This window comes from Rutidosis leptorrhynchoides, chromosome 6 (assembly GCF_046630445.1).
Source record: "Rutidosis leptorrhynchoides isolate AG116_Rl617_1_P2 chromosome 6, CSIRO_AGI_Rlap_v1, whole genome shotgun sequence".
NCBI lineage: Eukaryota > Viridiplantae > Streptophyta > Magnoliopsida > Asterales > Asteraceae > Rutidosis > Rutidosis leptorrhynchoides.
Genome location: NC_092338.1, coordinates 204489310 through 204561398, shown reverse-complemented (window position 1 = coordinate 204561398; position 72089 = coordinate 204489310). Strand labels below are relative to the sequence as shown.

The following is a 72089-nucleotide window of genomic DNA, read 5'->3' as shown; positions in this document are numbered from 1 at the left end:
AATTAAGTTATATTTATTTTTAATATTTTACATTAGGTTTTAACTGCGACTAAAGTTTTAAAATCAACAAACCGGTCATTAAATGGTAAAAACCCCCTTTTTATAATAATAATACTACTTATATATTTATATATTTACAAATATAGTTTTAAAAAATATAGCGTTAAACATGGCGAGTTCCCTGTGGACGAACCGGACTTACTAAAAACTACACTACTGTACGATTAGGTACACTACCTATAAGTGTTGTAGCAAGGTTTAGGTATATCCACTCTATAAATAAATAAATCACTTGTGTAAAATTGTTTCGTATTTAATAGTATTTTGTAGCAAAAATATAACTATTTTGTATACACCTCTACGCACATCAATTCTACAATAATATATATACTTTGAGTTGTGATCGAGTCTGAGACATGTATACAACGGGTAACGAATATGTATTAATTAATTCGAATATTAAACTATATATGAATTGTTGAACTACTAATTGTGGACTCCTAACTATGGACTAATGACATTGGACAATTAAAATGAATTAAAATATTGATTATAACATATGAAACTAAACAATTCTTCAAGTTTGCCACTTGATTTCATCTTAAACTTCATTTGTATCTTGACGATTACAATCTGCGTTCAAACTTTTTATAATTCTTGAAAACACCTCACTCGAGAGAATGAACCAACCGCACTTCATCTACGGAAGAAAAGATTGATGCATATAGTTATGCACCTGAAAACACTCGGAACCTGAGTAAACATTTAACACGTATCTGTGCTAGCTTCTTTGGCATTGTTATTACCGAAAATAACATTGCAATTCTTTTTCAAATTAGCCAATTTTGTCACAGCTCCAGCAAATCAACTTCGATTTTCATTTGGATTAGCCTTATTATAACTTAAAATATAAGTTGCCTTTCGTCATTGTTATCGGAGAACCGGTTATATTCCACCACATTAGCAGAAACTTACCAACAACTTCATTACTGATTGGCTTAAGTCACTCTGAAGAACCATTATATTTGTTCATTAAAACCCTATCATATACTCATCCACATCTTGTAACAAGAATTGTCATACCAATTATCGTAAATCAGCCATCAGTATTTTGAATTTCGCAGCGTTGCTACATCAACAGTTATATGTATACATATAACATTTATCTCTTGGAATATGACCTTCCATTCTGAAATTCTGAAAAGCACCCAGTCTACGAATCAATACTCCAAATTGTGAAAAAGCTGAATGAAGCATCAAAAACGGTAGACAACCGTAAATGACCTTAACCGTTGAAAGTTTGATGATAAAAGAATAGTATGTTGGCAAAGCTCAGAAATATTGAAACTGAAAAACGGATTGAGCAAACTATGAAGGAGGCTGTGATCAAATCACAAAGACTAAACATGCCTTCAAAGAATCCAAATGATTCAGTATCTGCTGAAGTCATTAACAAATACATTGCTCCTGACTCTACACTGTTACAGACAAATCTTAATCATCATCCATCGATATTAAAAATTCTAAGATATTATCGTATCTTTCATTATTAATATCCTCAATATTTCTGAAGATACCTTCATAAATATTCTTGTCCAATAGTAATTATCTCTCCACGCTATCTGTGTTATATCATAAAAGGAAACTGTTTTAGTTTCTATATTCTGTAAACCTTCGAGTTTAAAATAAGAATGCTTTTGAAGTAGTGTTGGGAACTGAAGCATGAGTTAGTATAATATAATGACACTTGATCAACGTGATTATATTACAGTAAGTTATGCTGAGTTTCTAAATGGAACGTGATGATTCACAGACATACCATCATCATGTGTCATGTTACACGACTCTTCATTCTATTTAACCTCTAAACATATCAATAAAAATATTTTCTTGATATTTCTATCTTTCCACGATTTCTGGTAATTTAACAAATCAAATCATGCTATTACTTTTCTTTCTGCGTAGAACGTTAGTTAAGTTCATTCGAAACTTCATATCTATGAATTCTGGACCATTATTCGCTTGAATTAAAGTCGGGGAGAGAAAACAAAAGTATGAAACTCCAAAAATATAAAGGAAACGAAGTGGATGAATTTATAGTGAAATATCCGACAGAGCAATCGAAACAGATTATCGCATTCAACCAAAGAGGATCCGAATTTCCTTAAATTCTGAAGGATCAGATCTTATTCAGATTACGAAGATTTTCTTTAAATCCCTTAAATTCCGGAAAATCAACCATGACTACGTCACTAGTTAAGACAAACTTGCATTTACTCATTTCACTCTATTGTGATAGCTTCATTCGTACTCTTCGAATAATCGAATTATTTTATCCTTATTACTCAATGGTAATAAAACTCTACTTATCAGCTCATATGAGTCATGAAAACATACTTATTGTCAGCCATGACGATTCCAATCAAATTTTGGGACGAAATTTCTTTAACGGGTAGGTACTGTGATGACCCAGAAATTTTCGACCAAATTTAAACTTAATCTTTATATGTTTCCAACACGATAAACAACGTCTGTAATGTTGAGTCACAAAAATTTTGAACTGTTTCATATATTCGTTTGACTTTCAACCATTCCGGACGATTCACGAACAACTATTTGTAAATAGATAACATATATATTTAAATAGGTATTTATAATTTGAAATATTATATAATTTAATTATTAGAATTTATATTCTAAAATAAATAAAATGCGATGTAATGGAAACTATATTTAATTATATATAGATATATATAAATATGTATATAAATATTACTTGTAAATATATAAAGTTATATTAAATCTATTTGTTTAAAAATATATAATATTATTGTTTTAGTAATTAAACTTGCTATTTTAAAACTGTTTATATATAAAGGGAATAAATGATTTCGAGCTTAATTAGTAAACGTCAGTAATACTCGGTTGACATTTCGTTAGTGTTTATATAGATTTAACATGAGTTTATGAAGGATTAAAATAAAAGTTGAACTGTAAATCGATTACGAAGATTTTAGATTTGTTAAAAGTATTTTTACCTTTTTAAGTTTAAATATTAGTACTCCGTACATATAAATCGAAACAGAAAATAAATAATTTTTGAACCTTTTTGATCAGGTTTCAAACAGGTAATGAGTGAAATAATTAAATATGTTTAATCTAAAAATTTGGGATTTTTAGGAACACTTTTGTACGTTAACTGTTTAGCGATGAACATGATATAGCTTCCCATAAAAACTGTCGGCAACTTAATTATGAAGTTAGATTCATTTTACACGTTCTTAAAAACTTTGATATTATTATATTCATATTATGCATTATTATATCCATAACTAACTATATATAACATATACCTACATACACTTGTGGAACATAAAGCCATCAACTTCTTCTATTCTTTCTTATCAAACCGCCACCATCATCGTTGAAGATCACCACCATGGCTGCCTCTACTATGGTTCTTACGACTAAAACACCACCATACTACTACCAACCGCCACCATTAATCACCTTAATTCACCATCTCCGGCCACCAGTCACCTACGCCTACAATCACCCATAACCACCTACGGTAACCATCACCTTCCATCATTAACCTCGTTATTTACCTTTCTGTTTCTCCTCTTTGATCAAACAACCACCACCAAGTTACGTTTCTTTATTGTATCAATTGAAACCATCAATTTCCACCATCATTGAAAGAAACCCACCTGCTATGATTCGACAGCCACCCCACGATCACCTTAAAACCACCACAACTATTCACCGTATACCTGCTTCATTACAGCTCCTGCACCATTTATTTTGATTGGTTTCTGTCATAAGAAAACCATCACTATCCAGCCATCACAGCAATCGTTATGTTTTTCTGTTTAATTGGAGACCACCCTCGAAACCAATAGTTTTCTATTTCCACTTCAACCGTAGCCAAAACCACCAACCTACTGCACCATTGAAACCCATCTGTTTACATCATCTGTTTCAATATTGATGATGAGTAACAAAGCGAGTTTATGTTATTGTTGTTGCAGCCATAAAACAACTCAAACCCTATCATCAAACTGTTACAGCTTTTATCTGTTCTTCTTCTATTTATATGTTACAGATGCAATATACACGAATAATGAAGGAAGGTAGAGGGGTCGGCAAGTGGATGATGTCGTGGATTCTAAATTCCACTCACAGTACCCTTATTTTAAATCAATTGATGTATGTATATTGTTGGGCCTGTTATTTGGACTATGTAAATCTTTTGGGCTGCCATATTCCTATTTTCTTTCTTGGGCCGTGTTGCTGCTGTTTTATTATATGGGCCATATTCCTATTTTCATTCATGGTGATGTATATGTTATGATGATGATACGTATGATAAAGATGATGTTGTGATTGTGATGATCATGATGATTATAACATAGGGATAATAGAGGTGATTATGGTTATGTTATGATTTTGGTTAAATAAAATTAATATGGGAGTTAATTCAGAAATGTATTAGTAGAGCATTGGTTAGGGTGTGGGCGTTTAAGTGAAGGGTCACGAGTTCGAGCCTGGGCTGCGACATTGTTTTTTTTTTAAGCTATTTCTTTAAGGTAGTATACTATTATTCCTATTATTTTTATTATTATTATTATTGTTATTGTTATTGTTATTATTATTATTATTATTATTATTATTATTATTATTATTATTATTATTATTATTATTATTATTATTATTATTATTATTATTATTATTAAAATAAGTATTATTATTACTAATATCAATATTATTACCATTATCATTATTATTTTTACTACTAATATCATTATTATTATTATTATTATTATTACAACTATATTATTATTACTATTATTTTTACTACTAATATCATTATTATTATTATTAACATTACTAAATATAACTTTAATTTGAAATGTATTTAGTATATAAAATATAACTATATTTTTATGATCTTAAACTAAAAAGATAGATATTATAAGTTAGATACAAACATTAGATATATAGAAGTATATATAATAAGTATACTACTTTTACTAATAAAATATTTTTTGTTCATTTACGTTTTAATATAACTCGAATTTATTAAAAATACTATCATATCAAAAATTATGAGTATTTCAAAATATTAATACTAAGTATTTATTCAAAATATATTAATAAAGTATATAATATATCATTATGATAATTTAATAAAATATATAAAATAAAAATATTCAATTAATTATTAATATTAAATTTAATATCACAAGTATATTACTAATATCAAAATATATATTTATTTGAATATTATCATATGTGTTAATGTACATACTTGATATAGGTTCGTGAATCCGAGACCAACCCTGCATTGTTCAGTTCCGTCGTATGCATATTTTTACTACAAAATATCGTATTGTGAGTTTCATTACTCCCTTTTTAAATGCTTTTGCAATATATATATTTTTGGAACTGAGAATACATGCGCTGCTTTTATAAATGTTTGACAAAATAGACACAAGTACTTAAAAATATTCTACGATTGAATTATGAGTACACCGGATATCACCCCTTTATAGTCTGGTAATCTAAGAATTAGGAAACCGAGCTCCTAATTGACGCGAATACTAAAGATAGATCTATGGGCACTCACATGCCCCAGTCAGAGAATTTGAACTGCTTTAGTACTTCGAAATAGGTATACAACCGCCAGCTTTAAATGATATGATCTGTTTGTGAGGTGTACATAACCATCATATTTAAAAGAGTGGCCTGTTTGTATGCTTTCGCCTGACCGTGCGGAATGCCGGTATGCGAGGGATATTCTATATGCATCTTGTTAAGGTCGATTACCAGGTGCTTATATATCGTATGAATGATTTTCCAGCAGTGAGCCGACCTGCACAGATTGTTTTCGAAATATGAGTATCTTGTGGTCTATTATACTATCGGAAATCATTATTTATGATAAACTAATGAACTCACTAACCTTTTGGTTGACACTTTAGAGCATGTTTATTCTTAGGTATTAAAGAAATCTTTCGCTGTGCATTTGCTCATTTTAGAGATACTACTTGGAGTCATTCATGACATATTTCAAAAGATGTTGCATTCGAGTCGTTGAGTTCATCACGATTATTATTAAGTCAATTATAGTTGGATATATTATGAAATGGTATGCATGCCTGTCAACTTTCGATGTGATGAAAGTTTGTCTTTTAAAAACGAATGCAATGTTTGTAAAATGTATCATATAGAGGTCAAGTACCTCGCGATGTAACCAAATGTAATGTATTCGTCCTTATGGATTAGGACGGGTCACTTCAATAAGCCCTGCAGGAAGCTTCTATACTTAAGCCCTTTAACTAGGCGACTGAGCAGCACGCAGCCACGTCAGCCACACCAAATTCGGTTCTGTATATTTCGCATAACAGAATTAATCAGTGATTGACACGTGTTTCCCTAGAATTTCGGTCATTCTACGCCTATAAATAGACCCATTGGGTCACCACATCTGATATCTGAACTTCAATCAAATAAAAGTACACTTTCTCTATCACACAGTTATTTCTCACTCTAAACATTAACCGGTTAGCAACAGAACACTAGAGGGATCAATTTTAGATTGATCCAAAGATTTATTGAGGCCACTCCACGAATCTCTCATCTGTGTTCCGGGTCTGTAGGGATAACTTCCCAAGGGGAAACATCAATCGACAACACTACGCTCAACGCTAGGCCCTATTTTTCTGCACTGGTACCTTACACCCGCTATACAGAAAATCACACCAACATATGGCGCCATCCATTTTGAAGAATTTCTCAACTCTCAAAAGCACAAAAGATCACAATCATAGGGTAATGATCATATACATAACATTGTATATGTATATTTTATTTATTAAAGGCTAAAAACAGAAGTAACGTGAAGTATATTCGAAAGGCTTGGAATATTCGCTGAAAATAAAGATAGCGGATCAGTTTCCGCATTAATAAAAGACTGTGGGTTATTTCGCTATGATTGGGTGGACGATTAGACAATCCGCAGACCGCGGATATTTTGAATACTATAAATAGAGAGTTCGGCCTCTCATTTATAGGTTGTTGATTATATGCCATTTGCCCAGACTTTTGTACTTTTCACTTGTGACTTTGCCCAAGGAAGATTTACATCGAGTAAGGTGAATCATGCTAATTAATAATCAAGACCGGGTTGGGGTAGTTGATCACTTGATTGAAAAGTGAAAGACGATCATCAGGGCCCAAAATATTCATCAAACATCCCATCCTTCATCTTTATCATTGCACTCAATCCTTAATTAAGTAATTCATTGATTATGGATTGATCAATTGGCGCCATCCGTGGGACACGTTTTAAAATTAAACTCAAAATTTTTTGTTTTGTGCTATCAAACAATTAATTGGCTTGTTAAATTCTGATCGCGTGTTATTTTGATGATTCACAGGTGAATACATTCATAATTTGTGGTAAATTGCTTGTTTAATTGAGGTAATGACCGATAAGGGAATTAATCACGACGTTGCTATTTAATCTGGCAATCCGCGCCGATAAGTTTTCCAAAAATGCAAAGCGACGATTTCTCTGAAATGCCGATAGTAATATCATGCAAAATCGCGCAAACTGGAATTACAATTATGAAAGTTCATGTTGACAATGGCAGCAGTGTTGACATTGTTTATGAGCAATGTTTTGTTCAACTGCCAGAGAGTATTAGGGCAAATTTACAACCAACCTCAGCCTCGCTAACTGGTTTTGCGGGAGAATCTTCATTACCTATGGGGGTATTGCCTTTAGATGTTGAGCTTTTTGATGAAAATGATGCTACTTTAGCGCGTTAAGCGCGGATAGATTTCTATGTTATGCGGACTTCTTCTTGCCATAACATGTTGTTGGGCAGATCTACATTGGGAAAATTCGTAATTGTTCCATCTACCATTCATGGTATGATTAGATTCGCAACACATAAAGGTGTTGCGACGATAAGTTCAGCGAGCATCATGCCTATCTGTACGGCTGTTAATGTGAAAAGTGCAGTTCAAAAAACAGCTAATGTTGCGGACAACATGGTAGTGGTTAATCCTGAATATCCCGATCAAAAAATTAAAGTGGGCGGCAATGTTAGTGCGGATACCCAGAAACAGATTGTGCGGTTACTCGTGCGATACATGGATGTTTTCGCTTGGTGCAAAAATTGTAGTGACCCGAACTTTTCCATGATTTTATATTAAATAAAAACTATATTTGCATGATTAAATATTTCCAACATGTTAAGCAATCAAACTTGTTAAGACTTGATTTATTGAAATGAGTTTCATGTAGACAATTGACCACCCAAGTTGACCGGCGATTCACGAACATTAAAACTTGTAAAAAACAACATGATATCATGTTAATATATATATATATATATATATATATATATATATATATATATATATATATATATATATATATATATATATATATATATATATATATATATATATATATATATATATTTAACATGATATTATGATGAGTAAGTAACTCACCAAGTACATTAACAATGAGTTATATATATAAAATGAAAGTAGTGAATTAAGAAACGCGAAACGATATATATAACGGCTATCGTTACAACAACGTCTTACTAAATACATATGTATCATGTTAAGATATTAATACACTATGTTTAACATCATGAAATGATAATTACATATATCATTAAGCATATTAACAATGAACTACACGAGTAAGATGAGACTACTAACTTAAGGATTTCGAAACAATACATATATGTAAGGATTATCGTTGTAATAGTATTTTACACATATTTATATGATATTAAGATATATTAATACACCATGTTAACATGTTAACATAACAATTTAACATCTCATTTAAGGGTAATAACAATGGATCAATTACATTTAACAAGATCGTTAACTTAAAGGTTCCGAAACAACACTTACATATAACGACTAACGATGACTTAACGACTCAGTTAAATGTATATACATGTAGTGTATTAAGATGTATTAATACACTTTTGGAAGACTTCATGACATATATCAAAGTACTTCTACTTAACAAAAATGCTTACAATTACATCCTCATTCATTTTCATCAATAATTCTACTCGTATGCACCCGTATTCGTACTCGTACAATATACAACTTCTAAGATGTATATACTATTGGTATATACACCCAATCATTAGATACTTAGCAGCCCATGTGAGTCATTAAACATTTTGGAACCATCATTTGGCAACCAGCATGAAATATCTCACAAAATTACAAAAAATATTATAAATCATTCATGAATTATTTACATGAAAACAAACTTACACATCCTTTATATCTAATCCATATACCAATGACCAAAAACACCTACAAAAACTTTCATTCTTCAATTTTCTTCATCTAATTGATCTCTCTCAAGTTCTATCTTCAAGTTTAAAGTGTTCTTCATAAATTCTATAAGTTCTAGTTTCATAAAATCAAGAATACTATCAAGTTTGCAAGATTACTTCCAAGTTTTCTAATCCAATCCAAGTAATCATCTAAGCTCAAAAAATCTTTCTTTTTTATAGTAAGATATCTTTCTAATATAAGGTAATACTCATATTCAAACTTTGATTCAATTTCTATAACTATAACTATCTTATTTCGAGTGGAAATCTTACTTGAACTTGTTTTCGTGTCGTGATTCTACTTCAAGAACTTTCAAGCCATCCAAGAATCCTTTGAAGCTAGATCAATTTTTGTCACTTCCAGTAGGTTTACCTACTAAACTTGAGGTAGTAATGATGTTCATAATATCATTCAATTCATATATATATATATATATATATATATATATATATATATATATATATATATATATATATATATATATATATATATATATATATATATATATATATATAACTATCTTATTCGAAGATTTAAACTTGTAATCACTAGAACATAGTTTAGTTAATTCTAAACTTGTTCTCAAATAAAAGTTAATCCTTCTAACTTGACTTTTAAAATCAACTAAACACGTGTTCTATATCTATATGATATGCTAACTTAATGATTTAAAACCTGGAAACACAAAAAACACCGTAAAATCGGACATACGCCGTTGTAGTAACACCGCGGGCTGTTTTGGGTTTGATAATTAAAAGCTATGATAAACTTTGATTTAAAAGTTTTTCTTCTGGGAAAATGATTTTTATTATGAACATGAAACTATATCCAAAAATCATGGTTGAACTCAAAGTGGAAGTATGTTTTTCAAAATGGTCATCAAGATGTCGTTCTTTCGACGGAAATGACTACCTCTTTAAAAAATGACTTGTAACCTGTATTTCTGACTATAAACTTATACTTTTTCTGTTTAGATTCATAAACTTAAGGTCAATATGAAACCATAGCAACTTGAATCACTCAAAACAGATTTGAAACGAAGAAATGACTGGTAAAACAAAATTAGATGAATTTGCTAGTTTTAGCTACGAAAATTTTGTAACAAATCTAGACTAAATATATCCTAACTAATTTATATTGTATTATACATATTATAAAATCTTGGGATACCATAGACACGTATACAATGTTTTAACATATCATATCGACCCATCTATATATATATATTTCGGAACAACCATAGACACTCTATATGCAGTAATGTTTGAGGTAGCTATACAGGGTTGAGGTTGATTCCAAACTAATATATATACTTTGAGTTGTAATTGAGTCTGAGACTTGTAGACATTGGGTCGTGGATTGATTCAAGATAATATATATTGCTTTATTTTCTGTACATCTAACTGTGGACAACTAGTTGTAGGTTACTAACGAGGACTGCTGACTTAACAAACTCAAATCATTAAAACGTAATAAAAATGTTGTAAATATATTTTGAACATACTTTGATATATATGTACATATTTGTTATAGGTTCGTGAATCGACCAGTGGCCAAGTCTTACTTCCCGACGAAGTAAAAATCTGTGAAAGTTAGTTATAGTCCCACTTTTAAAATCTAATATTTTTGGGATGAGAATACATGCAGTTTTATAAATGTTTTACGAAATAGACACAAGTAAACGAAACTACATTCTATGGTTGAATTATTAAACCGAATATGCCCCTTTTAGCTTGGTAGCCTAAGAATTAGGGAACTGGCCCCTAATTGACGCGAATCCTAAAGGTAGATCTACGGAAACTAACAACCCCCATTCTGGAATTTGGAATGCTTTAGTACTTCGAGTTTATCATGTTCTATGGGTGTTCCGGAATGATGGGGATATTCTATATGCATTTTGTTAATGTCGGTTACTAGGTGTTCAATATATGAATGATTTTTGTCTCTATGTAGTTTGCGAAATGCCTGATATGAGATGTGTTATAAAAATAAAATCTTGTGGTCTATTATTATGATTTGATAATATACAGGTTAAACCTATAACTCACCAACATTTTTGTTGACGTTTTAAGCATGTTTATTCTCAGGTGATTATTAAGAGCTTCCGCTGTTGTATACTAAAATAAGGACAAGATTTGGAGTCCATGCTTGTATGATATTGTGTAAAAACTGCATTCAAGAAACTTATTTTGATATAATATATTTTTATTGTAAACTATTATGTAATGGTCATGTGTAAACGGTGTATTTTAGATTATCATTATTTGATAATCTATGTAATGTTTTTTTTTTTAACCTTTATCAATAAAATAGAAGTTATGGTTGTTATAAAAATGAATGCAGTCTTTGAAAAACGTCTCATATAGAGGTCAAAACCTCGTGACGAAATCAATTAATATGGATCGTTTATAATCTATATGAACGGGACATTTCAGTTGGTATCCGAGCGTTGGTCTTAGAGAACCAGAAATTGCATTAGTGTGTATCTAACCAAGTTTGTTAGGATGCATTAGTGAGTCTGGACTTCGATCGTGTTTTCTTTAAAAACGATTGCTTAACACTTTTTGTTGGAAACTATATATTATTAACATGTAAATATTATGTGATATATTAATCTCTTAACGTGTTTGATATTGTGTGATAGATGTCTACCTCTAGTACATATCCCATCGACTCACCTAATTATAATTAAAAGTCGAATATATTTTGGAAAGATTCACAAATTCCTGAAGAGGAACCGGAAGAAGAGGAACCGGAAGAGGAGGAACCTGAAGAAGAGGAACCAGAAGAAGAGGTTCTGGAGGAGGAAATATTAGGAACCACAGAAAAATAGATAAATGAAAGAAAATCCTCAACCAATGGACCAAATTTAATAATGGTCAAGGGTGTTTCCACCAAGGAAGCAAAATATTGGGAAGATTACCAATTTTCAGATGAATCGGATCCCGATGAGGATTCCGATGATGTTATAGAAATTACCTCGACCCAAATTGAAAAAGCAAAAGATAATAATAAGGGAAAGGGCATCAAAATAGAGAAACCTGATTCCAACCCCGACGAACTTTATATGTATCGTCAACACCCGTATTTCTTAAGTTGTAACAATAACCCGAGAACCTCTAAGCCACCAGGTTTTTCTAAACCACTTGTGAAAACAACGGCTAGTATTAGAGGAACATCATATATCCCTAGAAAATTAGCAAAACGAAACAGGTCCGAAGAAGAAGAAACTAGTGAGTCGGAATAAAGAGTTGTAATTATGAGGTGTAAAATATGTAAAATAAGTGTGCTTGTATTTTTCTTGTTATATGTGAAAATTGCTTGTATTATTTGATAATTATCTTTTATGAATCTAACCCTCGTCTATTTTTACAGCATAAAAAAAAATGGATGTTAAGGATAAACAACCAAAAATTTTAGAAGACCTATACGGGGACATGATTGATGAAATCTTGTCTAAAGTCAGTCAGAATTCATCGGCACAATTATTTACGGCGAAATTAGTGTGTAGAACATTTGATGAACATTCCAGGCATGCCTTAGTTTATAAAAGGCTTTCATTTGAAAGATGGGGTATATCACATTGGGAAGACCGTAAGTTACACCGTGTTTTCTTTAGAGCGTTAAATGCGAGGAACCCAAATGCAATTTTACGCTACGGGTTGAGAACCTATTTTGACTCAACATATCTCAACCTAGGACTTCGTGAGTTAGAAAGAGCTTCTAACATGCAACATAAAGAAGCATGTTATGCTTACGGGTTAGTGATATTCGCTTCTCACCAAGGTGAGAAAAAGAACATCGAATTACGACTGTTAAATAAAACATTCCCACAAGTGATGGATTCAGTAGTTGGGGTGATAAACAAGGTTTTTAGATTATTACAGGGCTGTTGGGCATTACGAAACCCTCGTCCTTTTGACGACGTTACAAGATGCTGCCTAGCCAACGGTCATGACGGTTATTTTCCACAAGACCAAGGATGGGAAGTAGTCTTAGTAAAACCAGAATGCATGACTTGTTTCTGTACTTATGAATTACGTGTTTTTATTGCCTTTGCTGAAAAACTTGCGTATTAACTAGGATTGTTGTCACAACTATTTTGTATCATAGTGATTGTGTGCTATATTTCATGCTATATGTATAATAGCGGTATTGTAAGTTTGTAAATTTTTGTATAAAAGTTTGAATGCGATATATTATTATAATCAGGTTTTCATATAGAATTGTAGTAGTTGAATGGTATATTAGCTACTAAGTATGAACTTAACGGGTAGGTACTACCCGAATTAAAACTATAAAATGCTAATATGAAGAAAAAACTTTTATAAATGAGTTCATATTATGCTACGAAATACTATTGACTACTCTTAATATTCTATATGATTAACTTAATTCTTTTGGGCTATTTTTGAAGGAAATGGTACCGACGACTCGTCAGAATTTGAACATGAGCGAGGAAGACTTCCGTGTTTTCCTTGCAGCAAACATAGCCGCAATACAGGCTAAATCCGAATCTAGCAATGCAAATAATGCCACAAGAAATCATGTAGGATGTTCCTACAAAGAATTCATTGCCTGTAAACCTATGGAATTCGATGGAACTGAGGGTCCAATCGGATTGAAATGGTGGACCAAAAAGGTTGAATCGGTGTTTGCCATAAGTAAGTATACTGAAGAAGACAAAGTAAAGTACGCTACACATACCTTTACAGGTACTGCGTTAACATGGTGGAATACCTATCTAGAACAAGTGGGACAAGAAGCTGCGTACTCACTACCGTGGTCAGCATTCAAACATCTGATGACAGAGCAGTATCGTCCCATAAGCGAGGTCAACAAGCTAAAAGTAGAGCTTAAGGGATTACGAACACAAGGATTCGATATTACCACATACGAACGATGATTCACGGAGTTGTGCTTATTGTGCCCAAGAGCGTTCGAAGATGAAGAGGAGAAAATCGACGCATTTGTAAAAGGGTTTCCAGAAAGGATCCAAGAAGATATAAGTTCACACGAGCCCGCTTCCATATAAAAGGAGAGTCGAATGGCTCATAAACTCATAAATCAGATTGAAGAAAGAGTTAAAGAGCAGACGACCGAAGAAGCCAACACGAAACAAATCAAAAGAAAGTGGGAAGAAACCAGTGACAAGGGTCACAATTTTAACAATCAACACAACAATCACAACTTCAATCGCACCAATTATCGCAACAACAAACGCAACAACAATTGTTCCAACAACAACTACAACAACCATCCTAACAATAATAACCACCACAACAATCGTCCCAACATCAATAGTAACTGCAACAACAACAATTCCTATAACAATAATAATCATAAAAAGCCATGCCAAAGGTGTGAAGAGTACTACCCGAATGAGTTCTGCATGACATTTTGCACCAAGTATAAAAGAACTGGCCATGGTGCGAGAAAGTGTGAGGTCTACGACCCAATTAATAACAGAAATAAAAGGACAGATAATGTCGTAACAAGTAATGCCGCCTTTGTTTGTTATGGATGTGGAAAACCGGGCCACATTAGGAGCAATTGCCCGAACCCAGAGAAAAATAATGGGCAAAGTCGTGGAAGAGTTTTCAATATTAATACGGCAGAAGCGCAGGAAGACCCAGAGCTTGTTACGGGTACGTTTCTCATTGACAATAAATCTGCTTATGTTTTATTTGATTCAGGTGCGGATAGGAGCTATATGAGTAGAGATTTTTGTGCCAAATTAAGTTGTCCATTTACGCCTTTGGATAATAAATTTTTACTCGAATTAGCAAACGGTAAATTAATTTCAGCAGATAATATATGTCGGAATCGAGAAATTAAACAGGTTAGCGAAACATTTAAGATTGATTTGATACCAGTATTGTTAAAGAGCTTTGATGTGATAATCGGCATGGACTGGTTGAAAGAGGTGAAAGCAGAGATCGTTTGTTACAAAAATGTGATTCGCATCATACGTGAAAAAGGAAAACCCTTAATGGTGTACGGAGAAAAAAGAAACGCGAAGCTAAATCTTATTAGTAATTTTAAGACGCAAAAACTAATAAGAAAAGGTTGCTATGCCGTTATAGCACATGTCGAGAAAGTACAAACCGAAAAAAAGAACATCAATGATGTTCCCGTCGCAAAAGAGTTTTCCGATGTATTTTCGAAAGAATTACCGGGACTACCTCCACATCGATCCGTTGAATTTCAAATAGATCTTGCACCAGGAGCTGCACCAATAGCTCGTGCTCCATACAGACTCGCACCCAATGAAATGAAGGAACTCCAAAGCCAATTACAAGAACTTTTAGAGCGTGGTTTCATTCGACCAAGCACATCACCATGGGGAGCTCCTGTTTTGTTTGTCAAAAAGAAGGATGGTACATTCAGGTTGTGTATCGACTACCGAGAGTTGAACAAACTTACCATCAAGAACCGTTATCCACTACCAAGAATCGACGACTTATTTGATCAACTACAAGGCTCGTCGGTTTATTCGAAGATAGATTTACGTTCTGGATATCATCAAATGTGGGTGAAGGAGGATGATATTCTGAAAACAGCTTTTAGGACGCGTTACGGTCATTACGAGTTTATGGCTATGCCATTTGGTTTAACTAACGCACCAGCTGTGTTCATAGACCTTATGAACCGAGTGTGTGGACCATATCTTGGCAAGTTTGTCATTGTTTTTATCGATGACATACTTATCTATTCAAAGAATGATCATGAGCACGAAGAACATTTGAGAAAAGTGCTCGAGTTGTTAAGGAAAGAAAAACTGTACGCTAAGTTTTCAAGGTGTGCATTTTGGTTGGAAGAAGTTCAATTTCTCAGTCACATAGTGAAAAAAGAAGGTATTCAGGTGGATCCGGCAAAGATTGAAACCGTTGAAAAGTGGGAAACCCCGAAAACTCCGAAACACATACGCCAATTTTTAGGATTAGCTGGTTACTACAGAAGATTCATCCAAGATTTTTCCAAAATAGCAAAACCCTTGACTGCATTAACGCATAAAGGGAAGAAATTTGAATGGAAGGATGAACAAAAAAAAGCATTTCAATTGTTGAAGAAAAAGTTAACTACGGCACCTATATTGTCATTGCCTGAAGGGAATGATGATTTTGTGATATATTGTGACGCCTCAAAGCAATTCCTCGGTTGTGTATTTATGCAACAAACGAAAGTAATTGCTTATTCGTCTAGATAATTGAAGATTCACGAGTAGAATTATACGACACATGATTTGAAATTAGGCGCAGTTGTTTTTGCATTAAAGACTTGGAGACACTACTTATATGGGGTCAAAAGTATCATATATACTGACCATAAAAGTCTCCAGCATATATTTAATTAAAAACAACTGAACATGAGGTAGCGTAGATGGATTGAATTGTTAAATGATTACGATTTTGAGATTTGTTACCTCCCGGGGAAGGCGAATGTGGTAGCTGACGCTTTGAGTAGAAAGGACAGAGAACCTATGCGGGTAAAAGCTATGAATATAATTATTCGTACTAACCTTACTACTCAAATAAAGGAGGCACAGCAGGGAGTTATAAAAGAAGGAAAGTTGAAGAATGAAATACCTAAAGGATCGGAGAAACATCTTAATATTCGGGAAGACGGAACCTGGTATAGGGCTGAAAGAATTTGGGTACCAAAGTTTGCAGATATGAGAGAAAGGGTACTTAAGGAAGCACATAAAGCCAGATATTCAATACATCCCGAAGAGGGGAAGATGTACAAAGATCTCAAGAAACACTTTTGGTGGCCGGGTATGAAAGCCGATATTGCTAAATATGTAGGAGAATGTTTGACGTGTTCTAAAGTCAAAGCTGAACATCAGAAACCATCGGGCCTACTTCAACAACCTGAAATCCCAGAATGGAAATGGGAAAACATTACCATGGATTTCATTACTAAATTGCCAAGGGCTGCAAGTGGTTATGATACTATTTAGGTAATAGTAGATCGTCTTACCAAATCAACACACTTTCTGCCAATGAGAGAAGATGATAAAATGGAGAAGTTGGCGCAATTATATTTAAAGGAAGTTGTCTCCAGATATGGAATACCAATATCTATTATCTCTGATAGGGATGGCAGATTTGTTTCAAGGTTTTGGCAGACACTGCAACAAGAATTGGGGACTCGTCTAGACATGAGTACTGCTTATCATTCACAAACTGATGGGTAAAGTGAAAGGACGATACAGACCCTTGAAGACATGCTACGAGCATGTGTTATCAATTTCGGAAACAGTTGAGATCGACACCTACCGTTAGCAGAATTTTCCCACAACAACAGTTACCATTCGAGTATTGAAATGGCACCGTTTGAAGCACTTTATGGTAGAAAGTGCAGGTCTCCGATTTGTTGGAGTGAAGTGGGGGATTGACAGATTACGGGTCCAGAGATAACACAAGAAACTACCGAGAAAATCATCCAAATTCAACAACGATTGAAAATTGCCTAGAGTCGATAAAAGAGCTACGCGGACAGTAAAAGAAAAGATATAGAATTTGAGATTGGAGAAATGGTTATGCTTAAGGTTTCACCTTGGAAAGGCGTTGTTCGATTTGGTAAACGGGGAAACTAAATCCAAGGTACATTGGACCATTCAAGATTATAGATCGTGTCAGACCAGTAGCTTACCAACTTGAGTTACCTCAACAACTCACGGCTGTACATAACACTTTCCACGTCTCGAATTTGAAGAAATGTTTTGCTAAAGAAGATCTCACTATTCCATTAGACGAAATCCAAATCAACGAAAAACTTCAATTCATTGAAGAACCCGTCAAAATAATGGATCGTGAGGTTAAAAGACTTAAGGAAAACAAGATACCAATTGTTAAGGTTCGATGGAATGCTGGTAGAGGACCCGGGTTCACCTGGGAGCGTGAAGATCAGATGAAGAAGAAATACCCGCACCTATTTCCAGAAGATTCGTCAACACCTTCTACAGCTTAAAATTTCGGGACGAAATTTATTTAACGGGTAGGTACTGTAGTGACCCGAACTTTTCCATGATTATATATTAAATGAAAACTATATTTGCATGATTAAATGTTTTGTAAAAAATGCGAAACGATACATAAAATGAGTTAACAATGAGTTATATACATAAAATGAAAGTAGTGAGTTATATACATAAAATGAAAGTAGTGAATTAAGAAATGCGAAACGATATATATAACGGCTATTGTCACAACAACGTTTTACTAAATACATATGTATCATGTTAAGATATTAATACACTATGTTTAACGTCATGAAATGATAATTACATATATCATTAAGCGTATTAACAATGAACTACACGAGTAAGATGAGACTATTAACTTAAGGATTTCGAAACAATACATATATGTAACGATTATCGTTGTAATAGTATTTTACACATATTTATATGATATTAAGATATATTAATACACCATGTTAACATGTTAACATAACAATTTAACATCTCATTTAAGGGTAATAACAATGGATCAATTACATTTAACAAGATCGTTAACTTAAAGGTTCTGAAACAACACTTACATATAACGACTAATGATGACTTAACGACTCAGTTAAATGTATATACATGTAGTGTATTAAGATGTATTAATACACTTTTAGAAGACTTCATGACATATATCAAAGTACTTCTACTTAACAAAAATGCTTACAATTACATCCTCATTCATTTTCATCAACAATTCTACTCGTATGCACCCGTATTCGTACTCGTACAATATACAGCTTCTAAGATGTATATACTATTGGTATATACACTTAATCATCAGCTCCTTAGTAGCCCATGTGATTCATTAAATATGTGGAAATCATCATTTGGCAACTAGCATGAAATATCTCACAAAATTACAAAAAATATTATAAATCATTCATGAATTATTTACATGAAAACAAACTTACACATCCTTTATATCTAATCCATATACCAACGACCAAAAATTCCTACAAACACTTTCATTCTTCAATTTTCTTCATCTAATTGATCTCTCTCAAGTTCTATCTTCAAGTTCTAAGTGGTTTTCATAAATTCTATAAGTTCTAGTTTCATAAGATCAAGAATACTATCAAGTTTGCAAGATTACTTCCAAGCTTTCTAATCCAATCCAAGTAATCATCTAAGCTCAAGAAATCTTTCTTATTTACAGTAAGATATCTTTCTAATACAAGATAATACTCATATTCAAACTTTGATTCAATTTCTATAACTATAACTATCTTATTTCGAGTGGAAATCTTACTTGAACTTGTTTTCGTGTCATGATTCTACTTCAAGAACTTTCAAGCCATCCAAGAATTCTTTGAAGCTAGATCAATTTTTTTCACTTCCAGTAGGTTTACCTACTAAACTTGAGGTAGTAATGATATTCATAACATCATTCGATTCATATATATATATATATATATATATATATATATATATATATATATATATATATATATATATATATATATATATATATATATATATAACTATCTTATTCAAAGATTTAAACATGTAATCACTAGAACATAGTTTAGTTAATTCTAAACTTGTTCGCAAATAAAGTTAATCCTTCTAACTTAACTTTTAAAATCAACTAAACACATGTTCTATGTCTATATGATATGCTAACTAAATGATTTAAAACCTGGAAACATGAAAAACACCGTAAAACCTGACATACGCCGTTGTAGTAACACCGCGGGCTGTTTTGGGTTTGATAATTAAAAGCTATGATAAACTTTGATTTTAAAGTTGTTCTTCTGGGAAAATTATTTTTCTTATGAACATGAAACTATATCCAAAAATCATGGTTAAACTCAAAGTGTGAGTACATCAAGATGTCGTTCTTTCGACAGAAATGACTACCTCTTTAAAAAATGACTTGTAACCTGTATTTACGACTATAAACTTATACTTTTTCTGTTTAGATACATAAACTTAAGTTCACTATGAAACCGTAGCAATTTTAATCACTCAAAACGGATTTGAAACGAAGAAATGACGGGTAAAACAAAATTGGATAAATTTGCTAGTTTAACTACAAAAATTTTGTAACAAATCTAGACTAAACGTATCCAAACTAATTTATATTGTATTATACATATTATAAAATCTTGGGATACCATAGACACGTATACAATATTTTGACATATGATATCGACCCATCTATATATATATTTCGGAACAACCATAGACATTTTATATGCAGTAATGTTTGAGTTAGCTATACAGGGTTGAGGTTGATTCCAAAATAATATATATACTTTGAGTTGTGATTGAGTCTGACACTTGTAAACACTGGGTCGTGGATTGATTCGAGATAATATATATTGCTTTATTTTCTGTACATCTAACTGTGGACAACTAGTTGTAGGTTACTAACGAGGACTGCTGACTTAACAAACTCAAATCATTAAAACGTAATAAAAATGTTGTAAATATATTTTGAACATACTTTGATATAGATGTACATATTTGTTATAGGTTCATGAATCGACCAGTGGCCAAGTATTACTTCACGACGAAGTAAAAATCTGTGAAAGTGAGTTATAGTCCCACTTTTAAAATCTAATATTTTTGGGATGAGAATACATGCAGTTTGTTAAATGTTTTATGAAATAGACACAAGTAATCGAAACTACATTCTATGGTTGAATTATTAAACCGAATATGCCCCTTTTAGCTTGGTAGCCTAAGAATTAGGGAACTGGCCCCTAATTGACGCGAATCCTAAAGGTAGATCTACAGGAACTAACAACCCCCATTCTGGAATTTGGAATGCTTTAGTACTTCGAGTTTATCATGTCCGATGGGTGTCCCGGAATGATGGGGATATTCTATATACATCTTGTTAATGTCGGTTACCAGGTGTTCACCATATGAATGATTTTTGTCTTTATGCAGTTTGCGAAATGCCTGATATGAGATGTGTTATAAAAATGAAATCTTGTGGTCTATTATTATGATTTGATAATATATTGGTTAAACCTATAACTCACCAATATTTTTGTTGACGTTTTAAGTATGTTTATTCTTAGACGATTATTAAGAGCTTCCGCTGTTGCATACTAAAATAAGGACAAGATTTGGAGTCCATGCTTGTATGATATTGTGTAAAAACTGCATTCAAGAAACTTATTTTAATGTAATATATTTTTATTGTAAACCATTATGTAATGGTCGTGTGTAAACGGTATATTTTAGATTATCATTATTTGATAATCTACGTAATGTTTTTTAAACCTTTATCGATAAAATAGAAATTATGGTTGTTTTAAAAATGAATGCAGTCTTTGAAAAACGTCTCATATAGAGGTCAAAACCTCGCGACGAAATCAATTAATATGGAACTTTTATAATCTATATGAACGGGACATTTCAAAAATGATATGACTGGTGTTCCGCGTCATATTGCGGAACATAAACTTAGTGTAAACCCTGCTTTAAAACCTGTAGTACAGAAACGTAGAGGCATGGCCCCAGATCGCGCTAAGTGGCTATCCGAAGAAGTAACGAAGTTGTTGGCAGCTGGAATTTTACGCGAAGTTACGTATCAATCCTAGATTGCGAATCCAGTTTTAATGAAAAAGTCTGATGGCTCGTGGAGAATGTGCATTGATTTCAAGGATCTAAATAAAGCGTGCCCTAAGGATAACTATCCACTTCCAGAAATTGATTTGAAAGTGGAATTATTACATGCTTTTTCATATAAATGTTTTTTGGATGCGGCAAGGGGATATCATCAGATCCCAATGGCTAGGGAAGATGCAAATAAAACCACTTTCCATACAGGCAAAGGTATATTTTCTTACATAATGATGCCTTTTGGTCTAATTAATGCGGGTGCAACATATCAACGCTTAATTGACACTGCGTTTGAAAACCAAATTGGGCGTAATCTTGAGGCTTATGTGGATGATTTGGTAATTAAAAGCACAACGCAAGAGCATATTATAGATGATATGAGAGAAATGTTTGATACATTTAGCAGAAAAAACATGAAGCTTAATCCGCTAACGTGTAGTTTTGGCAAAACGGAAGGAAAGTTTTTGGGATATCTTGTTACTGAGCAAGGTTTTCAAGCTAATCCAAAGAAAATTGCGGCTATTGAAAATATGACTGCGCCTAAGACGGTCAAAGAAGTGCAAAATTTGACGGAAAAGTTAGCCGCATGAACGTGTTTCTTGTCCAAAGCCGCTGAAAGGCAATTACCATTTTTCAAAACTTTAAAAGGTTGCTTGAAACAAAAAAGCTTTGTTTGGACAACCGAGGCTGAAACCGCATTTCAGGAAATGATAAAGTTGTTGAAAACTTTGCCTACATTAACAGCGCCAATAGATGGTGAAACTCTTTACCTTTATATATGTAGTGACCCGAACTTTTCCATGTTTATATATATATTAAATGAAATTGTTATTTACATGATTAAGTGTTTCCAACATGTTAAGCAATCAAACTTGTTAAGACTTGATTAATTGAAATAGGTTTCATATAGACAATTGACCACCCAAGTTGACCGGTGATTCACGAACGTTAAAACTTGTAAAAACTATATGATGACATATATATGGATATATATATATAGTTAACATGATATTATGATAAGTAAACATATCATTAAGTATATTAACAATGAACTACATATGTAAAAACAAGACTACTAACTTAATGATTTTGAAACGAGACATATATGTAACGATTATCGTTGTAACAACATTTAATGTATATATATCATATTAAGAGATATTCATACATCATAATATCATGATAATATAATAATTTAAAATCTCATTTGATATTATAAACATTGGGTTAACAACACTTAACAAGATCGTTAACCTAAAGGTTTCAAAACAACACTTACATGTAACGACTAACGATGACTTAACGACTTAGTTAAAATGTATATACATGTAGTGTTTTAATATGTATTCATACATTTTTGAAAGACTTAAAGACACTTATCAAAATACTTCTACTTAACAAAAATGCTTACAATTACATCCTCGTTCAGTTTCATCAACAATTCTACTCGTATGCACCCGTATTTGTACTCGTACAATACACAGCTTTTAGATGTATGTACTATTGGTATATACACTCCAATGATCAGCTCTTAGCAGCCCATGTAAGTCACCTAACACATGTGGGAACCATCATTTGGCAACTAGCATGAAATATCTCATAAAATTACAAAAATATGAGTAATCATTCATGACTTATTTACATGAAAATAAAATTACATATCCTTTATATCTAATCCATACACCAACGACTAAAAACACCTACAAACACTTTCATTCTTTAATTTTCTTCATCTAATTGATCTCTCTCAAGTTCTTTCTTCAAGTTCAAGTGTTCTTCATAAATTTCAAAAGTTCTAGTTTCATAAAATCAAGAATACTTCCAAGATTGCAAGTTTACTTCCAAGTTTTCTAAATCCATTCCAAGTAATCATCCAAGATCAAGAAACCTTTGTTACTTACAGTAGGTTATCTTTCTAATACAAGGTAATAATCATATTCAAACTTTAATTCAATTTCTATAACTATAACAATCTTATTTCGAGTGGAAATCTTACTTGAAATTGTTTTCGTGTCAAGATTCCGCTTCAAGAACTTTCAAGCCATCCAAGGATCCTTTGAAGCTAGATCCATTTTTCTCATTTCCAGTAGGTTTATCTAAGGAACTTGAGGTAGTAATGATGTTCATAACATCATTCAATTCATACATATAAAGCTATCTTATTCGAAGGTTTAAACTTGTAATCACTAGAACATAGTTTAGTTAATTCTAAACTTGTTCGCAAATAAAAGTTAATCCTTCTAACTTGACTTTTAAAATCAACTAAACACATGTTCTATATCTATATGATATGCTAACTTAATGATTTAAAACCTGGAAACACGAAAAACACCGTAAAACCGGATTTACGCCGTCGTAGTAACACCGCGGGCTGTTTTGGGTTAGTTAATTAAAAACTATGATAAACTTTGATTTAAAAGTTGTTATTCTGGGAAAATGATTTTTATTATGAACATGAAACTATATCCAAAAATTATGGTTAAACTCAAGGTGGAAGTATGTTTTCTAAAATGGTCATCTAGACGTCGTTCTTTCGACTGAAATGACTACCTTTACAAAAATGACTTGTAACTTATTTTTACGACTATAAACCTATACTTTTTCTATTTAGATTCATAAAATAGAGTTCAATATGAAACCATAGCAATTTGATTCACTCAAAACGGATTTAAAATGAAGAAGTTATGGGTAAAACAATATTGGATAATTTTTCTCATTTTAGCTACGTGAAAATTGGTAACAAATCTATTCCAGCCATAACTTAATCAACTTGTATTGTATATTATGTAATATTGAGATACCATAGACACGTATACAATGTTTCGACCTATCATGTCGACACATCTATATATATTTCGGAACAACCATAGACACTCTATATGTGAATGTTGGAGTTAGCTATACAGGGTTGAGGTTGATTCCAAAATATATATAGTTTGAGTTATGATCAATACTGAGATACGTACACACTGGGTCGTGGATTGATTCAAGATAATATTTATCGATTTATTTCTGTACATCTAACTGTGGACAACTAGTTGTAGGTTACTAACGAGGACAGCTGACTTAATAAACTTAAAACATCAAAATGTATTAAAGTATTGTAAATATATTTTGAACATACTTTGATATATATGTATATATTGTTATAGGTTCGTGAATCAACCAGTGGCCAAGTCTTACTTCCCGACGAAGTAAAAATCTGTGAAAGTGAGTTATAGTCCCACTTTTAAAATCTAATATTTTTGGGATGAGAATACATGCAGGTTTTATAAATGATTTACAAAATAGACACAAGTACGTGAAACTACATTCTATGGTTGAATTATCAAAATCGAATATGCCCCTTTTTATTAAGTCTGGTAATCTAAGAATTAGGGAACAGACACCCTAATTGACGCGAATCCTAAAGATAGATCTATTGGGCCTAACAAACCCCATCCAAAGTACCGGATGCTTTAGTACTTCGAAATTTATATCATATCCGAAGGGTGTCCCGGAATGATGGGGATATTCTTATTTATGCATCTTGTTAATGTCGGTTACCAGGTGTTCATCATATGAATTATTTTTATCTCTATGTATGGGATGTATATTAAAATATGAAATCTTGTGGTTTATTGTTACGATTTGATATATATAGGTTAAACCTATAACTCACCAACATTTTTGTTGACGTTTAAAGCATGTTTATTCTCAGGTGAATACTAAGAGCTTCCGCTGTTGCATACTAAAATAAGGACAAGATTTGGAGTCCATGTTTGTATGATATTGTGTAAAAACTGCATTCAAGAAACTAATTTCGATGTAACATATTTGTATTGTAAGCCATTATGTAATGGTCGTGTGTAAACAGGATATTTTAGATTATTATTATTTGATAATCTACGTAAAGCTTTTTAAACCTTTATTTATGAAATAAAGGTTATGGTTTGTTTTAAAAATGAATGCAGTCTTTGAAAAACGGCTCATATAGAGGTCAAAACCTCGCAACGAAATCAATTAATATGGAACGTTTTTAATCAATACGAACGGGATATTTCAGTTGGTATCCGAGCGTTGGTCTTAGAGAACCAGAAAACTTGCATTAGTGTGTCTTATCGAGTTTGTTAGGATGCATTAGTGAGTCTGGACTTCGACCGTATTTTCTTTAAAAATGATTGCTTAACATTTTTGTTGGAAACTATATATTATTAACATGTATATATTATGTGATATATTAATCTCTTAACATGTTTGATATTGTGTGATAGATGTCTACCTCTAGCACAAATTCCATTGACTCACCTAATAATAACGAAGAGTCAAATATATATTGGACTGATTCACAAGTTCCCGAAGAAGAACCGGAAGAAGAATCAGAACCGAAAGAAGAATCAGAACCGGAAGAGGAGGAAACGGAGGAGGAAATAGAACCGGTGGGGGAAATAATAAAACGGTTAAGTAAAAGAAAATCCTCAACCAACCGACCAAGGTTAATTATGGTCAATGGTGTTTCCGCCAAGGAAGCAAAATATTGGGAGGATTACCAATTCTCCGATGAATCGGATTCCGACGAGAATTCCGATGATGTTATAGAAATTACCCCAACTGAATTTAAAAAGGCAAAAGAAAATAATAAGGGAAAGGGCATAAAAATAGAGAAATCTAATTCCAACCCCGATGAACTTTATATGTATCGTCAACCCCCAAAGTCCTTAAGTTGTAACAATGACCCGGGAACCTCTAAACCACCAGTTTTTCTAAACCGTTGTGGAAAACGACAGCTAGTATTAGGGAACATCATATATCCCTAGAAACTTGGCAAAACGAACCAAAACCGAAGAAGAAGAAATGAGCGAGTCGGAATAAGATAGTTGTATTCGTGTGGTGTAATATATGTAATATAGTGTTCTTATGCTTTATGATATATGTAAAAATTGCTTGTATTAATAAGTATTTTTTTTTATGAATCTAACTCTTGTCTATTTTACAGTATAAAAACACAAAATGGATAGACAACCCAATATTTTAAGAGACCTACCCGGAGACATGATTGCTGAAATCTTGTCTAGAGTCGGTCAGAATTCTTCGGCACAACTATTTAAGGCGAGATCAGTTTGTAAGACATTCGAAGAACGTTCCAAGAATGCCTTGGTTTATAAAAGGCTTTCGTTCGAAAGATGGGGGATATCACATTGGGAAATCCATAAGTTACGATGTGTTTACTTTGATGCATATATTGCGGGGAACCCAAATGCTATTTTACGCAACGGGTTAAGAAATTATTTTGACTTAATATATCCGAATATAGGACTTCATGATTTAGAAAAAGCGGCTAACATGCAACATAAAGAAGCATGTTATGCTTACGGGTTATTAATGTTCGCTTCTCACCAAAGTGATAACAAGAACATCGGGCTACAACTATTAAACAAAACGTTCCCACAAGTGACGGAGTCGGTAATTGGGGTAAGAAATGAGGTTTTTAGGTTATTACGAGACTGTTGGTCATTACGTAACCCTCGTCCCTTTGACGACGTTACAACACGCTGTCTTATCAATGGCCATAACGGTTATGTTCCACAAGACCAAGGATGGGAAGTAGTCCTAGTAAAACCAGAATGCATGACTTGTTTCTGGACGTATGAATTACATGTCTTTATTGCCTTTGCTGAACGACTTGTGTACTAGCTAGAATTATCTTCACAACTATCTTGTATCAAAGTTATTGTGTGCTATATTTCATGCTTTATGTAAAATAAGCGGTATTGTAAGTTTGTAAAATATTGTATAAAAGTTTGAACGAGAAATATTATTATAATCAGTTTTTCATATAGAATTGTAGTAGTTGAATTGTATATTAGCTACTAAGTATGAACTTAACGGGTAGGTACTACCCGAATTTAAACTTATAAAACGCTAATATGAAGAAAAAGCTTTTATAAATAAGTTCATATTATGCTACGAAATACTATTAACTACTCTTAATATTCTGTATGATTAACTTGTTCCATTTGACTATTTTGAAGGAAATGGCACCGACTACTCGACACACCGTGAATATGAATGAAGAGGAATTTCGTACTTTTCTAACTTCAAACATAGCCGCAGTACAGGCTGCGCTACATACCAACAATAACCTTAGATCTAGCAGTACAGGAAATCGTGTAGGATGCACCTACAAAGAATTCACTGCCTGCAAACCTTTGGAATTTGATGGAACCGAAGGACCGATCGGATTGAAACGGTGGACCGAAAAGGTCGAATCGGTGTTTGCCATAAGTAAGTGTAGTGAAGAGGACAAAGTGAAGTACGCTACGCATACCTTCACAGGTTCTACGTTAACATGGTGGAATACCTATCTAGAGCAAGTGGGACAAGATGATGCTTACGTACTACCGTGGTCAGCATTCAAACACTTGATGAACGAGAAGTACCGTCCCAGAACCGAGGTCAATAAGCTCAAGACAGAACTTAGAGGGTTACGAACCCAAGGATTTGATATTACCACGTACGAAAGACGATTCACAGAATTGTGCTTATTGTGTCCGGGAGCGTTCGAAGATGAGGAAGAGAAGATCGACGCATTTGTGAAAGGATTACCGGAAAGAATCCAAGAAGATATAAGTTCACACGAGCCCGCCTCCATACAACAGGCATGTAGAATGGCTCACAAACTAGTGAACCAGATTGAAGAAAGAATTAAAGAACAGACTGCTGAAGAGGCCAATGTGAAGCAAGTCAAAAGAAAGTGGGAGGAAAACGGTGATAAGAATCACCAATACAATAACAACAGCAATTACAACAATAATCGCAACAACTATCCCAACAATCGCAATATCAATCGCAACTACAACCAATGACCCAACAACAACAACAACAACAACAACAGCAACTACAACAATCATCCCAACAACAATAATAACCGCAACAACAACAACAATCAGAAGCAGCTATGCAAAAGGTGTGAAAAGTATCACTCGGGGTTCTACACCAAATTTTGCAACAAGTGTAAAAGAAATGGTCATAGCGCGGTGAAGTGTGAGGTCTACGGACCAGGGGTTAACAGAACGAAAGGAACAAATGGTGTCGGAACGAGTAATGGCGGAGCAAGTAGTGTCGGAGCAAGTTATGCCAATGTAGTTTGTTATAAATGTGGAAAACCGGGCCACATTATTAGAAATTGCCCGAACCAGGAGAACACGAATGGACAAGGCCGTGGAAGAGTTTTCAATATTAATGCGGCAGAGGCACAGGAAGACCCGAGGCTTGTTACGGGTACGTTTCTTATTGACAATAAATCTGCTTACGTTTTATTTGATTCGGGTGCGGATAGAAGCTATATGAGTAGAGATTTTTGTGCTAAATTAAGTTGTCTATTGACGCCTTTGGATAGTAAATTTTTACTCGAATTAGCAAATGGTAAATTAATTTCAGCAGATAATATATGTCGGAATCGAGAAATTAAACTGGTTAGCGAAACATTTAAGATTGACTTGATACCAGTAGAGTTAGGGAGTTTTTATGTGATAATCGGTATGGACTGGTTGAAAGAAGTGAAAGCAGAGATCGTTTGTTAAAAAAATGCAATTCGCATTATACGAGAAAAAGGAAAACCCTTAATGGTGTACGGAGAAAAGGGCAACACGAAGCTACATCTTATTAGTAATTTGAAGGCACAAAAATTAAAAAGAAAAGGTTGCTATGCTGTTCTAGCACACGTCGAGAAAGTACAAACTGAAGAAAAGAGCATCAATGATGTTCCCGTCGCAAAAGAATTTCCCGATGTATTTCCGAAAGAATTACCGGGATTACCCCCACATCGATCCGTTGAATTTCAAATAGATCTTGTACCAGGAGCTGCACCAATAGCTCGTGCTCCTTACAGACTCGCACCCAGCGAGATGAAAGAACTGCAAAGCCAATTACAAGAACTTTTAGAGCGTGGTTTCATTCGACCAAGCACATCACTGTGGGGAGCTCCTGTTTTGTTTGTCAAGAAGAAAGATGGTACATTCAGGTTGTGTATCGACTACTATGAGTTGAACAAACTTACCATTAAGAACCGCTACCCACTACCGAGAATCGACGACTTATTTGATCAACTACAAGGCTCGTCTGTTTCTTCAAAGATTGACTTACGCTCCGGGTATCATCAAAGGCGGGTGAAAGAAGATGATATTCCAAAGACTGCTTTCAGAACACGTTACGGTCATTACGAGTTTATGGCCATGTCGTTTGGTTTAACTAATGCACCAGCTGTGTTCATGAACCTTATGAACCGAGTGTGTGGACCATACCTTGATAAGTTTGTCATTGTTTTCATTGATGACATACTTATTTACTCAAAGAATGACCAAGAACACGGTGAACATTTGAGTAAGGTGTTAGAAGTATTGAGGAATGAAGAATCGTACGCTAAGTTTTCAAAGTGTGCATTTTGGTTGAAAGAAGTTCAATTCTTCGATCACATAGTGAACAAAGAAGGTATTAAGGTGGATCCGGCAAAGATAGAAACTGTTGAAAAGTGGAAAACCCCGAAAACTCCGAAACACATATGCCAGTTTTTAGGACTAGCTGGTTACTACAGAAGGTTCATCCAAGACTTTTCCAGAATAGCAAAACCCTTGACTGCATTAACGCATAAAGGGAAGAAATTTGAATGGAAGGATGAACAAGAGAAAGCGTTCCAGTTATTGAAGAAAAAGCTAACTACGGCACCTATATTGTCATTGCCTGAAGGGAATGATGATTTTGTGATTTATTTTGACGCATCAAAGCAAGGTCTCGGTTGTGTATTAATGCAACGAACGAAGGTGATTGCTTATGCGTCTAGACAATTGAAGATTCACGAACAAAATTATACGACACATGATTTGGAATTAGGCGCGGTTGTTTTTGCATTAAAGACTTGGAGGAACTACTTATATGGGGTCAAAAGTATTATATATACCGACCACAAAAGTCTTCAACACATATTTAATCAGAAACAACTGAATATGAGGCAGCGTAGGTGGATTGAATTGTTGAATGATTACGACTTTGAAATTCGTTACCACCCGGGGAAGGCAAATGTGGTAGCCGACGCCTTGAGCAGGAAGGACAGAGAACCCATTCGAGTAAAATCTATGAATATAATGATTCACAATAACCTTACTACTCAAATAAAGGAGGCACAACAAGGAGTTTTAAAAGAGGGAAATTTAAAGGATGAAATACCCAAAGGATCGGAGAAGCATCTTAATATTCGGGGAGACGGAACCCGGTATAGGGCTGAAAGGATTTGGGTACCAAAATTTGGAGATATGAGAGAAATGGTACTTAGAGAAGCTCATAAAACTAGATATTCAATACATCCTGGAACGGGGAAGATGTACAAGGATATCAAGAAACATTTTTGGTGGCCGGGTATGAAAGCCGATGTTGCTAAATATGTAGGAGAATGTTTGACGTGTTCTAAGGTCAAAGCTGAGCATCAGAAACCATCAGGTCTACTTCAACAACCCGAAATCCCGGAATGGAAATGGGAAAATATTACCATGGATTTCATCACTAAATTGCCAAAGACTGCAAGTGGTTTTGATACTATTTGGGTAATAGTTGATCGTCTCACCAAATCAGCACACTTCCTGCCAATAAGAGAAGATGACAAGATGGAGAAGTTAGCACTACTGTATTTGAAGGAAGTCGTCTCCAGATATGGAATACCAATCTCTATTATCTCTGATAGGGATGGCAGATTTATTTCAAGATTCTGACAGACATTACAGCAAGCATTAGGAACTCGTCTAGACATGAGTACTGCCTATCATCCACAAACTGATGGGCAGAGCGAAAGGACGATACAAACGCTTGAAGACATGCTACGAGCATGTGTTATTGATTTCAGAAACAGTTGGGATCGACATCTACCATTAGCAGAATTTTCCTACAACAACAGCTACCATTCAAGCATTGAGATGGCGCCGTTTGAAGTACTTTATGGTAGAAAGTGCAGGTCTCCGATTTGTTGGAGTGAAGTGGGGGATAGACAGATTACGGGTCCGGAGATAATACAAGAAACTATCGAGAAGATCATCCAAATTCAACAACGGTTGAAAACCGCCCAAAGTCGACAAAAGAGCTACGCTGACATTAAAAGAAAAGATATAGAGTTTGAAATTGGAGAAATGGTCATGCTTAAGGTTTCACCTTGGAAAGGCGTTGTTCGATTTGGTAAACGGGGGAAACTAAATCCAAGGTACATTGGACCATTCAAGATTATAGATCGTGTCGGACCAGTAGCTTACCAACTGGAGCTACCTCAACAACTCGCAGTTGTACATAACACTTTCCACGTCTCAAATTTGAAGAAATGTTTTGCTAAAGAAGATCTCACTATTCCGTTGGACGAAATCCAAATCAATGAAAAACTTCAATTCATTGAAGAACCCGTCAAAATAATGGATCGTGAGGTTAAGAGACTTAAACAAAACAAGATACCGATTGTTAAGGTTCGATGGAATGCTCGTAGAGGACCCGAGTTCACCTGGGAGCGTGAAGATCAGATGAAGAAGAAATACCCGCATTTATTTACAGAAGATACGTCAACACCTCCAACTGCTTAAAATTTCGGGATGAAATTTATTTAACGGGTAGGTACTGTAGTGACCCGAACTTTTCCATGTTTATATATATATTAAATGAAATTGTTATTTACATGATTAAGTGTTTCCAACATGTTAAGCAATCAAACGTGTTAAGACTTGATTAATTGAAATAGGTTTCATATAGACAATTGACCACCCAAGTTGACCGGTGATTCACGAACGTTAAAACTTGTAAAAACTATATGATGACATATATATGGATATATATATAGTTAATATGATATTATGATAAGTAAACATATCATTAAGTATATTAACAATGAACTACATATGTAAAAACAAGACTACTAACTTAATGATTTTGAAACGAGACATATATGTAATGATTATCGTTGTAACAACATTTAATGTATATATATCATATTAAGAGATATTCATACATCATAATATCATGATAATATAATAATTTAAAATCTCATTTGATATTATAAACATTAGGTTAACAACACTTAACAAGATCGATAACCTAAAGGTTTCAAAACAACACTTACATGTAACGACTAACGATGACTTAACGACTCAGTTAAAATGTATATACATGTAGTGTTTTAATATGTATTCATACACTTTTGAAAGACTTCAATACACTTATCAAAATACTTCTACTTAAAAAAAATTCTTACAATTACATCCTCGTTCAGTTTCATCAACAATTCTACTCGTATGCACCCGTATTTGTACTCGTAAAATACACAGCTTTTAGATGTATGTACTATTGGTATATACACTCCAATGATCAGCTCTTAGCAGCCCATGTAAGTCACCTAACACATGTGGGAACCATCATTTAGCAACTAGCATGAAATATCTCATAAAATTACAAAAATATGAGTAATCATTCATGACTTATTTACATGAAAACAAAATTACATATCCTTTATATCTAATCCATACACCAACGACTAAAAACACCTACAAACACTTTCATTCTTCAATTTTCTTCATCTAATTGATCTCTCTCAAGTTCTATCTTCAAGTTCTAAGTGTTCTTCATAAATTCCAAAAGTTCTAGTTTCATAAAATCAAGAATACTTCCAAGATTGCAAGTTTACTTCCAAGTTTTCTAAATCCATTCCAAGTAATCATCCAAGATCAAGAAACCTTTGTTACTTACAGTAGGTTCTCTTTCTAATACAAGGTAATAATCATATTCAAACTTTAATTCAATTTCTATAACTATAACAATCTTATTACGAGTGGAAATCTTACTTGAAATTGTTTTCGTGTCATGATTCTGCTTCAAGAACTTTCAAGCCATCCAAGGATCCTTTGAAGCTAGATCCATTTTTTTCATTTCCATTAGGTTTATCCAAGGAACTTGAGGTAGTAATGATGTTCAAAACATCATTTGATTCATACATATAAAGCTATCTTATTCGAAGGTTTAAACTTGTAATCACTAGAACATAGTTTAGTTAATTCTAAACTTGTTCGCAAATAAAAGTTAATCCTTCTAACTTGACTTTTAAAATCAACTAAACACATGTTCTATATCTATATGATATGCTAACTTAATGATTTAAAACCTGGAAACACGAAAAACACCATAAAACCGGATTTACGCCGTCGTAGTAACACCGCGGGCTGTTTTGGGTTAGTTAATTAAAAACTATGATAAACTTTGATTTAAAAGTTGTTATTCTAGGAAAAAGATTTTTATTATGAACATGAAACAATATCCAAAAATTATGGTTAAACTCAAAGTGGAAGTATGTTTTCTAAAATGGTCATCTAGACGTCGTTCTTTCGACTGAAATGACTACCTTTACAAAAACGACTTGTAACTTATTTTTTAGACTATAAACCTATAATTTTTTTGTTTAGATTCATAAAATAGAGTTCAATATGAAACCATAGCAATTTGATTCACTCAAAACAGATTTAAAATGAAGAAGTTATGGGTAAAACAAGATTGGATAATTTTTCTCATTTTAGCTACGTGAAAATTGGTAACAAATCTATTCCAACCATAACTTAATCAACTTGTATTGTATATTATGTAATCTTGAGATACCATAGACATGTATACAATGTTTCGACCTATCATGTCGACACATCTATATATATTTCGGAACAACCATAGACACTCTATATGTGAATGTTGGAGTTAGCTATACAGGGTTGAGGTTGATTCCAAAATATATATAGTTGGAGTTGTGATCAATACTGAGATACGTATACACTGGGTCGTGGATTGATTCAAGATAATATTTATCGATTTATTTATGTACATCTAACTGTGGACAACTAGTTGTAGGTTACTAACGAGGACAGCTGACTTAATAAACTTAAAACATCAAAATGTATTAAAAGTGTTGTAAATATATTTTGAACATACTTTGATATATATGTATATATTGTTATAGGTTCGTGAATCAACCAGTGGCCAAGTCTTACTTCCCGACGAAGTAAAAATCTGTGAAAGTGAGTTATAGTCCCACTTTTAAAATCTAATATTTTTGGGATGAGAATACATGCAGGTTTTATAAATGATTTACAAAATAGACACAAGTACGTGAAACTACATTCTATGATTGAATTATCGAAATCAAATATGCCCCTTTTTATTAAGTCTGGTAATCTAAGAATTAGGGAACAGACACCCTAATTGACGCGAATCCTAAAGATAGATCTATTGGGCCTAACAAACCCCATCCAAAGTACCGGATGCTTTAGTACTTCGAAATTTATATCATATCCGAAGGGTGTCCCGGAATGATGGGGATATTCTTATATATGCATCTTGTTAATGTCGGTTACCAGGTGTTCATCATATGAATTATTTTTATCTCTATGTATGGGATGTGTATTAAAATATGAAATCTTGTGGTCTATTGTTACGATTTGATATATATAGGTTAAACCTATAACTCACCATCATTTTTGTTGACGTTTAAAGCATGTTTATTCTCAGGTGCATACTAAGAGCTTCAGCTGTTGCATACTAAAATAAGGACAAGATTTGGAGTCCATGTTTGTATGATATTGTGTAAAAACTGCATTCAAGAAACTAATTTGGATGTAACATATTTGTATTGTAAACCATTATGTAATGGTCGTGTGTAAACAGGATATTTTAGATTATCATTATTTGATAATCTACGTAAAGCTTTTTAAACCTTTATTTATGAAATAAAGGTTATGGTTTGTTTTAAAAATGAATGCAGTCTTTGAAAAACGTCTCATATAGAGGTCAAAACCTCGCAACGAAATCAATTAATATGTAATGTTTTTAATCAATAAGAAGGGACATTTCAATATATCTGTAGCAAATGAAGCTTTTGGTTCAGTTCTGGTTGCGAAAAGTGATAAAGTACAAAAACCTGTGTATTTTGTCAGTAAAGCTCTTACAGGAAGTGAAATAAACTATGCGCCCATTGAAAAATTTGTGTATGCACTCATATTAATAGCGCGAAGGTTATCAAGATATTTTCAAGGGCACCCAGTGCATGTGCTAACTAACATGCCAATCAAGCAAGTCTTAACAAAACTAGAAATATCTGGTAGGCTCGCGTTGTGGGCAGTAGAGTTAGGCGCTTATCAAATTTCTTACCTTCCGCGCAATGCTATAAAGGGACAAGTTTTGGCGGATTACCTCGCAGAAATGTCTGGGAGTTGGAGGTGATTAATGAGTGAACAGAATTAAAGCCAGTACAGGGAGAAACATGATATTTATTTACTGATGGAGCCTCATGTGCAGAAGGTGCTGGTGCAGGTTTAGTGTTGGCAAGCCCAAGCGGTGAGGAGCATACGTACGTGTTACGTTTCAATTTTGATGTAACAAACACTGAAGCAGAATATAAAGCGTTGCTTGCCGGTTTAAATATTGCGCGTAAAATGGATATCACCAAGTTGCGAGCATTTACAGATTCGCAGTTAGTGGAAAATCAGTTTAATGGCTCTTTTGAAGAACATGATTCCTCAATGCAAAAATATTTACAAATGTTGAAGGAATTGATTGTGTGGTTTGAGCATTTTGAACTCGCACAAGTACCAAGGAGTCAAAATAAGAAGGCGGATGCGTTAAGTAAGATGGCCGCTTTAACGTTTTAGCATTTTCAAAAGCAAGTTTGGGTCTAGGAATTTCCAAGTAAATCAATAGATAATGATTTAATGGTGGCGTCCGTTGTAGAAGAACAGCCAAATTGGATTTAACCAATCTTGCAATATATCCGCAATAGTGTTCTGCCAAATGATAAGCATGAAGCTCGTTTAGTTAGAGAGCGAGCACCAATGTATATCATTCAAAATGACATTTTGTATCGTAAGTCATATTGTGGTCCAATGATGCAGTGTGTTGGCCCAATTTAAGTAGAAATGATAATTGATGAAGTGCATAACGGTTCTTTCGCATTGCATTCAGGTTACAAAGCTATTACGGCAAAAATTATGCATATGGGTTATTTTTGGCCATCCTTATACCGCTATGTTGCAAAGATTGTTAAGCGTTGCAAAAGTTGTCAAAGGCCTGCTCCGCAGAATCGGATGCCAAGGCATGATATGATCCTTGTTAATTTGCCATGGCAATTTCACTAGTGGGCTATTGACATTGTAGGACCATTTCCCGCAGGTCCTGGTAATGTCAAATTCCTAATTGTGGCAATCGACTATTTTACAAAATGGGTTGAAGCTAAGGCGGTTGGCACTATCACTGGAGTGCAAGTGCGTAATTTTGTCTGGGAGTGTATTGTATACAGATTTGGTGTTCCACGCGAAATGGTTAGCGACAATGGTGCTCAAATAGCGAAAGATCCTTTTAAAACATGGTGCACTGATTTAAATATAATCCAAAAGTTTACATCAGTGGCGCATCCACAGGCTAACGGCTTGTGTGAAGTAACCAATCGCGACATTGTGAGCGGTATCAAAAAGAGGTTATATGAAAAGCGAACTGATTGGGTAGATGAGCTGCCCAATGTATTATGGGCACATCGCACTACTTTCAAGAAGAGCACAGGGGAAACACCCTTTAGTTTAGTATATGGCTCTGAAGTAGTAATACCCGCTGAAATTCTTGTTCCAACGCATAGAGTTACTAACTTTGATGAAGAAGCAAATGGCGAAGCCTTATGCGAAAATTTGAATTTAGTTGAAGAGCGAAGGTTAATGGCTGCTATCAGAGAGGCAAATAATAAACATCAAATTGCCAAATATTACAACAAAAGAGTACGCGCTTTGTCTTTTGATGTAGGTGAATGGGTGGTGCGAAACAATGATGCAAGTAGAGCAGAAAAACTTGGCAAATTAGGACCTAACTGGGAGGGTCCTTATCAAGTTGTGGCAATTAATGCGGCAGGTTCATATAAGCTCGCAGACATAGAAGGGCGAACTCTCCTTAATGCGTGGCATGCTGCTTTATTAAAACGATATTATGCATAGCTTTGCAAGAATAATGTGCATGTATATTCAAAGTGCGAAATGAGATGCGAAGCATGTATTTGATATTTTTCTATGTGTTTTCATTTTTTTATTTTTACAAGTCTTGATCACGCTTGTAAGAATATGAAAAATAAACACTTGTAAGAGTATAGGAAAAGTTTGTTTGCATTGTTTAAAATAATTACGCTTGGCGAAATACTCAGAGTTTATGAAATGTTTTATAATATTTTGCTTCATAATGCTGGTATATTTCGCAAAGGTTAAGTGGCATAGTGATCAAATTGCCCACTTACCCAGAAATTTATTATCACGAAAGGAACTTAATTTCCTAAGTATTTGATTTTTCCATACTTAGATGCTTCGTGATGCTAATTGATTGCCTAAGGATCGCTTTGGCGGACTTAGAAGATTCATAACGTATAAATATACACGCATACAGATTGTTTCGTAAAAGTACATACTTATTATGTGCACGATAGTAAGAGTTGGAAATTGCAAAGGAAAAGTATGTGTTATGAATATTACTGATAAAAGCGCTATATAAATAAAAGTACTTGCTAAAGTATAAAAACAGCGAAAATTTTATTAATATTAACGCAGAAGATAGCTGCGCGCTGTTGTACAAAATAAAATTTCATTCCTTAGATAAGTTAAGCCTGATGATGTCATCTGCATTGACATCATCCCGCTCGCTTATCCCTGTTATTTTAGGAATAGGAATTTCAGCTATGTTTTCTTGAGCAACAACAAATGCTGATTGAGCGTCTTCTAACGAACATAGGCGATCAGCTATTGAAGTTGGTAGAGGCTCTGGCAATGGGTAGTTGATGGCAATTTGGTCCAAAAATTCTACCCTCTCGCATAGGTTTAAACGCAGCGGCAAATGTTGAAAACTTAGTGGAAACATGCTTTGAGTTGAGAATTTTTCTAGCCAACTCTGGTAGATGTTGGCGAAGCATTGCGAACTCAAGCTCCGTAGAAGCCTTCGCAGTTAGAGCGTTTTCTCGCTCTGTAGTTAGCTTTGTAACCTCCTATGTTAACAATTTAACAGTAGCTTTAAGGTTGTTTTCCTTATCAGCCGCAGTAGAAACTTGCTGTTTTAAATCATCAATGGCGGTTTTTGCTGCGGTGAGCACATAAGATAGATCAACACAGGGCTTTTTGCTGTCTTCAGCTTTGGCTTTCTCAGTCAAATATTTGTCTTTTTCAGCCTCAAGGACATTGAAGAATTGTTCTTGGCGACAAATCATGTCGTATGCAGAATTAAAAGCCATATAGAAATTCTGCACGAAACTATTATGTGCATTAAGTGAAGAAAGCTTCGAGAACTTGTGACGAAGCTCGTTTAGGATTGCCAGCTTCATCTGGTGGCGTTGATCTAACACCGCAGAAGAAGTAGCACAAGTATATCCCGATAAGCCGTCAACTCTCACCCCGTAAGAGTCAGGTGGAGTGCGAAACAACTCAGTTTTTTGGTCAAAGGTGTTCGGGCTGGGAAAAACTGTGTCACCGGTTGATTCACCTGCAAAAACACACAATTTATAAATTAAGCGGAGAAATATAAGCACTGCAAATGTTGTAATTATGCGATAATATTCAGGACTTACCCGTTTGTTGATCACCCTCATAATCGGATATGATTGGGTTATCATAAAGGGTAGAGTCGCGTTGCTTCAGTTTTTTGCTCTGAGACGATGGCGGTGTCTGTTATGGTCGTTTGGTGGAGCTCAGCTTGGTAAGAGGAGATTTGGAAGTTAAATCGACAACTGGAATTGTTTGCTTTTCTTTTCTAGATGATGCCGTCGATTTGGACTCCGGGCTTGTCAATAACTTCGTGATCAAGGTTTTTGGGTTAACCTTGCTGTCAACTTCGTCGATCTTCATTATTGATTGAATAGAAGTTGCGAGTGAGAAAGAAGTTACGAGTAAGAAAGAAGTAGCAAAAGCTGATTGAATTTTTGATTAATTGCGAAGTGTTCCAGAGTAGCGAGTGGGAAATTCGTGATTGTGATATATATATATATATATATATATATATATATATATATATATATATATATATATATATATATATATATATATATATATATATATATATATATATATATATATATATATATATATATATATAAGGGGTGAGAGTGGTAATTACTTGTGTCTAAGTATTCGTTATGATGATTAAACGGTAATATTTTTGCCAACAGATAAAAACGGTAGCTTTGTTTGCTGTAACGGTAACAAAGGCATAGCGAAAAATGTTTTAATGCGGATAGCGGTCAAAATAACTGCAAATTTTTAGAGTTTATCATGATACAATTTTTGGAAAAAATATATCATAATAAACTGGGAGGACTTGTGTAGTGACCCGAACTTTTCCATGTTTATATATATTAATTGAGATTGATATTTACATGATTAAATGTTTCCAACATGTTAAGCAATCAAACTTGTTAAGACGTGATTAATTGAAATATGTTTCATATAGACAATTGACCACCCAAGTTGACCGGCGATTCACGAACGTTAAAACATGTAAAAACAACATGACGATATATATATGGATATACATATGGTTAACATGAGATTATGATAAGTAAGTATCTCCATAAGTATATTAACAATGAGTTATATACATATAAACAAGACTACTAACTTAAGGATTTCGAAACGAGACATATATGTAACGATTATCGTTGTAACGACATTTAAATGTATATATATCATATTAAGATATATTAATATATCATAATATCATGATAATATAATAATTTAACATCTCATTAGATATAATAAACAATGGGTTAACAACATTAATTGAGATCGTTAACTTAAAGGTTTGAAAACAACACTTACATGTAACGACTAACGATGACTTAACGACTCAGTTAAAATGTATATACATGTAGTGTATTTAGATGTATTAAAATACTTTTGGAAGACTTCAAGACATATATCAAAACACTCATACTTAACGAAAATGGTTACAGTTACTTTCCCATTCTTTTCTTTCATCAAGAATTCTAGTCGTATTCTTACCCGTATTATACACAGCTTCAAAACGTACTTACTATGGGTATATACCAATAGGAACTAGCATGGGATTCCACTCTTGATTATGTCATGTATGACTAATCAATTTTAACTTCTACCATGAGCTAGTCAACTAACTAGAACTCCTTTTAACCCCACTCACCACTCACCAATTACCACTCATCATTCACTCCATTTCACTTCCAATTCTCTTTCTAATTCTCTATCAACACACACACTATTATGAACATATTTTTCCAGTAGTTAATCATCATCTTCATCAAAAATCACTTCAAGAATCAAGCTATAATCATCATAGGAAGAAAACTTCAAGAACACTTCAAAAATCCCTTCAAGTTTACTAATTTACTTCCAAGCTTTCTAATCCATTCCAAGTGATCATCTAAGATCAAGAAATCTTTGTTATATACAGTAGGTTATCTTTCTTATTCAAGGTAATATTCATATTCAAACTTTGATTCAATTTCTATAACTATAAACTATCTTAATTCGAGTAAAAATCTTACTTGAACTTGTTTTTGTGTCATGATCCTACTTCAAGAACTTTCAAGCCATCCAAGATCCTTTGAAGCTAGATCATTTCTTGTCACTTCCAGTAGGTTTACCTACTAAACTTGAGGTAGTAATGATGTTCATAACATCATTAGATTCATATATATAAAACTATCTTATTCGAAGGTTTAAACTCGTAATCACTAGAACATAGTTTAGTTAATTCTAAACTTGTTCGCAAACAAAAGTTAATCCTTCTAACTTGACTTTTAAAATTAACTAAACACATGTTCTATATCTATATGATATGCTAACTTAATGATTTAAAACCTGGAAACACAAAAAACACCGTAAAACCGGATTTACGCCGTCGTAGTAATACCGCGGGCTGTTTTGGGTTCGTTAATTAAAAACTATGATTAACTTTGATTTAAAAGTTGTTATTCTGAGAAAATGATTTTTATTATGAACATGAAACTATATCCAAAAATTATGGTTAAACTCAAAGTGGAAGTATGTTTTCTAAAATGGTCATCTAGACGTCGTTCTTTCGACTGAAATGACTACCTTTACAAAAACGACTTGTAACTTATTTTTCCGACTATAAACCTATACTTTTTCTGTTTAGATTCATAAAATAGAGTTCAATATAAAATCATAGCAATTTGATTCACTCAAAACGGATTTAAAATGAAGAAGTTATGGGTAAAACAAGATTGGATAATTTTTCTCATTTTAGCTACGTGAAAATTGGTAACAAATATATTCCAACCATAACATAATCAACTTGTATTGTATATTATGTAATCTTGAGATACCATAGACACGTATACAATGTTTTGACCTATCATGTCGACACATCTATATATATTTCGGAACAACCATAGACACTCTATATGTGAATGTTGGAGTTAGCTATACAGGGTTGAGGTTGATTCCAAAATATATATAGTTTGAGTTGTGATCAATACTGAGATACGTATACACTGGGTCGTGGATTGATTCAAGATAATATTTATCGATTTATTTCTGTACATCTAACTGTGGACAACTAGTTGTAGGTTACTAACGAGGACAGCTGACTTAATAAACTTAAAACATCAAAATATATTAAAAGTGTTGTAAATATATTTTGAACATACTTTAATATATATGTATATATTGTTATAGGTTCGTGAATCAACAGTGGCCAAGTCTTACTTCTCGACGAAGTAAAAATCTGTAAAAGTGAGTTATAGTCCCACTTTTAAAATCTAATATTTTTGGGATGAGAATACATGCAGGTTTTATAAATGATTTACAAAATAGACACAAGTACGTGAAACTACATTCTATGGTTGAATTATCGAAATCGAATATGCCCCTTTTTATTAAGTTTGGTAATCTAAGAATTAGAGAACAGACACCCTAATTGACGCGAATTCTAAAGATAGATCTATTGGGCCTAACAAACCCCATCCAAAGTACCGGATGCTTTAGTACTTCGAAATTTATATCATATCCGAAGGGTGTCCCGGAATGATGGGGATATTCTTATATATGCATCTTGTTAATGTCGGTTACCAGGTGTTCACCATATGAATGATTTTTATCTCTATGTATGGGATGTGTATTGAAATATGAAATCTTGTGGTCTATTGTTACGATTTGATATATATAGGTTAAACCTATAACTCACCAACATTTTTGTTGACGTTTAAAGCATGTTTATTCTCAGGTGAATATTAAGAGCTTCCGCTGTTGCATACTAAAATAAGGACAAGATTTGGAGTCTATGTTTGTATGATATTGTGTAAAAACTGCTTTCAAGAAACTGATTTCGATGTAACATATTTGTATTGTAAACCATTATGTAATGGTCGTGTGTAAACAGGATATTTTAGATTATCATTATTTGATAATCTACGTAAAGCTTTTTAAACCTTCATTTATAAAATAAAGGTTATGGTTTGTTTTAAAAATGAATGCAGTCTTTGAAAAACGTCTCATATAGAGGTCAAAAGCTCGCAACGAAATCAATTAATATGGAACGTTTTTAATCAATAAGAACGGGACATTTCAGTTGGTATCCGAGCGTTGGTCTTAGAGTACCAGAATTTTGCATTAGTGTGTCTTATCTATTTTGTTAGGATGCATTAGTGAGTCTGGACTTCGACCGTGTTTACTTGAAAAATGATTGCTTAACAAATTTTGTTGGAAACTATATATTTTTAACATGTGAATATTATGTGATATATTAATCTCTTAACGCGTTTGATATTATGTGATAGATGTCTACCTCTAGAACAAGTCCCATTGACTCACCTAATAATAATGAAGAGTCAAATGTAAATTGGAATGATTCGTGGACTGATTCACAAGTTCCCGAAGAGGAACCGGAAGAAGAGTCGGAACCGGAAGAAGAATCGGAACCGGAAGAAGAATCGGAACCGGATGAAGAAATAGAACCGGTGGGGGAAATAATAAAACGGTTAAGTAAAAGAAAATCCTCAACCAACCGACCAAGGTTAATTATGGTCAATGGTGTTTCCGCCAAGGAAGCAAAATATTGGGAGGATTACCAATTCTCCGATGAATCGGATTCCGACGAGAATTCCGATGATGTTATAGAAATTACCCCAACTGAATTTAAAAAGGCAAAAGAAAATAATAAGGGAAAGGGCATAAAAATAGAGAAATCTAATTCCAACCCCGATGAACTTTATATGTATCGTCAACCCCCGAAGTCCTTAAGTTGTAACAATGACCCGGGAACCTCTAAACCACCAGGTTTTTCTAAACCAATGTGGATAACGACGGCTCGTATTAGGGGAACATCATATATCCCTAGAAACTTGGCAAAACGAACCAAAACCGAAGAAGAAGAAACAAGCGAGTCGGAATAAGATAGTTGTATTCGTGTGGTGTAATATAAGTAATATAGTGTGCTTATGCTTTATGATATATGTAAAAATTGCTTGTATTAATAAGTATTTTTTTTATGAATCTAACTCTTGTCTATTTTACAGTATAAAAACACAAAATGGATAGACAACCCAATATTTTAAGAGACCTACCTGGAGACATGATTGATGAAATCTTGTCTAGAGTCGGTCAGAATTCTTCGGTACAACTATTTAAGGCGAGATCAGTTTGTAAGACATTCGAAGAACGTTCCAAGAATGCCTTGATTTATAAAAGGCTTTCGTTTGAAAGATGGGGGATATCACATTGAGAAATCCATAAGTTACGATGTGTTTACTTTGACGCATATATTCCGGGGAACCCAAATGCTATTTTACGCAATGGGTTAAGAAATTATTTTGACTCAATATATCCGAATATTGGACTTCGTGATTTAGAAAAAGCGGCTAACATGCAACATAAAGAAGCATGTTATGCTTACGGATTAGTAATGTTCGCTTCTCACCAAAGTGAGAACAAGAACATCGGGCTACAACTATTAAACAAAATGTTCCCACAAGTGACGGAGTCGGTAATTGGGGTAAGAAATGAGGTTTTTAGATTGTTACGGGACTGTTGGACATTACGTAACCCTCGTCCCTTTGACGACGTTACAACACGCTGTCTTATCAACGGCCATAACGGTTATGTTCCACAAGACCAAGGATGGGAAGTAGTCCTAGTAAAACCAGAATGCATGACTTGTTTCTGGACGTATGAATTACGTGTCTTTATTGCCTTTGCTGAACGACTTGTGTACTAGCTAGAATTATCTTCACAACTATCTTGTATCAAAGTTATTGTGTGCTATATTTCATGCTTTATGTAAAATAAGCGGTATTGTAAGTTTGTAAAATATTGTATAAAAGTTTGAACGCGAAATATTATTATAATCAGTTTTTCATATAGAATTGTATTAGTTGAATTGTATATTAGCTACTAAGTATGAACTTAACGGGTTGGTACTACCAGAATTTAAACTTATAAAACGCTAATATGAAGAAAAAGCTTTTATAAATGAGTTCATATTATGCTACGAAATACTATTAACTACTCTTAATATTCTGTATGATTAACTTGTTCCATTTGACTATTTTGAAGGAAATGGCACCGACTACTCGACACACCGTGAATATGAATGAAGAGGAATTCCGTACTTTTCTAGCTTCAAACATAGCCGCAGTACAGGCTGCGCTACATACCAACAATAACCTTGGATCTAGCAGTACAGGAAATCGTGTAGGATGCACCTACAAAGAATTCACTGCCTGCAAACCTTTGGAATTTGATGGAACCGAAAGACCGATCGCATTGAAACGGTGGACCCGAAGGTCGAATCGGTGTTTGCCATAAGTAAGTGTACTGAAGAGGACAAAGTAAAGTACGCTACGCATACCTTCACAGGTTCTGCGTTAACATGGTGGAATACCTATCTAGAGCAAGTGGGACAAGACGATGCGTACGCACTACCGTGGTCAGCATTCAGGCACTTGATGAACGAGAAGTACCGTCCCAGAACCGAGGTCAATAAGCTCAAGACAGAACTTAGAGGGTTACGAACCCAAGGATTTGATATTACCACGTACGAAAGATGATTCACAGAATTGTGCCTATTGTGTCCGGGAGCATTCAAAGATGAGGAAGAGAAGATCGACGCGTTTGTGAAAGGATTATCGGAAAGAATCCAAGAAGATATAAGTTCACACGAGCCCACCTCCATACAACAGGCATGTAGAATGGCTCACAAACTAGTGAACCAGATTGAAGAAAGAATTAAAGAACAGACTGTTGAAGAGGCCAATGTGAAGCAAGTCAAAAGAAAGTGGGAGGAAAACGGTGATAAGAATCACCAATACAACAACAACAGCAATTACAACAATAATCGCAACAATTATCCCAACAATCGTAACATCAATCGCAACTACAACAAATGGCCCAACAACAACAACAACAACAACAACAACTACAACAATCATCCCAACAACAATAATAACCGCAACAACAACAACAATCAGAAGCAGCTATGCCAAAGGTGTGAAAAGTATCACTCGGGGTTCTGCACCAAATTTTGCAACAAGTGTAAAAGAAACGGTCATAGCGCGGCGAAGTGTGAGGTCTACGGACCAGGGGTTAATAGAACGAAAGGAACAAATGGTGTCAGAACGAGTAATGGCGGAGCAAGTAGTGTCGGAGCAAGTTATGCCAATGTAGTTTGTTATAAATGTGGAAAACCGGGCCACATTATTAGAAATTGCCCGAACCAGGAGAACACGAATGGACAAGGCCGCGGAAGAGTTTTCAATATTAATGCGGCAGAGGGACAGGAAGACTCGGAGCTTGTTACGGGTACGTTTCTTATTGACAATAAATCTGCTTACGTTTTATTTGATTCGGGTGCGGATAGAAGCTATATGAGTAGAGATTTTTGTGCTAAATTAAGTTGTCCATTGACGCCTTTGGATAGTAAATTTTTACTCGAATTAGCAAATGGTAAATTATTTTCAGCAGATAATATATGTCGGAATCGAGAAATTAAACTGGTTAGCGAAACATTTAAGATTGATTTGATACCAGTAGAGTTAGGGAGTTTTGATGTGATAATCGGTATGGACTGGTTGAAAGAAGTGAAAGCAGAGATCGTTTGTTACAAAAATGCAATTCGCATTATACGAGAAAAAGAAAAACCCTTAATGGTGTACGGTGAAAAGGGCAACACGAAGCTACATCTTATTAGTAATTTGAAGGCACAAAAACTAATAAGAAAAGGTTGCTATGCTGTTCTAGCACACGTTAAAAAAGTACAAACTGAAGAAAAGAGCATCAATGATGTTCCCATTGCAAAAGAATTTCCCGATGTATTTCCAAAAGAATTACCGGGATTACCCCCACATCGATCCGTTGAATTTCAAATAGATCTTGTACCAGGAGCTGCACCAATAGCTCGTGCTCCTTACAGACTCGCACCCAGCGAGATGAAAGAACTGCAAAGCCAATTACAAGAACTTTTAGAGCGTGGTTTCATTCGACCAAGCACATCACCGTGGGGAGCTCCTGTTTTGTTTGTCAAGAAGAAAGATGGTACATTCAGGTTGTGTATCGATTACCGAGAGTTGAACAAACTTACCATCAAGAACCGCTACCCACTACCGAGAATCGACGACTTATTTGATCAACTACAAGGATCGTCTGTTTATTCAAAGATTGACTTACGTTCCGGGTATCATCAAATGCGGGTGAAAGAAGATGATATTCCAAAGACTGCTTTCAGAACACGTTACGGTCATTACGAGTTTATGGTCATGCCGTTTGGTTTAACTAATGCACCAGCTATGTTCATGGACCTTATGAACCGAGTGTGTGGACCATACCTTGACAAGTTTGTCATTGTTTTCATTGATGACATACTTATTTACTCAAAGAATGACCAAGAACACGGTGAACATTTGAGAAAAGTGTTAGAAGTATTGAGGAAGGAAGAATTGTACGCTAAGTTTTCAAAGTGTGCATTTTGGTTGGAAGAAGTTCAATTCCTCGGTCACATAGTTAACAAAGAAGGTATTAAGGTGGATCCGGCAAAGATAGAAACTGTTGAAAAGTGGGAAACCCCGAAAACTCCGAAACACATACGCCAGTTTTTAGGACTAGCTGGTTACTACAGAAGGTTCATCCAAGACTTTTCCAGAATAGCAAAACCCTTGACTGCATTAATGCATAAAGGGAAGAAATTTGAATGGAATGATGAACAAGAGAAAGCGTTTCAGTTATTGAAGAAAAATCTAACTACGGCACCTATATTGTCATTGCCTGAAGGGAATGATGATTTTGTGATTTATTGAATTATTGAATGATTACGACTTTGAGATTCGTTACCACCCGGGGAAGGCAAATGTGGTAGCCGATGCCTTGAGCAGGAAGGACAGAGAACCCATTCGAGTAAAATCTATGAATATAATGATTCATAATAACATTACTACTCAAATAAAGGAGGCGCAACAAGAAGTTTTAAAAGAGGGAAATTTAAAGGATGAAATACCCAAAGGATCGGAGAAGCATCTTAATATTCGGGAAGACGGAACCCGGTATAGGGCTGAAAGGATTTGGGTACCAAAATTTGGAGATATGAGAGAAATGGTACTTAGAGAAGCTCATAAAACCAGATACTCGATACATCCTGGAACGGGGAAGATGTACAAGGATCTCAAGAAACATTTTTGGTGGCCGGGTATGAAAGCCGATGTTGCTAAATACGTAGGAGAATGTTTGACGTGTTCTAAGGTCAAAGCTGAGCATCAGAAACCATTAGGTCTACTTCAACAACCCGAAATCCCGGAATGGAAATGGGAAAACATTACCATGGATTTCATCACTAAATTGCCAAGGACTGTAAGTGGTTTTGATACTATTTGGGTAATAGTTGATCGTCTCACCAAATCAGCACACTTCCTACCAATAAGAGAAGATGACAAGATGGAGAAGTTAGCACGACTTTATTTGAAGGAAGTCGTCTCCAGACATGGAATACCAATCTCTATTATCTCTGATAGGGATGGCAGATTTATTTCAAGATTCTGGCAGACATTACAGCAAGCATTAGGAACTCGTCTAGACATGAGTACTGCCTATCATCCACAAACTGATGGGCAGAGCGAAAGGACGATACAAACGCTTGAAGACATGCTACGAGCATGTGTTATTGATTTTGGAAAGAGTTGGGATCGACATCTACCGTTAGCAGAATTTTCCTACAACAACAGCTACCATTCAAGCATTGAGATGGCGCCGTTTGAAGCACTTTATGGTAGAAAGTGCAGGTCTCCGATTTGTTGGAGTGAAGTGGGGGATAGACAGATTACGGGTCTGGAGATTATACAAGAAACTACCGAGAAGATCATCCAAATTCAACAGCGGTTGAAAACCGCCCAAAGTTGACAAAAGAGCTACGCTGACATTAAAGGAAAAGATATAGAATTTGAAATTGGAGAGATGGTCATGCTTAAAGTTGCACCTTGGAAAGGCGTTGTTCGATTTGGTAAACGAGGGAAATTAAATCCAAGGTATATTGGACCATTCAAGATTATTGATCGTGTCGGACCAGTAGCTTACCGACTTGAGTTACCTCAACAACTCGCGGCTGTACATAACACTTTCCACGTCTCGAATTTTAAGAAATGTTTTGCTAAAGAAGATCTCACTATTCCGTTAGATGAAATCCAAATCAACGAAAAACTCCAATTCATCGAAGAACCCGTCGAAATAATGGATCGTGAGGTTAAAAGACTTAAGCAAAACAAGATACCAATTGTTAAGGTTCGATGGAATGCTCGTAGAGGACCCGAGTTCACCTGGGAGCGTGAAGATCAGATGAAGAAGAAATACCCACATCTATTTCCAGAAGATTCGTCAACACCTTCAACAGCTTAAAATTTTGGGACGAAATTTATTTAACGGGTAGGTACTGTAGTGACCCGAACTTTTCCATGTTTATATATATTAATTGAGATTGATATTTAAATGATTAAATGTTTCCAACATGTTAAGCAATCAAACTTGTTAAGACATGATTAATTGAAATATGTTTCATATAGACAATTGACCACCCAAGATGACCGGCGATTTACGAATGTTAAAACTTGTAAAAACGACATGATGATATATATATGGATATACATATGGTTAACATGAGATTATGATAAGTAAGTATCTCCATAAGTATATTAACAATGAGTTATATACATATAAACAAGACTACTAACTTAAGGATTTCAAAACGAGACATATATGTAACGATTATCATTGTAACGACATTTAAATGTATATATATCATATTAAGATATATTAATATATCATAATATCATGATAATATAATAATTTAATATCTCATTAGATATAATAAACAATGGGTTAACAACATTAATTGAGATCGTTAACTTAAAGGTTTCAAAACAACACTTACATGTAACGACTAACGATGACTTAACGACTCAGTTAAAATGTATATACATGTAGTGTATTTAGATGTATTAAAATACTTTTGGAAGACTTCAAGACATATATCAAAACACTCATACTTAATGAAAATGGTTACAGTTACTTTCCCATTCTTTTCTTTCATCAAGAATTCTAGTCGTATTCTTACCTGTATTATACACAGCTTCAAAACGTACTTACTATGGCTATATACCAATAGGAACTAGCATGGGATTCCACTCTTGATTATGTCATGTATGACTAATTAATTTTAACTTCTACCATGAGCTAGTCAACTAACTAGAACTCCTTTTAACCCCACTCACCACTCACCAATTACCACTCATCATTCACTCCATTTCACTTCCAATTCTCTTTCTAATTCTCTCTCAACACACACATACTATTATGAACGTATTTTTCCAGTAGTTAATCATCATTTTCATCAAAAATCACTTCAAGAATCAAGCTATAATCATCATAGGAAGAACACTTCAAGAACACTTCAAAAATCCCTTCAAGTTTACTAATTTACTTCCAAGCTTTCTAATCCATTCCAAGTAATCATCTAAGATCAAGAAACCTTTGTTATATACAGTAGGTTATCTTTATTATTCAAGGTAATATTCATATTCAAACTTTGATTCAATTTCTATAACTATAAACTATCTTAATTCGAGTAAAAATCTTACTTGAACTTGTTTTTGTGTCATGATCCTACTTCAAGAATTTTCAAGCCATCCAAGATCCTTTGAAGCTAGATCATTTCTTGTCACTTCCAGTAGGTTTACCTACTAAACTTGAGGTAGTAATGATGTTCATAACATCATTCGATTCATATATATAAAACTATCTTATTCGAAGGTTTAAACTCGTAATCACTAGAACATAGTTTAGTTAATTCTAAACTTGTTCGCAAACAAAAGTTAATCCTTCTAACTTGACTTTTAAAATTAACTAAACACATGTTCTATATCTATATGATATGCTAACTTAATGATTTAAAACCTGGAAACACGAAAAACACCGTAAAACCGGATTTACGCCGTCGTAGTAACACCGCGGGCTGTTTTGGGTTAGTTAATTAAAAACTATGATAAACTTTGATTTAAAAGTTGTTATTCTGAGAAAATGATTTTTATTATGAACATGAAACTATATCCAAAAAGTATGGTTAAACTCAAAGTGGAAGTATGTTTTCTAAAATGGTCATCTAGACGTCGTTCTTTCGACTGAAATGACTACCTTTACAAAAACGACTTGTAACTTATTTTTCCGACTATAAACCTATACTTTTTCTGTTTAGATTCATAAAATAGAGTTCAATATGAAATCATAGCAATTTAATTCACTCAAAACGGATTCAAAATGAAGAAGTTATGGGTAAAACAAGATTGGATAATTTTTCTCATTTTTGCTACGTGAAAATTGGTAACAAATATATTCCAACCATAACTTAATCAACTTGTATTGTATATTATGTAATCTTGAGATACCATAGACACGTATACAATGTTTCGACCTATCATGTCGACACATCTATATATATTTCGGAACAACCATAGACACTCTATATGTGAATGTTGGAGTTAGCTATACAGGGTTGAGGTTGATTCCAAAATATATATAGTTTGAGTTGTGATCAATACTGAGATACGTATACACTGGGTCGTGGATTGATTCAAGATAATATTTATCGATTTATTTCTGTACATCTAACTGTGGACAACTAGTTGTAGGTTACTAACGAGGACAGCTGACTTAATAAACTTAAAACATCAAAATATATTAAAAGTGTTGTAAATATATTTTGAACATACTTTAATATATATGTATATATTGTTATAGGTTCGTGAATCAACAGTAGCCAAGTCTTACTTCTCGACGAAGTAAAAATCTGTGAAAGTGAGTTATAGTCCCACTTTTAAAATCTAATATTTTTGGGATGAGAATACATGCAGGTTTTATAAATGATTTACAAAATAGACACAAGTACGTGAAACTACATTCTATGGTTGAATTATCGATATCGAATATGCCCCTTTTAATTAAGTCTGGTAATCTAAGAATTAGGGAACAGACACCCTAATTGACACGAATCCTAAAGATAGATCTATTGGGCCTAACAAACCCCATCCAAAGTACCGGATGCTTTAGTACTTCGAAATTTATATCATATCCGAAGGGTGTCCCGGAATGATGGGGATATTCTTATATATGCATCTTGTTAATGTCGGTTACCAGGTGTTCACCATATGAATGATTTTTATCTCTATGTATGGGATGTGTATTGAAATATGAAATTTTGTGGTCTATTGTTACGATTTGATATATATAGGTTAAACCTATAACTCACCAACATTTTTGTTGACGTTTAAAGCATGTTTATTCTCAGGTGAATATTAAGAGCTTCCGCTGTTGCATACTAAAATAAGGACAAGATTTGGAGTCCATGTTTGTATGATATTGTGTAAAAACTGCATTCAAGAAACTGATTTCGATGTAACATATTTGTATTGTAAACCATTATGTAATGGTCGTGTGTAAATAGGATATTTTAGATTATCATTATTTGAAAATCTACGTAAAGCTACTTAAACCTTCATTTATAAAATAAAGGTTATGGTTTGTTTTAAAAATGAATGCAGTCTTTGAAAAACGTCTCATATAGAGGTCAAAACCTCGCAACGAAATCAATTAATATGGAACGTTTTTAATCAATAAGAACGGGACATTTCAACTTGATCATATACATAGCATTGTATATGTATATTTTATTTATTAAAGGCTAAAAACAGAAGTAACGCGAAGTATGTTCGAAAGGCTTGGAATATTCGCTGAAAATAAAGATAGCGGATCAGTTGCCGCATTAATAAAAGACTGCGGGTTATTTCGCTAAGATTGCGCGGATGATTAGACAATCCGCAGACCGTGGATATTTTGAATACTATAAATAGAGAGTTCGGCCTCTCATTTATAGGTTGTTGATTCTATGCCATTTGCCCAGACCTTTGTAATTTTCACTTGTGACTTTGCCCAAGGAAGATTTACAGCGAGTTAAGGTGAATCATGCTAATTAACAATCAAGACCGGGTCGGGGTGGTTGATCACTTGATTGAAAAGTGAAAGATGATCATCAGGGCCCAAAATAATCAGCAAACAACCCATCCTCCATCTTTATCATTGTACTCAATCCTTAATTAAGTAATTCATTGATTATGGATTGATCAGGTAATACCTATTGAGGCGAACATGATACATTTGTGGCAAGTCGGACAGCGAAGAAAAGCAGAAATGTTAGAAGATTGGAAGCAAGAGTTGATTGCTTTTCCTTCTATGTTTAATACTAATCCATCTGATGCTCCTGTCGTAATTGAGGCCCGTATAGAAAATTGTATTGTCGGAGGAATATATACTGATACCGGAGCAGGAGCAGACATCATGTATGAACATTGTTTTGTACAATTACCGGAGAGAGTAAAGGTGAAGATGAAAGACAAGTTTGTTCCTTTAGCAAGTTTTTTTAACGATCCATCATGGTTAGAAGGAAGCATAGTTTTAGAAGTGCTGTTGGGAAAATCACCATTTAAAAGAACAGCTCATATCGAGTTTTTATTTGTCAAAGCAAATTCACAATATAATGTCATTTTGGGTTGATCAACTATGATGGCATTTGGAGTTGTGAGATCAACGGTACACGGAATGATGAAATTTCCTACGCCGGCTGGCATTGCACCGCTATACGCTGAGCGTAGAAGAGCAATAGAATGTGTGCAAATAAATAGAACTATTGTGATATGCCTGAATCGGACGGTTTTATTTATACGGTGTCGTTAGGTCGCAAAATGTCAATTCAGGATACCAAGAGAAGAAGTTGATTGTTTAATTTATATATGCTGGGCCTAAATCTATTATTCCTTCCTATGGGTTAGCAAGGGCAAATATGACCTAGGGTCGTTCCTTGAGCGGTCGAATTTAAAGCGGAGCTTATCTAGATAATTTAGTAATTAAGATTGGGTTTATACACAATTTAGTATCCAAGATTAGTGGCCAGGTACACCTTGTGTGGAGTGGCAGGATCCTTTTGGTCCCAATAAATTGGCGACTGTTCGGAAAATCCAACAACCAAGTCCAACCGGTTTATTCTAGACACCACTTTTATCCGGAATATCAAAATATGTAAAGGCAATAGTTGGGTTGATTAGTTTATATAATTGTAATTAAGATATTAAAGCAATATAATTAAAATAAACTAGCTAGCATGCAACAGCTAAGGACAGAGAAGATGTGGTTTACCATCATTTAAGATAACGTAGTGTCAGGATGATTATGAGACACTCTTTGGATAGATATACCTTAGTGTGAACACTAGATTCCCTACTAACCGGTTTCCCAATTAGCATGTCACGAGGAACTAGGCTTTGAAGATTCTGATCAGATGGACTATGCTCAACTCCCGACGCTTTATCTGGTTTAAGGATATAAGCGGCCCATCTTGGATGCAGTGCATACCTTGGGCGCACGAATAAACTAGCATAGCCTTATATAGATAATATCCAACCTTTCTTAACACCTTAGTGAATCACCCAAGTGAGTGGTTATGATTGTGTTGTGAATACCTTTCTATCAATGGTTTGGTAAAATCTAAGGGTTTGTAGACATATTAGAACATCTGATAGTTCTCAGTCATCCTTGAAGATTCGTAAGCTTAGTTTGTATTGTAGTGCGTTAAACTCCCATTTATGACTTAAACCAGCCCTTACTTAAATATACCCAATAAATCCCTTAGTTATCCACCATGTACTAGACTTATAGTGGTTCCATAGCTTCTAACCTTGACCATGCTCAAGTGGTCCTATAGTATATCGACATGAGTCTTATACTCTTGACCAATGTCTTGATCTGGTCCTACGGTAATTCCCCATGTACTTTATAGTATTTCCAATAGGTTCATACCTTGACCAATGTATAAACACAGATAATTAATTACCCTTATAATGTCGACTTTATAAAAGGTTTTAATCACGTTTATTGGTGGAAGAACGATAATAACGAGGTTTAATATCATAGACAAAAAGCGAGTATGAAACGATAATCATCCCTAACTAATATTATTAAATCATGGCAAACAATCAAGCAATTACTCACACATTATGGCAACAAACATTTCAATCATTAATAAATCACAAACATCAAACAAGAACATTATGATGAATTAATAAAAGAAAGGATAGATATTACCAAATAATGTCGGCAGAATAACACTTGTATTTCTTCAAAATATCCATAGCGTTACAATGCTTGAAAGCTTCTATTACTAACTACATACTAATATCCTATTGATCACTAGAGAGCGACAAATAGAGAGATAATTACATTTCCTAATCTCTGTACTTTTCTCTCTCTAGAATCTAGAGAGAGAGATTAGAGAGAGAACTAATCTCTAATAGATCACTAGAGAGCGACTATAGAGAGATATTTGAGAGAGAAGTGAAGAATTGGCGTGTAAGATGTGTGTTGAAATGGGAAATGAAGCCCTCCTTTTATAAGCAAAGCTTGAGGGCAAAATTGTAATTTTTGGCCAAAAAATGCTTGGCAAGGGGTACTGGCAGGAGGTTTTTTCTGAAAAACGCCTGGCAGGCCGTTTGGCAAGGGGTACTGGCAGGCCGTTTTTTCTGAAAAACGTCTGGCAAGGGGTAATGGTAAGGGGTACTGGCAAGGGGGACTGGCAGGCCATACCCCATACTGGCAGGCCGTATGGCAGCCCATATGGCAGGCCGTATTTGGTGCTGGTCAGCCTTGATTCACTGGATCGTAACTTGATTTCTTGTCTTTCACCGTTTTCGCTCTAGAATCTTCGTTTTAGCTTCATTTTTACGATTCTTGTGCCCACGCGTTCATAATTGAATATCCTACAATATGAGATTAAGTAATTAAACTTTTCCAAAAATTATAAAATAAGTTATTTAAACGCGAGTTAATCGTCTTAGCCGGTTTTGCTCCTTTTTCCTCATTTCTCATCCGTTTTTAGTGGTTCTTGAAACATAGCCTTTGTAATGACTAAATCTACCAAATTAACCAACAAAGTGATTATTTTGACGATAAAGTTTGGAACTTTATGGTTTTAGGGCTCAATATCGGGGGTAAAAACGTGACTTTTTGGCCGATATCAAATATCCCACACTTAGACTTTGCTTGTCCTCAAGCAAACCTTTCTTTTATTTTGAGGTCAAGGATGCTTCCGAGGTTTCCGTTCTATTATTCAAGTGGCTTGTTATTTATTATAAGACTAAGATCAGACAAACCGTCTTCTAAAAGGGGTAGAAACTATCTATGCAAGCATGAGAGGAGGTTACATGACTTTGTCTTCCTTACACGGGTCACTCAAATCACTCAAGTGTTTGGGGTTCCCTATCAATATATGAAATGAATTCGCTCATAGCCAATCATGTTGCAAGTATTGTCATAGGGTTGACCAAGAATCAAATCTCCACCAGTTAGATAAGGACGTCACTGATCTTCTCCCTAATCATTCTTTCAAGAGGAAGAGCGTGTTTAAAGGCTGATTTGTGGAGAAAAGCGAAGGTTTTGATATGGAAAAAAGGGTGATTTTCAAATCATTGAAATTTAGAGAGATTCGATAGATTTCGGTTTCATGAGGATATACTTTTTCTAGGAAAGATGATACTCTATTTTTGTTGAAGAGTTCCTTCAGATTGTGATGATTTTCAGGGAAGACTTTGCTTCTTTTCTGCAATCCTCCTGGGTCACAATCTTCATTTTCTTGGGGGATCAATGCTTTTATTTGAAGACTTTTCTCTTCTTTATTTTTGAGGTTTTTCTCAACAATTTTTTTTATTTTTATTTTTAATATCCCATCTTCATAACTTTGTCTATTTCTTCTTGTGCCCATAGAGAAAGGTATTTCACCAGAAATAGGTCTTTTTGACCTGTAAAAAACAGTCTGGAATTTCGGAATTTTTCGACAAGTGTTTGAAGTAAACTTGGTCAATCTATCTCTTTGAATTTCTAGATTTTGAAAATGAGAAAGGAAAAAAGGTGGAAAGGGTAACGTATTTGATAGTGAATTTGGGGTGAGTATTTTCTGATTCATCAACTCTTTAGGATGAGTTGGTCGGTTTAAATGCGTGGAGTGGAAACGGAAACGGATGATTTTTGTCTTCTCTATTCAGAATGATTTCGGAAGGAGTATCGCACCTACACCACGTATGGCGCTTACTAACCATTGGCCTCGAAATGTATGTCAAGGTCAAGTTCTAACTCTAAATGCTAACATCGGCACTCTCAACGAAAAAGATAGTGAAGCATTAAAAATGAATGCTTATTAGGCCATTTTTGGGGTGCCTCACAGCAATTATATTGAGTTGATAATGCCTAGTCATGCAATGCTCTTTTAGAGAATCGGTTCATCCTTAGGAAGATTTATATCTTCATTTGTCTTAATTTTAGAACAAACACGCTTGATTTTCGAAAGTACTTTTTCAGAAAGTATCATTTAGTCAAAATTTTTGAAAAATTTACGTTGAGGATAAAGAATCTAAATAGTAGGTATACTCGAAAAGCTTAGTAAAATTTTATGTTAAGAACATTTTCCGAGCATCCCATAGCTAATTACGGTGTACTACACCGCTATCCCACACTTAGAGGAACATTTTCCCTAATGTTCATTCTTAGATTTTAGGGATCTAAAATCTCACACTTAGAGTTTGAACATGTCGGAAAATGTATCTAAGCTCAATATTGGGTTGGAATCCCACACTTAGTGATAAGCTTAGGATAGGGTATAGTTTAAGGATATAACGAAGCAAAATAAGTAAAAGAAGAGAAAGAAACGAATTACTCCTGATAATGCTAAAAATGAATATATATTTCATAGCATTATCCTTCAAGAAAGAAAAGCTTTTAGTTGCAATTGTTCTATTTACAAGTGATATTCATTTAAATAATAAAAGGTGAAGACAAAAGACAGATTCGACGATTTGAAGACGCAAATGACCAAAAAGTTAAAAAGTACAAAGTACAATCCAAGTGGTTCAAATTAATGATCAGAAACGTCTAAAAATTACAATAGTACAAGCCGTGAAACACAAAGTACAAGATATTAAATCGTACGAAAAGGCGTTCGGAAATTCGGAACCAAGACATGAACCTACTTTCATCGCGCGACGCAATGGACCAAAAATTACAAGTCAACTATGCAAAAGAATATAAAATATTATATAATTAATTATATATATTATTATATATTATAATTATACGCAGCCCACGTTTTGGATTTAATCTATGAGCTGGATTCCATACCTCCGCACTCGCGGAGCTGTGATGAAAAAAACCTCCGCATTCGCGGAGCTGTACAGTGAAACGTGGGCCTATAAAAGGTCGCGCATTCTGATCGATTTCTTACCCCTTTTCTTTCTTTTCTATATACGTTAAAATATATATATATAATTTTAATTTTAATTTTAATTTAAGTTTAATAATAATAAGGTTATAGTGGCGAATGTTTTAAGTGTGTAAGTTGAAACTCTGTCCGTGTAACGCTACGCTATTAATACTCATTGTAAGTTATGTTCAACTTTTTTAAATTAATGTCTCGTAGATAAGTTATTATTATGCTTATTTAAGCCGAAGTAATCGTGATGTTGGGCTAAATATTAAAGACGGGGTAATTGGGCTTTGGATCATAATTGGGGTTTGGACAAAAGAACGACACTTGTGGAAATTAGACTATGGGCTATTAATGGGTTTTATATTAACTAAACGATACCTCGTTAATTTAATATTAAAGGTTACAATTCGACGTATCTATAAATAACCACATACGCTTAATCGGGTACGGCGGGCGGGATATCTATAAATACCAATAATTGTTCATTTTACCGGACACGGGGATGGATTAATAGTCAATGGACTCGTTGAAGCATGGGTGGATTACATTCAAGGGTAATTGGTGTAATTGTTAACAAAGTATTGAAAACTTGGATTACACGCAGTCGATAACCTGGTGTATTCATTAAACAAAGTATTAAGACCTTGTTACAGTTCGAATCCCCAATTAGTTGGAATATTTGACTTCGGGTATAAGGATAATTTGACGAGGACTCTCGCAATTTATATTTATGACTGATGGACTATTATGGACAAAACCATATGGACATATCGAATAATCCAGGACAAAGGACAATTAACCCATGATAATAAATTAAAATCAACACGTCGAACATCATGATTATGGAAGTTTAAATAAGCATAATTCCTTTATTTTATATCTTATCGCACTTTTAATTATCGTACTTTTTAATTATCGCAATTTTATTTATCGTTATTTTATTTATCGCACTTTTAATTATCGCAATTTTATTTATCGTCATTTACTTTACGCTTTAAATTAAGTTATTTGTATATTTAATATTTTACATTAGGTTTTAATTGTGACTAAAGACATAAAATCGACAAACCGGTCATTAAACGGTAAAAATTCCGGTCATTATATATATATATATATATATATATATATATATATATATATATATATATATATATATATATATATATATATATATATATATATATATATATATATATATATATATATATATATATATATATATATATATATATATACATATATATACAAATATAGTTTAAAAATATAGCGTTAAACTTGGCTAGCTCCCTGTGGAATGAACCGGACTTACTAAAAACTACACTACTTTACGATTAGGTACACTGCCTATAGTGTTGTAGCAAGGTTTAGGTATATCCACTCTAATAATAAATAAATAACTTGTGTAAAATTGTATCGTATTTAATAATATTTCGCAATACAAATATAACTATTTCGTATACACCTCGCTAAACATCAAGTATTTTTGGCGCCGCTGCCGAGAAAAATTCAACGCCGAAGCAAAACGCTATAAAAAAATATTTTTATTTAAGTTTTAATTTATTTTTGTAAAAATATAAGTTTTAATATTAAAAACAAAAATATAAAAACATATATATATATATATATATATATATATATATATATATATATATATATATATATCTATTTAGGTGCTTTAATTAAAAAGTTCATTTTTTTAGAATTATAAAAATTAATAAGTAATTTTTAATATATAAGTTTTATTTAAATTTCTTTTACTACAAAAAAGAAAATTAAAATTTAAAAATAAAATAAATAAATAAAATACTGAACCTGCGTAATTTGAACCTGCATATCATCTGAATCTGGATCCCTCGCACTCGCGGAGTTATTTGGCTGAAGAAATTCGCACTCGCGGAGATGTCTGACAACTGAAACCTGGTACAGCATTTAATACGATTTAGGGTTTAATTTAATTTTTATTATTATTAATTAAATCATTTAGGGTTTAATTAAAATATTAATTAGTTTAATTTAGTTTTATTTTTAGTTTTAATTAGTATTATTAAGTCTAATTAGTTTTATTAAAATATAAATTTGATACTTTTATAAAATAAGTAATATAAAAATAATATTTTTATTTTTATAACATTAAGTTTTATTTTTATATTTTGTATCTTTTTATTCGTAATTGTATAGTTATCGTTCGTAATTAGTTTTAAGACTAGTATTTTGCCGTAGTTATTTTTATTTCTAGATTTTTAGGCTTTGCCGTAAAATTCCTTAAGTGCTTTTTCTTTAGACAAAGATTTAGGTGCTTTAGAATTTTGCGACGCCGTTTTATGATTTTAGTACTTTTTAAGTTATTGCCATTTTGGATATAGAATTCCTTTTAAGCTTCAATACCTAGACGTAAGTTTTAATATTTAGTTTTTAGACTTTTAAGTTTCGACGCTTTATTTTCTTATTTTTATTTTTCGACCTTTTATTTTTCGACGTTTTCCGACGCACTCTTTTTCTTTCTTATTTCTCGACGCTCTAGTTTTTAGGACATAGATTTTTATTTCAAAATTTCGACGACAAGTTATTTTAAGCGGTTAAATTGATAGACATCCAAAATTTTCTGGTTCGTAGTAATAGTTGGATTTGTTAGTGGCGAGTTGTGGGCTTCCGATTTAAAGGGTCCTGGCTACCTGCTGCATCTATTGGATATTCGAAACGTGGGCAAAATAAGAAAAGTCTATTAATTTGATAACTTATATAATTTTTATCTTTTATAACTAATAGGATATTCAATGAATGCACCGAGCAAAACGTTCACCGCCTTTTATACGTTCACCACCTGTAACTCGATCAAGACATTTAGCCAATATTGTCGCCGTTAATTTTTCTTTAGAATCATCATCTAGTCGACCATGTACTCCAATTCAAATTTCCGATAATCCATTTTTTAAACCCGACCTCACAATTGAGAATCTGGAGGATATTCAAGAACAATTCAGAGATCATGAACCACTAATCATTCCTCCTGAACCACAAATTACTCATCCAGATATTGTTGAGGAAGAAACCATTAAGTCAGAATCCTCTAGTGATTCAGATTTAACAAATTCAATCATGGAAAATCTGGAACCTCTAAGTATGGAAGACCGAATGAGGGCTAAACGCACTGGCCAAGGTCACGCAATTACTCAACCAAACATTAATGCGCCAGATTATGAAATCAAAGGACAAATTCTACACATGTAACTAATCAATGCCAATTTAGTGGTGCGCCGAAGGAAGATCCAAACGAACATCTTCGTACCTTTAATAGGATTTGTACTCTATTTAAAATCTGAGAAGTTGAGGATGAACAGATCTATCTCATGTTATTTCCCTGGACTTTAAAGGGAGAAGCCAAAGATTGGTTAGAATCGTTACCTGAAGGGGCGATTGATACATGGGATGCATTAGTTGAAAAATTTCTTAAACAATTCTTTCCGGCATCTAAAGCCGTGAGACTTCAAGGAGAAATAGTTACGTTCACACAAAAGCCAAATGAAACTCTATATGAGGCATGGACAAGATTTGGAAAGTTGTTAAGAGGATGTCCGCAACATGGTTTAGACACTTATCAAATAGTACAAATATTCTACCAAGGATGCCACATCACTACACAAAAAGACATCGATATAGCAGCTGGTGGTTCCATTATGAAGAAAACCGCAACTGAAGCTTACAAAATTATTGATAACACTGTTTCCCACTCACATGAGTGGCATCAAGAAAAAGATATCGTTAGATCATCTAAAGCGGCTAGAGCCGATTCTAGCCATGACTTTGATTCCATGTCTGCAAAGATAGATGCTTTCGAGAGATGAATAGAAAAGATGACTAAAGATATTCACGCAATACGAATTAGTTGTGAGCAGTGTGGAGGACCACATTTGACAAAAGATTGTCTCAGTATTGAGCAAACAATGGAACAAAGAGAGAATGTTTCATACATGAACCAAAGGCCTGGAAATAATTATCAGAATAATTATCAACCGCCAAGACCAATCTACAATCAAAATCAGAATTATAACCGAAATGTTCCATACAACAACCAACAAGGTCCTAACAATCAACAATTATCCAACAATACTTACAATAAGCAAAGACCTATTTTTCAAAATAAACCACCACAAACCGATGATAAAAATCCAAATTTAGAAGAAATGATGTCGAAGCTAGTTGAATCTCAAACTCAATTTTTCACATCTCAGAAACAAACGAATGAACAAAATGCTCAAGCATTTAGAAATCAACAAGCATCTATCCAAAATCTGGAACAAGAAGTAAGTAACCAAGCAGGGTTGATAGGTGAAAGAAAACCAGGAAGTCTACCTAGCGATACAAATGCTAACCCCCGGAATGAAACAGCTAAAGCCATTACCACAAGAAGTGGTATTACACTTAAACCACCTGAAATACCTGTAATTTCTGATGACGCTATTCCCACTACACAGGCACCACAGCCTGAGTAAGAGAAGGAAAAAGAACCGGTAGTTGAAAAGGTTAATGAAGATAACACAGTTAAAGCTAAACCTTATGTTAAACCATACCAACCACCACTTCCTTATCCGAGTAAAATGAGAAAAGAAAGACTTGAAGCCGAGCAATCCAAATTCTTGGATATGTTTAAACAAATAAATGTAAATCTTCCTTTCATTGATGTGATTTCAGGAATGCCAAGATATGCTAAATTTCTGAAAGATCTAATCACAAATAGAAAGAAAATGGAAGAACTCTCGGCTGTTACTAAGAATGCTAATTGTTCTGCAGTGTTGTTGAATAAGATACCAAAGAAATTATCAGATCCAGGAAGTTTCACAATTCCATGTTTTCTGGGTAGTCTTAGTCCAATAGAAGTGTTGGCAAATTTAGGTGCTAGTATAAATCTAATGCCGTATTCATTATACGCTAAACTAGACCTTGGAGAATTGAAACCAACACGAATAAGCATACAATTAGCTAGTTAAAGTTGGTACTTTAGTATTTCCAGTAGATTTTGTTATTTTGGACATGGAAGAAGATTCTCGGGTTCCTCTTATATTTGGAAGACCATTCTTAAACACCGTTAAAGCAATAATAGACGTGTTCGGTAAGAAACTGACCCTAAGTATAGAGGATGAGAGTGTTACCTTTTCTGTTGATAGAGCCATGCAATAACCACAATCTGCAGATGATACATGTTATTACATTCAAACTATAGATTCACATGCAGAATTGTTAGAAGAATTTCCAGAATTACAAGGAACAGGAGAATGTTCTTTAGGGGAAGGAACTGAACCAATTGATGAAGCTGAAATGTTAGATACACTCATGGCTAATGAATACGAACCAACAACAGAAGAACTTCAAATGCTAAAATAGGAAGACAGATATCGATACAAATCATCGATAGAAGAACCACTGACATTAGAGTTAAAGCCTCTTCCAAACCATTTGGAATATGCTTATTTACATGGTGAATCTGAATTGCCAGTAATAATATTGTCTTCTCTTACTGAAAATGAAAAATCTCAACTCATTTCTGTGCTAAAAGCTCATAAACCAGCTATTGCATGGAAGATTCATGACATTAAAGGCATAAGTCCTTCGTATAGCACACATAAAATCCTTATGGAAGAAGGCCATAAAACATATGTGCAACGCCAATGAAGACTAAATCTTAATATGCAAGATGTTGTTAAGAAAGAAATTATTAAACTGCTAGATGCAGGTTTAATTTATCCAATCTCTGATAGTCTATGGGTAAGCCCAGTTCAATGCGTACCTAAGAAAGGTGGCATGACTGTCATCACAAATGAAAAAAATGAGCTTATTCCTACTAGGACTGTAACAGGATGGAGTGTTTGTATTGATTATAGAAAATTAAATGACGCCACCAGAAAAGATCACTTTCCCCTACCTTTCATTGATCAAATGTTGGAAAGGTTGGCCGGGAACAGTTACTATTGTTTTCTTGACGGTTTTTCCGGATACTTTCAAATTCCAATAGCACCCGAGGACCAAGATAAAACTACCTTCACATTCCGTTATGGTACTTTTGCTTACAAACGCATGCCATTTGGATTTGCAACGCCCCTGCAACCTTTCAAAGGTGCATGATGGCGATTTTTCATGACATGATAGAAGAATGCATGGAAGTTTTCATGGATGACTTTTCAGTCTTCAGTGATACATTTGAATCATGTCTAGTTAATCTTGAACGAATGCTTATTAGATGCGAACAATCAAATCTAGTTCTTAATTGGGAGAAATGCCATTTCATGGTTAGAGAAGGCATCGTTCTTGGTCATAAAATTTCAAAGGAAGGAATTGAAGTGGATAGAGCTAAAGTAGATGTAATTGCTAAACTTCCACATCCCACCAATGTTAGAGGAGTTAGGAGTTTTCTAGGGCATGCCGGTTTTTACCGACGTTTCATAAAAGATTTTTGATAAGGCTAAAGACGAACATATATTTCATAGCATTATTCCTCAAGAAAGACAAGCTTTTAGTTGCAATTGTTCTATTTACAAGTGATATTCGTTTAAATAATAAAAGGTGAAGACAAAAGACAGATTCGACGAATTGAAGACGCAAACGACCAAAAAGCTCAAAAGTACAAAATACAATCAAAGAGGTTCCAATTATTGATAAGAAACGTCTCGAAATTACAAGAGTACAAGATTCAAAACGCAAAGTACAAGATATTAAATTGTACGCAAGGACGTTCGAAAATCCGGAACCGGGACATGAGTCAACTCTCAACGCTCGACGCAACGGACTAAAAATTACAAGTTAACTATGTATATAAATATAATATAATATATAATTAATTATATTAATTATATATATATTATATTTATAAATAAATCATCGGCAAGAAAGACTCCAAAGAATGTGAGCTGTATTTTCAATCTCCGCGACTCGCGGAGTTTGAAGGCCAAAAGGGCCGCGAGTCGCGGAGGCCCAAACTCTGAAAGTCCCTATAAAAGCAACCGAATTCTGAGCATTTTTTATCATCCATCATATATCCATCTCTCTATCTATATCGTATATATTTATATTTATATTTATATTTATATTTATATTTATATTTTAATTTTAATTATAATTATAATTCTAATAATAAGGGTATGTTAGCGAATATTGTAAGGGTGTAAGTCGAAATTCTGTCCGTGTAACGCTACGCTATTTTTAATCATTGTAAGTTATGTTCAACCTTTTTATATTAATGTCTCGTAGCTAAGTTATTATTATGCTTATTTAATCCGAAGTAATCATGATGTTGGGCTAATTACTAAAATTGGGTAATTGGGCTTTGTACCATAATTGGGGTTTGGACAAAAGAACGACACTTGTAGAAATTAGACTATGGGCTATTAATGGGTTTTATATTAACTAAACAATACCTTGTTAATTTAATATACAAACTTATAATTCGACGTATTTATATATAACCACATACGCTTGACTGGGTACGGTGGGCGGGATATGTATAAATACCAATAATTATTCATTTTACCGGACACGGAACTGGATTAATAGTTAATAGACTTGTTGAAACAGGGGTGAATTACATTCAAGGGTAATTGGTGTAATTGTTAACAAAGTAGTAAAACCTTGGTTTACACGCAGTCGATAACCTGGTGTATTCATTAAACAAAGCATTAAAACCTTGTTACAATTCGAATCCCCAATTAGTTGGAATATTTGACTTCGGGTATAAGGATAATTTGACGAGGATACTCGCACTTTATATTTATGACTGATGGACTGTTATGGACAAAAACCAGACGGACATATTAAATAATCCAGGACAAAGGACAATTAACCCATGGGCATAAAACTAAAATCAACACGTCAACCATCATGATTACGGAAGTTTAAATAAGCATAATTCTTTTATTTCATATTTAATTTCCTTTATTTTATATTTAATTGTACTTATAATTATCGCATTTTTATTGTTATTTTATTTAATTGCACTTTTAATTATCGTACTTTTTAATTATCGCAAATTTATTTTATCGCACTTTTATTATTCGCAATTTCATTATCGTTATTTACTTTACACTTTAATTTAAGTCTTGTATTTATTTTTAATATTTTACATTTGGTTTTAACTGTGACTAAAGTTTTAAAATCGACAAACCGGTCATTAAACGGTAAAAACCCCCCCTTTTATAATAATAATATTACTTATATATATATTTGTATTTTTATAAAAGTAAACTAATATAGCGTTAAGCTTTGTTTAAAAAGATTCCCTGTGGAACGAACCGGACTTACTAAAAACTACACTACTGTACGATTAGGTACACTGCCTATAAGTGTTGAAGCAAGGTTTAAGTATATCCATTCTCTAAATAAATAAATATCTTGTGTAAAATTGTATCGTATTTAATAGTATTTCCTGTAAAAATATAAGCTATTTTATATACTACTCTGCTAAAACATCAAGTATTTTTGGCGCCGCTGCCGGGGAGACCTTAAACGCCGGAAGCGCAACGCTAATATAAAAAAAAAATTTAGTTTACTTTTATTAAAATTCGTTTTTATAAAAATACGTTTTAAATATTCGAAAATATAAAAAGAAAAACAAAAATATAAATATTTTTAGGAGTTTGATAAATATTTAAGTTTTATAAAGTTTCTTTAGTTTGTAAAAATATAAGTTTTATTTAATTTATTTTATAAATATATTTTATAAAAAAAAACCGACGAAAAAAATAAAAAAATAAAATATATATACATCTAGCTTTAAGGTTTTTATTTATAAAATTATAAAGTAGTTCTATTTTTATTTAAGTTTTTAAAATATAAGTTTTTTTTATATATAAATATTTTGATATAAAACAGAAAATATAAAAACAGAAAATAAAAAAAAATAAAAAAAAACGTCGAATTAAAACTGTACCTGAGTTGAATTCGGGATCCCCACGACTCGCGGAGTTTTCTGCTTGGATTACCGCGACTCGCGGAGCCACTCTAACACGGGTACACAGAAACCCTAATCGCATTTAATACGGTGTAATAATTATTATTATTAATTAATTAAGATTTAGGTTTTAATTAAATTAATATTTAATTTTAATTATTTAGTTATACTAAGTTTTAATTAGTTTTATTTATATATAAAAATTAATACTATTATAAAATAAATAATATAAAAATAATATTTTTATAAAAATTGTAATTTTTACAACTTTTTGTATATTTTTATATTTTGTCCCTTTTTAATCGTTTTAGCGTAATATTTGTATATTTAACTCATATTTAGTTTTAAACTTAGTTTTTGCCATAGTTATTTTTATTTCTAGATTTTTAGGCTTTGCCGTAAAATCCCTTAAGTGCTTTTTCTTTAGACTAAGATTTAGGTGCTTTAGAATTTTGCGACGCCTTTTTAAGTTTTAGTTTCTTTTTAAGTTATTTCCATTTGGGATTTAGTTTTTCCTGTAAGCTTTAATATTTTTAGACGACTTTTACCTATGTATCAATTATCATTCCAATTAGTAATCTCAATTTGCGATTATAATTTTAAGTTAGTTGTAGTAATAAGGTTAGGTTAGTCAAGTGTTATTTTTAAGTTTTATAAGTTTCTTTTATTTTTCCGTCACCTTTTATTTTTCAACCATTTTTCTTTTTCGACCTTTTTCCGACGAACTCTTTTTCTTTCTTATTTCTCGCTATTCTAGTTTTTAAGACATAGATTTTTATTCTACTTCTTATCTAATTTTCTTAAAATTACGAAAATTTATTTTAAGTGGTTAAATTGATAGACATCAAAATTTTCTGGTTCGTAGTAATAGTTGGATTTGTACGTGGACCGGGTTATTGGAGCCAAACAGTCCTTAATTATATTGAGACCAAACGAATCCTGCCCCTCTGCTACATCTTTTGGCTATTCGAAACGTGGGCAAAATCAGAAAAGTCTATTGATTGGATAACTTATTATAATTTTTCTTTCCTTTTAAAAACTAATAGGATATTCAGTGAATGCACCGAGCAAGACGTTCACCACCTTTTGTACGTTCACCACCTGTAACTAGATCAAGACATTTAGCAAATATAACCGCCGTTGATTTTTCTTTAGAATCGTCATCCAGTCGACCAAGTACTTCAGTTCAAATTTTCGATAATCTATTTTTTGAACCCGACTTCACAATTGAGAATCCGGAGAATATTCAGGAACGATTCGTAGATCCTGAACCATTAAATTTTCCTCCGGAACCACCAATCATTCAAACAGAGATTGTTGAGGAACGAACCATTAAATCAGAATCCTCTGGTGATTCCGATTCAACAAATTCAATTATGGAGAATCTGGAACCTTTAAGTATGGAAGACCGAATGAGAGCTAAACGCACTGGCCAAGGTCACGCAATTACTCATCCAGACATTAATGCGCCAGATTATGAAATCAAAGGACAAATCCTACACATGGTGACTAATCAATGCCAATTTAGTGGTGCGCCGAAGGAAGATCCAAATGAACATCTACGTACCTTTAATAGGATCTGCACACTATTTAAAATAAGAGAAGTGGAGGATGAACAGATATATCTCATGTTATTTCCCTGGACTTTAAAGGGAGAAGCCAAAGATTGGTTGGAATCGTTACCTGAAGGGGCGATTGATACATGGGATGTTTTAGTTGAAAAATTTCTTAAACAATTCTTTCCTGCATCTAAAGCCGTAAGACTTCAAGGAGAAATTGTTACGTTTACACAGAAGCCTAATGAAACTCTCTATGAGGCATGGACAAGATATGGAAATTTGTTAAGAGGATGTCCGCAACATGGTTTAGACACCGGTCAAATAGTACAAATATTCTACCAAGGATGCGACATCACTACAAGGAAAGACATAGATATAGCAGCTGGTGGTTCTATTATGAAGAAAACCGAAACTGATGCTTACAAAATTATTGATAACACTGCTTCCCACTCACACGAGTGGCACCAAGAAAAAGATATCGTTAGATCATCTAAAGCAGCTAGAGCCGATTCTAGCCATGACTTAGATTCCATTTCCGCAAAGATAGATGCTGTCGAAAGACGAATGGAAAAGATGACTAAAGATATTCACTCAATACGAATTAGTTGTGAGCAGTGTGGAGGACCACATTTGACAAAAGATTGTCTCAGTATTGAATTAACAATGGAACAAAGAGAGAATATTTCATACATAAACCAAAGGCCTGGAAATAATTATCAGAATAATTATCAACCGCCAAGACCTATTTACAATCAAAACCAGAATTATAACCGAAATATTCCATACAACAACTAACAAGGTCCTAGCAATCAACAAGTATCCAATAATAATTACAATCAGTAAGGACCTAATTTTCAAAACAAACCACCACAACAAACCGATGATAAAAAGCCGAATTTAGAAGACATGATGACGAAGCTAGTTGAAACTCAAACACAGTTTTTCACATCTCAGAAACAAACTAATGAACAAAATGCTCAAGCATTTAGAAATCAACAAGCTTCTATTCAAAATCTGGAACAAGAAGTAAGTAACCTAGCAAGGTTAATAGGTGAAAGAAAACCAGGAAGTCTACCTAGTGATACAAATGCTAACCCCCTGAATGAAACAGCTAAAGCTATTACCACAAGAGGTGGTACAACACTTAAACCACCTGAAATACCTGTAACTTCTGATGAAGCTATTCCTACTCCACAAGAACCACAACCTGATCAAGATAAGGAAAAATAACCGGTAGTTGAAAAGGTTAATGAAGATAACACAGTTAAGGATAAACCTTATGTTAAACCATACCAACCACCACTTCCTTACCCGAGTAAAATGAAGAAAGAGAAACTTGAAGCCGAGCAATCCAAATTCTTGGATATGTTTAAACAGATAAATGTAAATCTTCCTTTCATTGATGTGATTTCAGGAATGCCTAGATATGCTAAATTCTTGAAAGATCTGATCACGAATAGAAAGAAAATGGAAGAACTCTCGGCTGTTACTATGAATGCTAATTGTTCAGCAGTGCTGTTGAATAAGATACCAGAAAAACTATCTGATCCAGGAAGTTTCACAATTCCATGTTTTTTGGGTAGTCTTAGTTCAATAGAAGCATTGGCAGACTTAGGTGCTAGTATAAATCTAATGCCGTATTCACTATACGCTAAACTAGACCTTGGAAAATTGAAACCAACCAGAATAAGCATACAACTAGCCGATAGATCAATAAAATATCCTAGAGGGATAATGGAGAACATGCTAGTTAAAGTTGGTACTTTAGTATTTCCAGTAGATTTTGTTGTTTTGGACATGGAAGAAGATTCTCAAGTTCCTCTCATATTAGGAAGACCATTCTTAAATACGGCTAAAGCAATGATAGACGTGTTCGGTAAGAAACTGACCCTAAGTATATAGGACGAGAGTGTTACCTTTTCAGTTGATAGAGCAATGCAACAACCGCAATCTGCAGATGATACATGTTATTATATTCAAACTATAGATGCACATGCAGAATTATTAGAAGAATTTCCAGAATTACAAGGAACAGGAGAATGTTCTTTAGGAGAAGGTAATGAACCAATTGATGAAGCTGAAATGTTAGCTACACTTATAGCTAATGGATATGAACCAACAACAGAAGAAATTCAAATGCTAAAAGAAGAAGACAGATATCGATACAAATCATCGATAGAAGAACCTCCGAAATTAGAGTTAAAGCCACTTCCAAACCATTTGGAATATGCTTATTTACATGGTGAATCTGAATTACCTGTAATAATATCGTCTTCTCTTACTGAAAATGAGAAATCACAACTCATTTCTGTGTTGAAAGCCCATAAACCAGCCATTGCATGGAAGATTCATGATATTAAAGGAATAAGTCCTTCGTATTGCACACATAAAATCCTTATGGAAGAAGGTCATAAAACGTATGTGCAACGCCAACGAAGACTAAATCCTAATATGCAAGATGTAGTTAAGAAAGAGATTATTAAACTGCTAGATGCAGGTTTAATTTATCCAATTTCTGATAGTCCATGGGTAAGCCCAGTTCAATGCGTGCCTAAGAAGGGTGGCATGACTGTCATTACAAATGAGAAAAATGAGCTTATTCCTACTAGGACTGTAACAGGATGGCGTGTATGTATTGATTATAGAAAATTAAATGACGCCACCAGAAAAGATCACTTTCCCTTACCTTTCATTGATCAAATGTTGGAAATATTAGCCGAAAATAGTTACTATT

General features: G+C 33.7%; 1 protein-coding gene and 1 non-coding gene across 2 annotated transcripts; one reads left to right on the top strand and one right to left on the bottom strand.

Annotated features, from left to right (window-relative positions):
• The first annotated feature begins 36082 nt into the window (after nucleotides 1–36082).
• On the top strand, nucleotides 36083–37998 carry LOC139854360 (uncharacterized). The gene is made up of 4 exons (XM_071843667.1): nucleotides 36083–36233; nucleotides 36320–36609; nucleotides 37156–37281; nucleotides 37414–37998. The coding sequence occupies exons 1-4, from the start codon at nucleotides 36083–36085 to the stop codon at nucleotides 37996–37998; spliced, it is 1152 nt and encodes a 383-aa protein (XP_071699768.1).
• A 31558-nt stretch (nucleotides 37999–69556) lies between these two features.
• LOC139856628 (small nucleolar RNA R71) lies at nucleotides 69557–69663 on the bottom strand. Its single transcript, XR_011762097.1, has one exon. It is a non-coding gene; the product is annotated as a small nucleolar RNA R71 (small nucleolar RNA).
• Nucleotides 69664–72089: the final 2426 nt, after the last annotated feature.

What these genes read in the sequence shown, in the direction of transcription:
- LOC139854360 (XM_071843667.1), top strand. Translation starts at nt 36,083, where the DNA reads ATGCCAATCAAGCAAGTCTTAACAAAACTAGAAATATCTGGTAGGCTC. An exon ending in AGCATTTTGAACTCGCACAA is followed by an intron (nt 36,610 to 37,155) that starts GTACCAAGGAGT and finishes CAATTTCACTAG; the next exon opens with TGGGCTATTGACATTGTAGG. An exon ending in GCACTATCACTGGAGTGCAA is followed by an intron (nt 37,282 to 37,413) that starts GTGCGTAATTTT and finishes ATAATCCAAAAG; the next exon opens with TTTACATCAGTGGCGCATCC.